The sequence below is a fragment of the Hetaerina americana genome, unplaced genomic scaffold (assembly GCF_022747635.1).
Source record: "Hetaerina americana unplaced genomic scaffold, ioHetAmer1.1.p SCAF_40, whole genome shotgun sequence".
Lineage (NCBI taxonomy): Eukaryota > Metazoa > Arthropoda > Insecta > Odonata > Calopterygidae > Hetaerina > Hetaerina americana.
Window position 1 is genome coordinate 182,726 of NW_027286986.1, and position 68,354 is coordinate 251,079.

Here is a 68,354-nt window from a genome sequence, read left to right on the forward strand (position 1 = left end):
TATGCCAACATGCCTGTCAAGAAGATGGTTGCCCTCTACGATTATGACCCTCAGGAGCTGTCACCTAATGTCGATGCTGAGGTTGGTTATTATTATTCTTAAGTTTTCAATCGGATGGTGAAAATGCTAGACTCTATTTTGCTCTCTTTGAGCTTTTAACATATATATGTGATAAAAGAAGTTCCTTCTCCCATGGATGATAAGACAAAATTTTGACGTGAGTATTAAAAATAATTTCTTGTATTGATTTGCTGACTAATTATCTAAAAGTAATGAAATGTACAGCAGAGTATTTGCAAAGGGTATTTATTCTTGTTCCTTGCAGAAAACGCTGTACATGAATGAGTTTATTACAATGATTAGGGTTATATGCATGAATTTTCTATGAATTTTGGAGGGTAAGGTGAAACTGGTGGTTTTGTTATATTCCATTCCCATTAGAAATAGGCAAACATTTTAATAAATGACATCAACCTTTGGTGCCAAACTATTTAAAAATTTCAAGTTTCAAGTTTGATGGCTATGGTTGTTAAAAGTAATATTTAAAACAATTTCCCAAAATAAAGTTAAAATCGAAAACCCATAAGAACTTAAATGCCCTTTGCAAATAACTTTCCATGCCAATTATTAATACACTTCTCATTATTCACACCAAAATGTTGCTTCATTGAATTCTAGTATTTATCCATTATGTTTATGTGGCTTTTTTTAGATCTAATCAAAAATATATGCTATGTTTCCCTTGCTCATTGAATCAGTGTTCCCTTGCTCATAAAATGTTTGTATGCTCTCTGCCACTACTTTTTATTTTATTCAATGTGAAAGTAAACTTGCTAAGCATTTGGTAGTCCTAGTTCCATAGGTATTTTCAGCTACCATGATATGCTTTCTATAAGGTACGATGGCATGACTTTGGTGCATTTTTCTAGCAATCTAGGAGAAAACTTCGAACCAAATATGCCAACAAGGGACAAACTATCCTGTGAAATTTACACCTGTGTACAATTTTCCAACAGGTTGAGCTCTCTTTTAGAACTGGGAATACAATCTACGTCTATGGAGAGATGGATGACGATGGGTTCTATATGGGGGAGTTAGATGGGGTAAGGGGCCTGGTGCCATCCAACTTCCTCACCGAGGCCCCTGGGCCACAGGGGCCAGGAGGGCCCGGAGGGATGGGGGTGGGCCCCCAGCCAGGAATGGATTACAATGGGAGTCGCCGTGGAGGTCGAGAGGGGCGAGGGGGTGACATGGGGAATTATGACAGGACCAGGACTAGGGGTCATGGACCTGGAGCAAGGGGTCCTCCACCACCCCCTAGGGACGGGATGAGAATGATGGACCCTAGGGACCGCAGGAAAGGTAGGTATATAAAAGTGTGTGCCGTAAGTCCCATTTTAAGCTGAGCCTCTCAAATAGATGAGAGGCAAAACACTTCACTGCCCACATGTCACTTCGTGAATACAATGAGGTGTTTTTTAATGAATAATTAGCTTTTTTTAGAACTTCTCCCCCCCCCTCACAAGTTTTCAAAACTTCACTGACAACTTCCAAGAATGTTTTTGATGAGTATGCTGAATTGTTAAATTTATTTGTGACACATAATTGGTTTTTATACACAATTATTTATTTATTGGCTGAATGGAATTTTGTACAGTTTTTGCATACATCATTAATTAATCAGTTAAGAAAATATATTTCTGGTTTATAGTGGAGCTAACTGTGTGAAAATGGGGTAAATTAAATATGAATCCAATGAATGTTGTTCATTAAGCTAATATGTAAGAATGCAGCTAGATTTTTTTAAAAACTAGCATGATTTGGTATTCATAGGTTTACATTAGCCTAAAAAACAAAAATATTTTAATAATTTTTAGAATGACTGTTCCTTCAAAAATAGAAATGGTTTTATTCGGTGGATATTTCCATAGTAATGCTAATTTCATTCACTCTCCTAATAAAGAGTAGGCTATTCATTTTTGGTAGACTTAAAAAGATAAATGTTAGCTATAATTAAGAAAATAATAGGCATAGATCTTTAAAATGCTTGTTTATAGTAAGCGATGATAGAATTAATGAACTGTGCATTACTAATTTTATCCATCTTCATACCTAAAGATAACATTTTCTGTCACTATATGTCCTTTACCTATGTTTTTTCTTTGTTTTTAAAATGGATACCTTAGAAATAATTAACAGTTATTTGAAGCTAATATTGTGATACTAGATTGCTTAGGGAAACTTATCTTTATTTACAGCTTTAGATCTATGCCATAGTATATAAAATACGATGTTTTTATCTAGAGTTTTTATAGAGTAGGTACCTGAGAAAAATCCGCCTAAAAGAGCTGCAAGCTTATACTACTAGAAAGTAAACATAGATAGTATGTAATTATAGGTAGTAAATGTATATTATTATTATTAGTCTTGAAGTAATATTTAATATTTCACATTACAAAGGTCCTAGATGTAAGATGTTAAAATTGATATTTTTTCTTCATTTTTCCCACAATTTTATTACTGACTCTAGTAATTATCTCTCTCAATTGTTAACATACTTAAGAGAGAATAGTTATGTAGCCTCCATAGTTTTAATTTCTATTTTCAGTAATGATTTGTGGTGATGTTTTTATTATATGTTAGTGAAGTAGTGCATTCATTCAGTTAGTGATACTTTTTTGTAGTTTGCTGGTCCCTTTACATGCTTATTAATGTGTAACCTAATTTCTCATTGACATAACATTATAAAGTAACAATTATGCTAATAGATTTTTCCCTTACTTAATTTAATATGTAGAAGGTATAGTGTTGCTATGTTATATTAAGCTGTCGTTTGCTTTTTTATGTTAGAGGCCTCATTTTTACTTAGACGTTGGATTCGTATTCTGGTGTAGTGTTCCTAGTACATAAGGGTGGTCAGTGATGGTGCTGAGAGGCTCTTTTAAGATTTGTTATGCCAAGAGTGGCTCTGGGAGCAGCACAGGGAAGAGCTGCAAATAACAGAGGGCGTATATCTTGAGAAGCCAGAAAGGAAAAGTTCTGAGGGGCAGAGAGGAGATCTCTATTGGGGTGAAAAGGTCAGGTCATGGGCTCTGTGTGTGTGTCTGTGGAATTATTCTCCCCCTTCCCACCCATTCGCATACATCCTCCCGACCATCCGGAAGAAGCCCTCCTCCTTCTTAGTAGAGTCTGTGTTGGAATTTTTTTTGGTATCTCTCAAAAAAAAATATATATATATGTATATATATATATATATATATATATATATAGATATATATATATATAGATATATATATTAAATCTTATATATCTCTCTCTTTCTATCTATCTATCTACGTGCTATCCCTCCATTTCACTGCATCTGCTGTTCTTAAACTCACTAATTTTTGTGTTTATTATATTTTCCTTTACTTGCTATGGCCAGAGTCCTGAAATAAGGGCTCTCATTGTGTTTGAATGTTTCGTGTGCGTTCAATGTGGCATTTTTTTCTTTATAATGTACGTAACACATATATGAAGACACTCATACAATGGAACCATATTGTAAAAGGGGTGGGCAATGAATAAAGGGAAGGATTTAAGTGAACAAAGGACATGGGAAATGAATATAACCACTGACCTGGAAAAAATATAAAAACAGTGATATTGTACCACACCTGACCTTTTTACATCCTAAGAAATCACATTTCAGCACTTCACTATGCTAGATGAATATATGATAGGCTTAAATGCTTTTGGATTCTATTCACTTTTGGGTTTAAGTCCACAAAAATCCTAGAAAAGCATTGCTAATATCTTTGCTGTTGGTGTTTGAATATTACTATCTCTGTTTTAATGAGATTTACTCTTCCCAACACAGCCAACTTCCACCAACATCCACATAAATATCTGACTCTGTGTCAAAGCTTTCTTTTCCCTTTGGATGTTTTATCTGTGCTGCTTTCACCTTTGATGTACATGGTGATGTTTAATGTGCAGATTGTGCATTGTGGCTGATGGCAGGGCATAGTATTCAGTCACCTATCTATTTAATACTACATAAAAACAAAAGGAGCAAATTGACATGTCTGTGTAATTATGAAATGTGATTACAGCCATGCTACTCACAGATACAAATTACATTGATTTGTTTCAAATTCACTTGTACAATATCTTATAAAGTAATTTGATCTCATTTTTCATACTCCTTAACATGAAGATTTTAATCAGAAATGATTTTTTGAAACAAAATTATTTTTCTAAAATCATACATGGAAACAATTTTGTACTTTTTTATTAAACTGTGACCAGAATTTATTCTCTTTTTGTCATGTTGGCTCTGATGAATGAGCTCTCTCTCCATTCATTGAGACAAGCCAAAAATTTTATTTCAATGCCAACTTTCATTGATTTTAATTCATTTGTATATGTGAGAGTTTAAAACAATTTTACTTTTTATCAATGTTTTAATGTCAATTTGTTTTTAAAGAATTTTATGTTTAAGTTAATGTATATTATCATGTGGTTTGTGAAACTTATAGGGCATAGCATAACAATCATTTTTATATTCACACTATTGTCATTTCACATTTTAAGAGTTTTAATAACATGTTAAAATCAATTTAAATTTTAATAATGTGAAACTTAACATACTGAAAATTGGCTCAATAAATAAATGTGCACCTGTCCAAATGTGGAGCTATGACGGCGCTGAAATGATTCTAGATTATCCGTACTCCTTTCAGAGTCATTCCATCCAAAGCCAGGAATTTTAAAACAATTTAGTAAGTAAAAACTTAGTTACATAAAATATAATGATCCCAAATTTCACAATATTTGGGAACCACCATTAGGAGTTACTACCTACAGTAGTTTTGGTTTGACCGGAAATATAGACACTATTCTAAATGAAACAAAGGAGCATCATGATGCATGATTAGGCACTCACACAAATAGTCTATCTCAATGACACTGTTCTTTGTCAGAAGCAAATTCATTCCTCTATGATTCCAACCAGAAAGAGAGACCAGCCCATTTTCAGGACTGGTTTTGTTTCCTATATCCTGCCATCATAAAACAACTAATGTCTTCCTCCTGATCTCTCTCTGCTAGATGCCTGCCTACCCCCACATATAGATAGTAGAGCTGACCGACAGGTAAGTGGGATTGGCACGGCCTTTGATGTCTTTTCTCTTTCTCTCTCTCTCTGCCTGTCTCACTTATGTTATTTTGTTGTTTATAATTTTGTTAAATGTTATGTTGACTTGGCTTTTGTGTGTGACTCTCCTGTTTGCCCTATTTATACTACTCTGCTTTTAATATGCTTGCTTATTTTTGCATTGGCTGTGAATGCATTTAAAAAAACTTTGGTTTCTTTCAGGGCTCTTTCTCTCTCCATCTTCTCTCTCTCTCTCTCTCTCTCTCTCTCTCTCTCTCTCTCTCTCTCTCTCTCTCTCTCTCTCTCTCTCTCTCTCTCTCTCTCTCTCTTCTCTCTCTTTCTCTCTTTCTCTCTTTCTCTCTTTCTCTCTCTTACTGTGAATTCTTTCAAAAACCTTTATAAACCTTTGCACATCTTATTTTGCAGAATATATTCATCTAATGAAGAAGGTTGTTAGAAATTAAAGTGTAGCTGAAAAAAATGAGCTTTTTGTGATGGAAGTCTGGATGAAAGTGTGATTAGGCTCAAAGTTATGCATAAAAATTAAGCTCCATAGTGGACACGTTTGCCTTAGGGGGCCTATGCTCATAATTTCTCTAATTAGAATTTTAAAATTTTATTATTTAGAGGAACAAGTAATAGCAAATTGGGTGATTACAGTGGACAAATCTTGTTTCAAGAAGAGATATCTGACAAATTTTCTATGCCTGTTTTTGGGAAAAAATACTGTCATATTATTAATATGATGACAGGTTTTGACTATTTTTACATGGTTAAAATGTTTAAGCAAAAGAGGCAGGTTTTTGAAGACTAAACAGGACTACTATTCAAGTGTTTGGTATTCTTATGTTTGACGAAAGTCAGTTGCTTATTTATGACTGGAGTACTAGTCAGTTTCTCTATGGAAAAATTTAATGGCTTGAATTATTACTATTCCCATAATTTTTATCAAATATATTTCATGAAAGACAATCAACTGCCCTCAGAGAAATTGCAATAATTATCATATGCAAAGTCCACTGATATGTGGATGAAACTTTGGATGTTTCAAAGCTGCCTGTGTACAAAACAACCCAAATGCAACATGATGAAACAAATTGGTTCCGTAAAATAATCTGTTTGGGAGGCACATCTTGCTATGGGTGTATGCTGCCGCTACATGAGGAAAATGAAACAGTGGTGATATATTTTTTATACCGTTTCCATTTCAATGCTCCTTACTGACCTATGTAATTCTGTTTATATATGTTTGAGTATTACATAGTAATGGTATATCTTACTGCTATGCTCTTGGTGGTAGTTTGTTACTTCATGATCTTCTGCTGTGGGACATCTGAACAAATGTTGCTTTTAGGGTGAGTTGTTGCGCTTGGGTTCTTTCGTTGTTAGGGCAAGATTTGATTAGCCAGTGTTTCGTCCTCATGGTTGGGTATTACTGTGTTGCTCATGGATATGTGCATTGGGCTGCCATTGTGGCAGCTAGAAGGTGGTATCCTGTTCTTTTATTATCTGTGTGGCAGTTGCTGATTTTAATCACTACTTACTCCATGGAAGGAATGTCTCCTCGTTCTTAAGTGCAATTGCCCAATATTAAGGTGTTAGCTGTAGTGAAACAAGCATCCAGTATCTACATTGTTATATACTGCTCATTGAAATGCTATTTTATTAATTTAGATTAGGCAACATTTAAAAAAGTTGAAAATGCTACTGTGTTGAAGAATGTCTCGGCTAATTTTGAAACTCACTCTTATAACTAGTGCCTTTAATTTTATCTAAAAAAAGAATTGAAATTTGCAATTGGTGTTTGGATTGGCAGTGCAAAATGTAGAGCACCACTGATTACCACATGGTTTTTTTATATCTACATTCATTTTACTCTATGAACTAATGTGACTTTTATCATTATGAAGAACTAATATACTTGCTTTGGCCAATAGCTTTTCAAAACTGTGTAAATGCTAAAGTGCAACAAACCATAATTACAATAAAGTAATATAGCACTCATGTAATATTTATAAAATATGCTTTTGTATAAATACTAATTGAATGGTTACCAAAAGATAGACAATGCTTTTTAGTTATGTATGAGTTACTATTTTAATACACTAAAGTTTCAATTATTACCATTTTTGCATGTAATTTTTATTTTTCTCTAATCCTGCAAATTAATGTAAAAGTTTTTGTTTTTGCATGGACAATCAATAAGTTGGTAGTAATACTTGACGGTTATATCCTTTATTAATAATTTCATTGATTTCCATTAGGAAAAGAATAACCCCAAGCTGATTATAAGTTACCCTTAGATAAGTGAAGGATTTTTTAAAACATAAAATGTGACTCACCACCACTTATGCAAATAGCACAAAATATAGATCCATTGTTGATAGTGAAAATATGATGTTTTTCCATCCTTGTACAACCTCCGTTTGTCCGTAGCACACGTCCCAATTCTATCTTTTTTGCCAGTTGACTCACCAATATTTTATTTATATCGTTCCATAGAGTACCTCTGTGCATGGGACAAATTCCATTGGATGTCTGAATTATTTAATGTAATGTTTAAAAAAATCAAGATTGCTCAAAAAATATATTGTGCTCCTCCCCCCACCCTCCTGTCAAAAGTAATGCAATATTTGTTGTGCTTTATTTAAAAACTGCTGCAGTGCCTCAATTTAAAAGAATATTCTCAAAGTATGTCATATGAATGTGAATAGAGAAAATTTCCATTTTGTGTATGAGTGTATGTGTCCGAATCAAAAAAGATAGAATCAATAAAAGGAATGTCACATCATTCCATAAAACTGAAAAGTTAATGGAGGAGAAAGGGGGGGGGTGAGAAAGACGGCAACTGGGATCAAGGGAGACGAGACTTGATCCCTATAGTAACTCTTCTTTTTACTGCCAATGAAATGTAAAATTCTCATGTTTCCCTCTTGCCGCTGCCTTCTCTCTCCTTCCTGAGACTCCCTCTTGTGTGCGGCACACAATCCCTACCTCCCTGTATAATAGTAGGAGCGCAATGGCATGGGTGATGCACAAGCAAAAGCCCTGCACCCTGCCCCGTTGTCTAATTTCAGCAGGATCCGAGGGGGAGAGGCGACCCCAGGGGCGACAGCAGCAGGAGAGGTGGTAGTGGGAGGGGGGGATGGGGGCCGTCGCCACAGCAACAGCAGCCGATGCAACAGCCAACGCAACAGCAGCAGCAACAGCAACAGCAGATGATGGGCCGTGGACACCCATCCCAGCAGCAGCAGCAGCAGGGCCCAGGGCAGGCCCACACATACCGGGGCCCACCTCCCGAGCCTCCCGGTCAGGAGTGGGGTGGGCAGCAGCAGCAGGACATGGGCTGGACGGGCGATGGGATGATGATGGGTGGCGACCCACAGCAGCAGATGATGGGCAACTATGGTGCCATGAACCAGCCACAGCAGCAGGGTGGGCCATTCCAGCAGGGGGGGCAACAGCCCCCCATGCAGCAAGGGCAGCATCCGGGCGACATGGGCCAGATGGGAAGGAAGCCCATCAAGGGCATCCCGGCAGTCGTGCCAGATTTTGCCATTCCAGGGAACAAAGATTCGGCGGCAACAGGGGCGCCACAGGCCACCACATCGACCGGCTCAACATTCCCATCAGCACCCAACTTTATGCAGAAACTGACAGAGGTGACAGGGGTGGGTGGGGGGAGCAGTGGGGCCCCCGGCGAGGGGGCCATGGATAACCTACTCTCCAAGGGAAAGGAACTCATCTTCAAGAAGTTTGGGCTCGGCGATTAGACCCCACAGATTGGGCGGAGTTGATGTGGTGGGGAAAATATTTTCTGGTAATTGGGAGGAGAAGAGGGGCCAATCCACATTCCTTCATCAGAGTAATTAGTCGTTTGGCAACTGCTCTCCCGTCGGCTGTGAAGGCAAGCCTTCGTGATGAGGGGCAAGTCATCTCAAACTCAGTTGATATTTGTGAGCAAAGGTGTATTTACTGGGTGCACCATGCTTCCATCCTGAGTATCACTAGTGAATTCTCAGTGCTTCCTTTTGATTTCTTCTACTACTAATCTTGGCTCAATCTTTTTTTTCCCTCCGTTGGCTGAATGCATTACGATTGTTCAACTGATCATAATGTTATCATATTTTTTTATGACGGGTGGTACACTTGAGGCATCCTCTTTCAGAGAATAATCTTTTATTGGTATGAGGGTGGCTGGAAAAATTCATTTTGGTCCTACTTAAATAAATGGTTGAGGGAGTGGGTGATCGCGACCTATTGAACTCTTTCTGTGAAGCCTTGTATTGAAACATTCTATAATGCTGGGTCCTTTTGACTCTGTGAATCTTGTAAAGTTCAGTGAGGGAGATTTTCCTGACTCAGCTATTGCCGAGACTAAGGTGTGATCAGCAAAACGGGGGGCTGGTTGACAGTGAAACTTCCGAAGCTGTGTCACCAGTAAGGGTATTCAGGTGAAAATGTGAGTGTTCTAATCATGCCTTGACCCTCTCCTGTGTGAGGATATGTATGGCATGTTTGCAAGTGTGTCTGTGTGTATTTGTGCCAATTGATGTGTGTGAGATGGTGTACTTGCAGCGACTCTTTTCCCCTAACATGATTGGACCAAATTTATTTCAGCCACCTCTCGTAAATTTTTATGTAGTGTTCTCCAGACAAAATACCAAATTCAATGATAAGTCGACCTGCCAGAAAACTAACTCCATTCCCTATGTAGAAGGTTTTTCTCTTTAATGTATTTACATTCTTTTGAATGATGTTAACAAACCCTTTTGTTGTTGGATAGACACAGGGGGACAGGTTGTGATTACTCTACATACAATCACATTATATTAATTGTAAGAGGCTTAATATGTATTTTATGAATACATGGTTTGTTGGACCATTCAAAAATTTACAATTGACTCATATATTACATGTATTGTTGGTATGAAAGGATCCCATTATAAAAAAATTCAATCTGATAAATATAATTATATGTATATGAATATATTTGCTTCACATATTGGGAAAAATAGGATATAACCCACTGTAATACTTAATATTTAAATCAAATTGAATTTCTGGTAAAAAAAGAATTCTCTTATCTAATAATGATACTTAAATTGAGGTAAATACCATAACCAGGTAATTTTTACTATGCATGTAAAGTTGTATATTTGCCCTGATGAGCTGTCAGAATGTATATTTACCATTAAAACAAAAGAGAAGTGAATGCTTTTAGATAGGCATTTAAACTTTGATTGAATTGTGTCACTGGCATGCAAAATGCAAGAAACTCAATGAATGGGTGTTTCCAACTGGCCATGTCTCTCTTGCTGATTGAATAATTTCAAAAGGTTTTGTTTGACTGTGCCTGATTGTTTCATTGTAAATCCTTGATGAGTCTCTACATTGTATGAAATCTGTATTACTTATCATGTACAAGTAGAATTATGCATCAACGTATGGATGCTACAGGTTATTAAAATGATACATTAAACATCCAAACTATGCAAACCTTTGGAAAAAAACACAAGTACAATCGATGTATAAGCACAAAATGTAAAGTTTATTGCTGAATGTATCATTTTAGCTCAGTTCAAATAGATTATCTTTTGATGACGACAGGAAAGTGTGTGCATGTCTGTGGGTATGTTGTGTGCAAGGAGGAGTTCCCACATTCCCGTGACACCCTCTCATGAAGCCCCTCCCCTGTGTAAATGGTCATTTGCTGTGTGTTTGATCAAATATAAGTGCTGTACAGTAGTTTTCGAAAGGCAGTTTTCTCCTTCATTCCTTGACTGAGTAAAAGACTTGAGCATTCAGTGTCTTCATAAAAGCAAAAGAGATGGCAGTGCACTTGAGTATTTTGCTCAAGTCCATCCTCCAATCATCATAGTACTGCTGCTCCTATTCCTGAAAGTTCATTGTGTAGCTCCATGTGTGAATATAGTGAACTGTGCACAAATTTCTATTCCAGTCTTGGGATAGGACAAAATACCAATTGAGGCTTATGACGTGCATGTTTTCTGAGGACAAAAACACATTTCATAATTGGAAGAAATCTTAAAAAAATGTCCTTGAGAGCAGCACACTTACTTCTATCAGCACTTTAAATGAGGGTAAAAGAAATTCCAATTGCATTTAAATACACCCTATCTCTTTCTATGGCTTATGAGTGATCAAATTATAGAAATCTTGCAAGTTTGCAATACATTTCTCTATTACCATGTTCAAAATACCCCTTTAAACTCTTCTCTTCAACAAATTGCTTATCATTGGGTTTTGTTTGACTGTGCCTGATTGTTTCATTGCAAATCCTTGATGAGTCTCTACATTGTATGAAATCTATATTACTTATGACGAATGAGCGATAAAAAATGCTTTTATTCCATCGTTGCATTCAATGTTGGTGCCAAGAGCTACATGGAATTTATACCTAATCAAAGTCCATTATCTTCAAAAGGTCTTTCAAAAGCCTCTGTCATATTGTTATTCCAATCCAAAGAATTTACATTATAAACAGCTATGTGAGGACTGCTGTCCATGTTAAATGCCAAATGAATGGTAAGATTTTTAATATGATACCTACTTTGTAATGAAAATAATCCCTTATGGTCCAAATTACATTATTATTAATACATAACTAAAGGCTGGTGGTCATACATTTACTAGGTACTCGGGAAATTGAAGTTATTAGTGTCTGTATATGTATATATAAAGGATGTATACATATTATGTGTTTAATGTACTATTTGAAAACTCCAACAAATCTTTTCCATGTTTTGAAAAGTAGAATTGGTTTCCTACCGTCATCACACGGTTGCTGCCTGTGTTTATCCAACTTTTTCATGTGCCTTTCTTTGTATTGCAGTAACATTTCTCTGTAAATATTTCTCATATATCATGTACATGCAATATTTGTTGTATATCACCTATAGGTACACAATAGCATTCTTTTTAGTAGTGAATTCATGGTCTTACCATCTATTCCAAATTTCTTCAACAAGGTATTGATGGAACATACCAGCATTGTTTTTTAAAAGTGCAATGTAAAATAATAAGCATTTATCAAGTGAAAGCCTCGAATTGAAAGAACTTTCAAACTTTTGTACCAAGTAGGTAAGTCATTATTAACCCCATGGCCCACTTAGAAATGAGGCTAGACCCAAATAACATGAATTGTACATGATGATAGAATCCAATTTTGCCAGGCATCTGGATGACAATGGGCCACTTAGTTAAGTAGATATTATAACATTTGAGGAATAATCCCAAGTTTGCCCTTGTAGCTTAGCGTAAAGTCTGTATCCTATAAATACTGTAGCTCCGTGTCTATCTCCCAAACAAATTAGGGAAGGTATGATTTTCAGTTGAAGTGAAAATTAAAGATAATTTGTAAATGTTTTTGTACAGAATTATCCATGGATTTCAGAGCCAAGCAGCAAGTCTTGATGTTAAAAATAAATATGTTAATGTTATTTTTCATGTTGTGATTTTTATTTTCAATAAAGCCCCTTTGCTAACCTGGGCCCTGGTCTGTTGTGACATGTCTGTGTGCTTTCAATACGGTCAGTAAGGTTGTTATTTCTCTTAGTTATCATAGTGAGATCATTTGTGTCTACACATGAAGACACCTTACCTTTGGCGACTGATTTACTGTTGCACTACTATACCCTCCCTAATACTGAACAACACCATGCAACCCTCAAAACCATATAGTAGAATAAGTCGTTCTTCTACTCTGTATTGCTTCTACCTCCCTTGATTCCATCCAACGTGCCTAATCTTTTTCTCCCCACTTATCTTGCTTACCTAGTGTTTTCCATTCTATCATAGATTTGAATATACCATTTCAACTCCATGCCCTGCCATCAACTTTCCTGCTTTCTTCGGATTTCTCCAAACAACACTCTCTTTCCCCTTGCCACGCCTAGTATTTTTTCATTTGTTTCTTTCTCTGCCCATTTCATTTATATCTATCCTCCACGCTCACATCTCAATCCATTCTCATCAACTTGCCGCTGCCACCAAGTTCCCAAGGCATACAAAACTAATTCCATGTCACAGTTCACTAGTCTATTTTGCTTCTTTACTAAATGCCATTAAATACCTTCCACCTTAAATTATTCCGCTCTTATCCCTATTATTTTCCCCATATTCTTCCATAATACTTACTAGATATTTGATTAGTTCTACCTGCCCCTGGATATATCCTCCAATTTTAATATTCAAATTGGCTTTCATAGCTTAGCCCTGATTAATTATCATCCCTGGGTCTATCACAATGATTCTGCTCTGTGCTCATTAATTATTACGATCATTTCTCAAGCTGGTTGACCCAAGCTTAGACACCCAAAGATCTGACCGGATCCACTCCCCACCTATTTCAATGTCAACCTCTAGACTTCTTACTATTTTTTGTATTCCTACAACGATGAAGTTTTCCTCTAATTATGAGATATACAATTGAGATGATCTCAAAAGCCCTTATTATTTCCTAGAGTCAAGTGCATCAATTGACATTGAAAGGTTAATCAAAATCGTAGAGGTCATGCACATGGCAAAAAAACTAAATCCATTACCAAATGGATAATTGTTTATAACACGTAAATGCGCACGTTACGCCGTGTTCATGCTCGTTTTTGCAGAATGCGTTTGCCAGTAATGAAAGAGGCAAAGGATATTGTTAGAAGCCTAAGAATAATCGATGGGCTTCACCGGGTATTTTTTTACCCCTATGGACATGATGCCATTTGGCGCCATTCAAGACAAGTGCGTTATCTGTCAATGATTTCAAACTAAAGTGTTCACTACCCCCCGCGTGTGAAGCAGAAGCATCGTTGAATTCACACAGTAGTCACATGCCCTTGCGAATTGCGTCAATTTGTACACATTGATTTAATTACAGACCTAGGATGCTAAAGGTATGACCATGCACTCAAACGCTCTTATCAAACACTAAAACGTGGCAGAAAGTCGAACAAATAATTCTCAAGGACGATATAATTTTTTTGCCGATTCTTCAGTGAGAAATCTCGTATTTTATCCCGCGAAACCCTCATTAACACGCAAAATACCATCCCGAAATTAACATTTTTTCCACCGCCCCAGGAATCACACAGTTATCTCGGATCCGGAAGCCGAGCAACTACCTTTAGCAATCTCGTTGCCGCTTCGTAGTCGCGGCGACAAAGCGGGCGCCGCAATTGCGGTCTTCATTTTAGCGCTGTCGTCGAGAACAAAAGCACGCCGCCATGACGACTTCACAGGGGGCGGGGTGATTTTGATACTACATAATACAAGCCGAACCATTGACATCTCTGGAAACCCGACAACATGAGAGGACAAAAAGAGTTATTCCCTTAAATATTAAAAACAACTTGACTTTTCCCTATTTTTGCAGGACATCTTTGATAACTGTAAGAAGAACTCGGTATCTGTAGGTAAATCATTGCTTTTGCTGAACTGATTGTCGTATTTTCTTTATATGCAAAAATATAAATAATTAATGCGAAACTACGTGAAACTTTATTTCATCGCGCTACGCTGAAAATGCGAGTAAAACTAAAAAAAGACATGATGCCGCAAGCCTGATGATGCCACACCTACCTGATGATGCCGCAAGTCGGTGAAACGCGTCGTGCCGTATAATAAAATCTGTGGAAAAGTACGAGTCTTTCTTTCTATTTCAATAATGGATAAAAAAAGACAGTTGAAGAAGAACTGACGAAACTACATCAATGTCAAATCTTGTAAAACCTTTTTTTAAGCCAGTGACGTAAAAATATTGCGTGTCCGAAGTTTTCCAGGGACCCTTTGTGTCTAGTTTTGAATTACCAGTTGGAATAAACTTAACATGGCTTTGATCTCAACAAGCCTGAAATATTTCTCGGATTCTGTGACGGGTATCTCGGCCCAGGCGTCTTAAGAAAGCAGACATTAAATTCCGATCACAAAGGTGATAATGAAAAAGATTTGGCCGTGGAAACCTTGCATTTGAAATACCATCATGCCTCCTCCATCAAGCCTCCGACCTCTCCCCTAATATTTCACCTTCGGGGGCACAAATCAATTCCATGGCGTCGCACCGGCGCCAAAATGAAAACTTTTGCTCTTTAAATGCCAGGTCACAATAATATCTATCCTCACGAGTCGTATGTTTTTTAATTATGGCTAAATCACTTCGTATTTATATTTTCACCATTCCATAAAACGGACGATATGCCCGTTATATTATTATATTATAATATTATTTTATTATAATATTATTATTTTATAGCGTAACATTTACTCGAATACACACAACGATTGCTGGCATCAAAAGAAAAAATACTTTATAAAAAAAATTAAGAAATATTCTCACTAAAATATTATTTTTATAACATGTTTGCAATCTGCTAATGGGAACTTATAAATTAATTTTAATTGCCTAATTAATTTTAAAACAAATATTTTTTACCATTTTACCAGTAAAAATATAAACCCTGGGATATATTATACGTATAAAAATATAAATACAAATATGTACGCATAAAATGTCGTGTAAACAGGGTGGCCCGGTTTTATTTTTCTACAACTAAACTATCTGCTCACTTAATGAATGACGTGCGTGCTATGGAATAATATTTATTTCATTGCAGAAGTAATAAAAAAATTGTGAACTAAACTAAACTAAAAAGAGCAATATTAGGGAAAACATCTTATGTGTCGGATGAAATATGTTGGATGAAACATCCGCATTAATCTAAATTCAAGGTTTTTTTTGCATTCCTTCTGAAATAAAGGAAACAACCGCCGCGCTGACAACTTTGCTGATATTCTACCGAATAGAAAATTTTCCTGTATCCTTTGATAATAACGCGAAATAGTAATGGAAAAGATTAGTTCATGTGCACAAACATTTCTCGTAAATAGCATGAAGATATACATACAGGTAAATATTATCGAAGTTGTCAGCTTTTTCCGCGCATAGGAATGATCAATGGGTACATACGTATGCAAAAACAACGCAAATATTTTAGCATAAGTTTGTATAAAAAGATAGAGCCGACATTAGTTTTATGCAAAACTCGAGTAGACTTCAGAAGCATCGCCAGCCTATCGATTGGTTTTGCAATAGGTAAGTCCTCCGTGAACTTTCACGTTTAACTCTGCACTTGAAGACCTCTTGCTCATTAACCTCAACCATTGAATATTGGGACGGCGTCGCTTCTTCCTGATGTGCTTTCCTCACTATAGAATCATCATGTTGACGTTTTCTTTAAATTATTATTACGCTATTTCCTTACAAATATTTTATAACCGAAGAATAATATCTGGATAAATAGTTTTCTGATGTAGTTTATATTACTCACCCTGGCGTAGTCTACACTATTAAATTAACTTTCATTTAAACCTGCATGGACGAATTCGACGATTGCACTTGACTTTTGAACCGCCCTCATGGCATAGCATGTTTAGGGAGAAGTGGATTGGAACAAATAGGACAGCGTCCTTCACGATTCAGTTTTCGTTAACGGTTCTCCCGGCCACCGAAAAAGGCTTATTCAGCGATGTCTCATCTCAGAGGAAAAAACTGACGTAGCATATCCTACATTATAGCACTATGATTGGCTGTGGTTTCAAACACTTTAGCGGTTCAGATGTTAATAATAACTCGACTTATGATGCATATGCATGAAAGGAATTGAGGCCACAATCTGTTCTGGGCCGAATTCGGTTATAAAACGTGAGTTGAGGTAAGCGAATGGCATTGATTTTCAAGGTCAATGAATATTTGCGCTGTCGCTTCAGTGAATACCATGCGAGGGGTGTGCGACTGGGACTTTAATCTTCGGTTGAGTCAGACTAATAAATCCGGTGTTCTATTTATATTTAAGTCCCTGACGGGTGGTGTCGATAAATGCCTCTCCCGGCACACGGCTTGGAAACAGGTAGGATTAAGAATTTAGAGGCAACGTATTAAATTTAATAAATATGTGTTTTTTAATAGTTATACCTTTATATTTTCAGCACCAAACTGACATTATTGCAACCATGTGCAAGCAGACCGTGGTCCTTTTGCTAGGATTTGCTCTTGTTCCTAATGGTAAGTGCATTCAATATGAAAGCAAAAGGCTTTATTATTGCATGGTAAGTTTCTCCGACGAAATTTTGTACTTACAACTGCAATATCACGCCTCCATCACCTCGTGATTTCGTTTCTCAGACTTAAAATTACAAAGGCAAAAATTATCCATCAATGAATATTAGTTTGCTCCGACATTGATACCAAAAATTATTCACGGTTTGCCTTTATTTCATAGTTTTTAGATTGGCTGACGTAAACGTTCGAGAAACGGGTTCTGATATTGACCCATTCTGTCTTTCTGCTACATTATTGAATTGAAGTAACTTTGATCTAAATGCAAGAAAATATCGGCCAAGGGAATATACGTACATGTTAATTTGCCAGCCTGGCCACTTCTTGATCATTGTTCTTTTGGATGTTGTCTACCTATTAATACCTATAATTATGATTAAATTTTTGCGGGACCCTTTACTTAAACAAATTTTTTACTTTCCATGAGGCACGGTATTTTATAAGCGTTGGTTTACAATGTATTTTCGTGTAAAAAAAGTAATTTGTTTAAGTGTAACTCATGGAATAAAGTTTAATTATGTGATATCGTTGCAGATCATAGAAACAAATTATAAATTCTTAGTGCGTTATATCATATCACAGTTTTCAACCCGGAGGTCCTTTTGATAGGTAAGGGTTGAGCTCACTTAGTACTAAGCCAAATGGCATGTGAAATCAACATATTCTTAAGACAATCTGTTGCTATCCGACACAGCTTGGGTGAGACTGAGGGTGCCGAGAGGCATCACTCGAAATAAAACCTCGGCCCTACCTGCCCACTGGACCAGTCAACGTTAATTCTCAGTGGTTTTAGACATTTGTATCACCGTATTACCAATTCCAGCTGTTTAGTACCATAATCAAGGAACAAAAAAAATTGGTTCAAATTAAACGAATTTGTTTGTTCCCTGGGGATGACAGCAAATTGTAGAATATGCTACTAGCGCAATATAAAGTGTGGATCATTAATAAGAATTAATAATTTTTGACTCTGATATTGAAATTTTTGGAATTAGAAACCATCAACATTGGTAGATGTCCTGCAACTCGTCAGTCTCTTTGTTCAACCGAGCTCGATTAGACCCGTGCCGAGAGCCGCCTATCTTAGGTTGCCCTCGCATTCGTTTGCCGTGATCGCGCAATATTCGTGCCGAGAGTGATAAAATTTCGCATATCCCTTCGCATTCGAAGACTTCCTTTGTTTGAGATAGCTGGAAAAACAAAGGGGGACTCTAGGCCGACCTTTGTTTACTTCTTCGTGTAAACTCCAATCGAAAAAGAGAGCCTTATGACTCTCGTACAAAAATTATTCCTTCGTTCTCACCTTAGCAAAGGCTCGCTCCGTAGGAACGACTCTCGGTACGGACCTTAGTCTTCAACAAACTAAGAATATCTGTGTTCTGGCACGTAAACAAACCTAAATGCAGAGAATATATTTTTTTAATTGGATAATTTTCAATTTCCATCAACTTTTGTTCTTTAATGTAATTAGCCTCGCAAATATTTCGCAAACACGGGGGAGATTCTTCAAGTGACTCACTCACGGATCCTCAAGGGAGACGGACGTGTTTTAAAGCAGCGCATTAGCGACCGCTCGAGGGGTTTAGCGACCGCTAGAAGGCACACTCCCTTGGGCGAAATGGGAAAGGGCATGGCGGTGGATGTAAAGTGTATTATTTGCCGTAGCAAATTGAGAAATGGAGTCCAGTGTAGTGAGTGTTGCTCTTGGTACCACTTTAATTGCTCTAAGAGTAAACTGGAGGATTGCGTGAGTGATAATTGGCAGTGCAGTAAGTGTGAAAGTAAGAAAAATCGAAGAGGCTTAGAAGAAAAAGAGGAGGTAATTGAAAAGCTGCAAGCGGATTTAAACATCGCTCGTAAGACAATATTCAGCCTTTCCGCTGAAAATGAGGAACTGAAAGCATCATTAACAGAGATGAGGCGGCGGGTGAAATAGGAAGTCGAAGATGATCTCCACTTTGTCCGAAGGTGTGATAAGAGTAAACCGTAAGATTTAAGGCCGACCAGAAGTGGAACAAGCTCATGTGACGCGGATGCCGATCGGGCTGGAGGAATACGGGAAAGCATCCTACGGAGAGAGCAGCCAAAGAAGCGAGGAGATGGGAGGAAGGATAGGATAAACGTGAGACCGAAGAGGGAAGTTCTTCCGATGAGGGAGGTCATAGCGTCAAGGGAGGGGACGTCTCTTGGTGATCCAGGGTCACCCAAAGTGAAAATATTTGGTGATTCCACAATACGTTTCGTCAGAGGTTGCGGCGAAAGTATCAATGAAGGCATTCAGTGTTTTAAGTGTTTTCCATTTTCTCCCAAGGATCCCAAATACTCGCGGCCTATTCCAAATGAGGTCTAACTAGAGCAAAATAACACCTCTCTTTAACTTTTTCATTACATTTCCCCACCACCCGTTTTATGAAGCCAAGTTTCTTTAAAGCTGATCCGCATATTGTCCTGATATGTGCCCCCCATGAAAGGCGTGGTGCTAGAACAACCACCAAATATTTAACTTGAATGGCCGTAGTCAGTACTGAACCCTCCTTCCTTTGTTCCAAAATTTCAAAACTGCGCAAAATTTATCTATATTAAGTGTTCATCTCCATTCATTGCACCATTCCGAGATGTTGTCTAAGTCTCTAGAGAGTAGCTCGCGATCTAGTTGATACCTTATTTCCCTGTATACCACCGTGTCGTCAGCAAATAACCTCAGATTGCTACCAACGTGTGTGCTTAAGTCATTGAACCTTCCAGGTATTCAATGGTTGGCAGACGCGGTCACGGTGGGGGGTGGGAAGGCCCAAGAAATCGTTAGTTGTCCTGAGGGAGGGTTTTGTACAGGTGGTGGTTTTGTACAGTTTTGTACGAGGAGGGTTTTGTACAGGTGGTGGAAAAACCCACGCGCGGGGGAAACATCCTCGACGTCATACTTGCGAGACGGAAAAAGTGGGTAGGGGAAGTCGAGGTCCTTCCGGGAATAAGTGACCATTCAGCTGTATCTAAACTGGGAGAGGACTCAGTATAAGGGGCTAGTAAACAAAAAGATAGTTTGGCAATATAAACGTGGTGATAGGGAAGGGTTCCAGACCTTTTTAAGGGAAAAGTATTCGGAATGGGTAAGTGGTGGGCAGAATGTAGAATAAATCTGGAAAACATTTAAGGGGATAATGGAGGAGGGATTAAAAAAATTTGTCCCGAAAAAAATTCTTAAAGAAAATATTGATCCAGAGTTCTACAACCGCAAAATTAGATCCATGAAGAAAAAACTGAGAGTGATTCACAAAAAACGGAACGAGAGCTCGGAATGGCTCATAATTTACAAAAAAGAGTTCGTGAATTGAATAGAGAAAATAAAATAGCCACAGAAAGTTTTCTACAGAAAATAATCGGGATAGATAATGGAAATAAATTTTACAAGTACCTCCGGCGGAGGAAAGACAACAGGGAAAACATAACAGCTTTAAAAAAAGAGGATGACAGAGGATGATGAGGAAGAGGAACACTAATCGTTGACGATAAGGAAAAGGCTAATGCGTTTAATAATTGGTATGCAAGTGTATTTAAGGTTATGGTAAATAAAAAGGATTCTGTAGATACATATCTGAGTCAACAAGGAGGCGAAGAAATATTAAATACCAAAAGTATTAAAACGACGAGCGCAGAAATTTATTAAAAAAATATGAAAATGAGGGCAAATAAATCAAAAGGGCCAGACGGCCAGAGGGCCATCTCAATTGACTTGCTTAAATTGGGTGGTAGTGTAGTTTCAAATTATATAAATCACTTATTCAATGTTACCTTTAACAATAATGCCCTGCCAAATGCTTGGAAGGAGGCATATGTTACGCCAATTTTCAGAGGAGGTAAGGCACTAGTTGATAATTATAGACCGGTAAGCTTGACATCACTTGTAACTTAGCTATTAGAAAAGATAATGGCTGATTATCTCTGGGATTTGTGGGAGAGTGAGATTTGGTTGTATAGTCGCCAATACGGTTTTAGAAAAGGGCTCTCTTGCGAAACTCAGCTATTAGGGTTCTGCCAAGAAATGTTCAACTCTATAGATGCGGGAATAGAAGTGGATGCTATAATAGTCGACCTGTCAAAAGCCTTCGACAAAGTTGACCGCGATCGCTTAATGCTCAAGATGGGCCAATTGCCACTACACACAGATAGAAGAGTAATCTCTTGGGTCAGAAATTTCATGGAAGGTCGAACACAAAGGGTCAAAATAGAAGAAGTGTACTCTGAAAAAACGCGGGTAACATCGGGAGTCCCACAAGGAAGCGTTCTTGGCCCGCTCTTGCTTTTAATCTATATAAATGATCTCCCAGTAAATATTAATTCTCAGATAAGACTTTTCGCAGTTGACTGTATTATCTACAGGAAAGTCGAAAGAAAGTCGAAAGAGACCGCAACATACTTCAAAGGGACATTAATAAAATGGCGGATTGGGTGACAAATAATGGGATGGATATTAATGTTAGCAAATGCAAATCGATCACTTTTAGTTACAAGGTAAATGGAAACAATAGGGAATATAAATTCTCAGAAAATGTCATTCCTAGAAGTGATACTTGCAAATACTAAGGTGTATATTTAACTAAGGACTTAGGGTGGGGGCTAAATGTGGAGTACATCGTTAAGAAATCTTTCAAAACTCTTTATTGGGTGATGAGAAACCTCAAAGGGAGTGCTAGAGCAACCAAGGAGAAGGCGTATCAGACCCTGGTAAGACCAATTTTAGAGTACGCATCTCTAGCATGGGACCCTCATGAAGAAGGACAAATCAAAGAACTGGAAAAGGTACAAAGAAAGGCTTCCCGGTATGTACTGCGGAAGCATAGGAGGATGGAGAGTGTGTCTGACGTGCTAGAAACGCTGGGCTGGGAAACTCTACAAACTAAAAGGAAAGTAAGCAGACTTTGTGGAATGTTCCGTATTCTGAAGGGGGAGAAAGCTCGGGCAGATCTTAGGAAAGAGGCGGGGAGTCCAAATTTTATCGGGAGAAATGATCACAAATTTAAGGTAAAATGCAGGGGCACAAAAACAAATAAAAAAATTTATTTTCTAAATAGAACCATTGTTGATTGGAACACCTTATCTGCAAAAATATTCGAGCCCTTTCCTAACAGAGTGTATGCTACGTAAGGTATATAAGTAATAATTTGATTGATGTATGGTGTATTGTATTATATGTTTTTATTGTATTGTATTGTAATAATATTTTTTAAATTTATCTTTTTTTTTCATCTTGCTGATTGATGGATGTAAATGAGATGGGGATTCGCTTGTTTTGTTAAAGAGATTCGTGTTTTGAAGTCTGATTTTATCCATTATCTTTTGCGATTATTTAGGACTCGTGTGCCACCTGACACTGTCTACCAGCACATGTGTTTTTTTAATACTAATATGTATATATTATATAATTAATGTATATTATATTATAAATAATATAAATTATAAATATTTATATATTATATATAAACATTAGACAATTATTTAATAAAATTTCGCATTTTACCTTTAAGTAAATGTATTTGAGTATTTTACTCGGTATTGTAACGATTGCATATCGTGCGAGGGAAGGGGGAGTGTTTGAACCCGTTTTTTTAATAATAATAATAACATATTATTTTCAGTTGTATTAGTGTCTTGATGTGTACACGTGTATAGGTATGTGACATATACACAATATAGTTTATTCTCAGAATGTCGTGGAGTATAAGCATAATAGATTTACATTTTTATTAATTAAATACTCATACAAAACTCATTTTACATTTCAGTACTCATAAAAGCGGATGACACGACCGAAGACCAAGAAGAATATCGTACTGTGAGTCTGCATTCATAACATGTCGTTAAACTAGATAATGTGATTCCATTGAAAATCATTGCCAAATGAGAAAGCATAATCGTAAGCCTCAATTTCAATGATGTCACGATTATTAACATTATATTTGTCAGTTGTTCCATACTTGACATCGTAACTTTGAAATTATTTCATTTTATCGCATTTATTATTAGGCAAAAATATGCAAAAAATTTTTACTCATATATTAAAATTTATTATTTAATTGTTTGTACTTAATTTTTCTTAACATACATTAATTCATACATTACTATATATACAAATGAATATTATATATATGTATATATATGCATATATATATACATTTTTTATATACATATTTATATACATACAAACACACACTCGTATATACCTTCCAGTTTGAATGCATATATATATGTATGTATAAATATAAATATAAAAATAAATATAAATATAAATAAATAAATAAATAAATAAATAAATATATATATATATATATATATATATATATATATATATATATATATATATATATATATATATATATATATATATATATACACACACACACACACACACGAAACATTCAAACATGAAATGCCGCCAAACGGCGAACAAATACTCCTTTATATGGAAACAGATATAAGGAAAGAGGATAGGAACACACATAAAGGACGAACCCAGGAGAGGTGGGGAAGGCGGAATCAAGCATATCACGAGAGTAATAATAGTTCCTAGACCGGGAATTGAACTCCGGATCTTTCCACTTGCCGGGCGGAGGCTCTTAACCACTTGAGCTATCCAGGAAACGTCATTTACCTTGAGATCTACGATGCTTTATACAAGCAAGTGCCCCGATTCTTTGGCAAGAGATGGCGTTAGGGAGCTGTTTCACCCACCCAAGGGAGAAATAGACAACACACACAGAGGAAGGGATAGTGGCAAAGGAATCATACAACATCATACAGGATAGGAACAGTGCATTTCCTGGCATTTGGGAGTTATAATTGCTCCTGGTAGGGTCACCCATGCCAGATAGGTCGAAGGTTAGGAGCCAGACGAAAGGTAGTCCCCCAGCGTCTGTTCCTCAGTGAGGCGGCTGCAATGGCGTCTGACCCCAGAGGGGCGGCCAGTAAGTGATGGTGTCACGTTAAAAACACTATTGAGGAAGGCAACGGGAAACCACCTCAATTATCATTCCCAAGATTTACATGATGGCCAATACAGAGATTTTGAGTCCTAGCACCTACGGGGCAGGGCCCAATCGGCCGTGTGTCGTGCCCGGCAGTGGGGGTGGCAAGGCTTCCGCGGTTGTCATTCCACGAAACCCTTGCAAGGGAAAACCAGCAGCAGCAGGACAAAGGAGGCCGAAAGAGAGGACCACATTAATTAGAATAGGAAATTGGAGAATGTTAAGCGAGAGATGGAAAGAGGAAATATAGATATTTTACGGCTAGGCGAGGTGAGATGGAAGGATAGCGGGGATTACTGGAGTGAAAATTATAGAATAATATACAGCGGCGGGGGCGAGAGCCAACGAGGGGTTGCAATAGCATTAAATGAAGAGGTAGGAGGGAGCGATGTCAACATAGAGCAGGTAACGGATAGAATAATACTAGTAGAGATAAAAGCCGAACCGACGAACTTTGTTCTTATTCAGGTATACATGCCACCGAGCAACCATACAGAGGAAGTGGTTGATAGGATATACGATCATTTAGAGGATATAATCCCGTGTGTTCCCGGAGAGAAACATTTGATAGTGATGGGGGATTGGAATGCGACGGTAGGCGAAGTAAGAGATAGTGTTGAGGCTGAGGACTATGGTTTAGGCACGAGGAATGACCGCCGGGAGAAAGCAGTTGAGTTCTGCAGGAGACAGGGGTTAGTCATCACCAACACTTGGTTTAGACACCACAAAAGACGCAGGAATACATGAAAAATGCCAAGTGACTCAGAAAGGTATCAGCTAGATTATATCCTGGTTATACACAGGTTTAGGAACATTAATGGAACCGTTAACGCTAAAAGGACTATGAAACCATGGATCACGGATGAGATGATTACAAAAATGGATGAGCGGAGAAAATGGAAGAATTTAAATACAGAGTTAGGCAAAATGAAGTAAAACGAATTAAACAAAAATAGAGGCGGGCAACAAATAAAGCAAAAGAAGCAAAGTGGAAGATGTAGTGCGAGGATATGAAAAGTCTGCAAAGGAAGTGTGAAACTGGTGCGCTGTACAGCAAAGGTAAATCTTTATCGGGAATTAAGAAAGGGAGATCTATGCTAACAGTTAAAGATAAGGCGGGTAATAGTTGACTCAGGAAAGATACAAGAGAGATGGAAGGAGTATATGGAAGAGCTGTATGGTAATGACCCTAGACCAATAAAGTTAGACATAGGAAAGGAACATGACGGAGGGGGAGAAACTTATGTCCATGCACACTCGACGATGAGGTAGAAAGGGCATTAAGGGCGATGAAACTAAATAAGGCCGTGAGGGTGGACAACATTCCCGCGGAACTATTGGAATGTTTAGGAAAATGTCGGAGGAAGTGGCTATATGGGCTAATTCGCAGTATTTATGAGGAAAGAATCTGGCCGGAAGACTTTACAAGATCGCTTTTAGTTCCTATTCCGAATAAGGTAAAGGCTCACTCATGTGAGGACTACAGGACAATTAGTTTGATATCCCACGCAGCTAAGGTTGTTCTCAAGATCATAAACAGAAGGATAGAGATTAGGGCAAATGATTACTTAAGGGACGATCAGTTTGGGTCCAGGAAGGCGAGAGGTACGCGTGATGCCATTGCAGTAATGAGGTTATTAATCGAGAGGAATATGGAACACAACCAGGAGGTATTTGACTGTTTCGTAGATTTCGAAAAAGCGTTTGATAGACTGAATTGGGAAAAACTAATGAGTATTCTGCAGAAAATAGGAATACATTGGAGGGAAAGGAGGCTAATCCGCAACCTGTACGGATCAGACTGCTCAGGTGTGGGTGGGAAACGGGGAGTCTGGATGGGCAGTGTTAGGAAGAGGTGTAAGGCAGGGTTGCCCATTATCACCGCTGCTGTTCACCTGTATGCAGAGGAAATGATTAAAGAGGCATTAGAGGAACTGGAAGTAGGAATGAAAGTGGGCGGGGAATTCGTGAAATCAGTTAGGTTTGCTGATGACTAAGCTTTAATTTGTCAGTCAGCCAAGGGGTTGCAAACATTGCTGAGTGAATTGGAAATTCATTTCGACAGGTATGGGATGAGAATCAATATTAAGAAAACAAAGGTTATGCAATTTCCTAGAAAGAAAAAGGCCAAGCTTAACATTAAAATAAGAGGGCAAAAACTAGAGCAGGTAGAACAGTTTACGTATCTCGGTAGCGTTTTGGACCAACCCGGTCAAAGTAGTAAGGACGTACAGAGAAGAAATGCGCTTGGCAAAGAGGTTTTTACAAGGAGAAGGGAGTTGGTGAGAGTAAGGATATTAAGAATAGACTCGTAAAAACTTTTATATGGAGCGTAGCCATGTACGGTGCGGAAACGTGGTCATTGAAGCAGGAGGATAGACGTAGATTGGAGGCTTTTGAAATGTGGGTGTGGAGAAGAATGGAGAAGGTGAAATGGACAGAGAAGAAAACAAATGAGGAAGTACTTGGTATGGTGGGCGAAGAGAGGGGTTTGTTTGGAGAAATCCTATGGAGGCACGAAAAGTGGATGAAGGGGGTGTTCACCAGCAGTGGGATGTTGAAGACTGTGATATAGGGTAGAATGTTGGGCAAAAGAGGAAAGGGAAGGAACAGGATAGGGATGTTAGACGGGATGAAGGGAGGAAGAAAGTACTCAGAGCTGAAGAGGGACCTGATGTAGAGTAGGATGATGGATTTTGTGTTTTGTTAGGAGTAATAAAATATTTGTTTGGTAGTTGTGTCCATCCCAAAACCTACCTTAACCGGTAGATTACCATTAAAAAAAAATATATATATAAACGTATGTATATATATATATATATATACATATATATATATATATATATATATATATATATATTATATTATATATATATATATATATATATATATATATATAATGGGCTGACACAACATAACACAAATAGAAAAGAATAGACACATATAAAAGAACACTTACACGGTAAATTGTTCGAGCTTTCGGCCTTCTCAGGGGCCTTCTTCAAGAGAGACTGAAAATATGCTATGGATCAGGAGAGGGGAAAGAGTTATGGGCGTGGAGGGGAGGTGTGGAGGGGAGGTGTTGAGGTTAATGCTGGGAGGGAAATTAAATATGGCGGTTAAGGGTGGGAATTTTAAAGGAACGAAAGGATAGTATGTAGGCGGATTCACGAGTTCTCACCTCTATGTTGGTAGCTGAATCAGGTAGGGATTCTCGGATGCTGAGGGAAAAACACTGGTCGAATGAAAGGTTGTGGGAATTGGCGTGTGAAGGGATAGGAAGAGAAGAGAGTGAGGCAGAATTACAGGAGTACCGGTGAATATTCATTCGGATGGATAAGGGGGTAAAGCATTCACCTATGTAGAAGGAAGTGCAATGTTTGCATGATAAAAGATAAATAATATTTTTTGAGAGGCAATTAGCGTGGGAACGAGGTGGGGGGGCTATGAGGGGATGTAGGGAGAGGGGAGTAGGCATAATAAGAGGACAGGTTTTACATCGGGGGCGGTTGCAAGTTGGGGAAATATTGGGAAATTTGTCACGGGGGGGCGCCAAAGGGTTGGTGGATCTCAGAAGGTTTTTGAGATTGGCGGGTCGTCTGTATGCGATAGATGGGCATTTGGGTAGTAAGGATGAGGTCGCGTCATTGTCATGCAAAATTGGAAACAGTTCTTTAAGGAGGGTTTTCAGTCTGTGTGATCCGGGGTAATAGGTGGTGCAAAGGTTGAGTCCTGCGTCAGATGTGGGCTTGTTATTGTGTGGTGTGTGTGGTCGGGTGGAACGGTGGATTTTATTTCGTAGCAACTTTTCTGGGTAACCGCGTTTGAGGAGTGCAAGGTGTAGATTGGCAAGGTATTTGTTGAGAGTGGCTGTGGTGTTGCAAATTCGGTGTTCGCGGATAGAGAGAGAGTTAGGAATCGAGCGTTTCGTGTGTTGAGGATGACAGCTTGTGTGGTGTAGGTATTGCTGATGGTTAGTGGCTTTGATGTGTACTGAAGTAGTGAATTTGTTGTTTTGAAGTGAGATGTCTGTGTCAAGAAAGGTGATGGTGGAGTCTGAAATGGAAGAGGTGAATTTAACCGTGAAAGATGAATTTAAGGCGGATAAGAAGCTGTTGAGAGAGTCAGAGCCATGTGTCCAGAGAATAAAAATATCGTCTATGTAGCGGACCCAGAAAAGAGGTTGAAGGGGTTGCTGTGACAGGAAGGTCTCTTCGAGATGGCCCATGAAGAGATTGGCGTATGATGGTGCCATCCTCGTTCCCATTGCTGTGCCTTTTGTCTGTAGGTAAAAACAATTTTGGAAAGTGAATGTATTTTTTGTTAGGACGAAAGTGGCAAGATTGAGGAGAAATTCCGTTGAGGGACGCTGGGGTAGGGGGCGCAGAGAAAGATAATGCCGGAGGGAGGATAAACCTCCTGCATGGGGAATAGAAGTGTAAAGTGAGGTAACGTCGATGGTGGCCATAAGTAGGTTGGGTGTGGAGGGAATAGAGACGGAATTTAGACGGTCGAGGAAGTGGTACGTGTCTTTCGTGAAGGAGGGAAAGGAGAGTACAAGTGGTTGTAGGTGGTGGTCAAGGAATGCGGAGATTCTTTCGGTGGGAGAATTGTAACTGGAAACTATAGGACGACAGGGGATGTTGGGTTTGTGTATTTTTTGGGAGGAGATAAAACTGGGGTGTTCTGGGGTTTGGGGGTGAAAGTAGGGATGTGTCTTGGGAGGTGAGGCCTTCTTCTGGTCCGGTGTGGAGGAGAAAAGACCGAATTTCGGTTTGGAAAGTTTGTGTTGGGTTTTTGGTTAGAGTGGTATAGGTGGATGTATCGTTCAGGTGAGCGAGGGCTTTGGAAATATAATCATTGGTGTTTAGAATTACAACAGAGGAGCCTTTATCGGCGGAGGTAACAACGATGTTAGGATTGGACTGTAGGGTTTTTAGGGCATGACGTTCGTTCATGGAGAGGTTATTTTTCGATCTGAGATGTTTTCTGAAGGATTGATTGGAAACTTTTTCGATGGAAGACGTATAAAAATTTCGACAGGATGGTTACTAGGACGGGGTTTTGGCTATTTTATATATATATATATATATATATATATATATATATATATATATATATATATATATATGCATGTGAAAGCGCAATATATTATATATAATAATTATTAGGTAATCTACTGGTTAAGGTAACCTTTTGGATGCACACAGCTACTAAATAAAACAATTTGTGACTCCTAACAAAACACAAAATCCAGAATCCTACTCTATATCAGGTCCCTCTTCATCTCTGATGACTTTCTTCCTCCCTTCATTCTGCCCAACATCCACATCATGTTCCTGCCCTTTCCTCGTTTGCAGTACATTCTCCCCTCTATTACAGTCTTCAACATCCCACTGCCAGTCAATACTACGGATCAGCCCATGTAGCCTCTTCCTCCCACATTTTCCTAAGCATTTTAAAAGTTGCATGGGAATGTTATCTACCCCCACGGCCTTATTTAGTTTCATCTCCCTTAATGCCCTTTCTATCTCATTGTCTAGTATGCCTGGACCTAAGCTGTCTTCCTCTACGTCATTTTCTTTTTCAATGTCTAACTTTGTTGGTCTAAGCTCTTTACTAAACAGTTCTTCTATATATTCCTTCCATCTCTCTTCGATCTTTCCTGTGTAAACTATTACCTTACCCGCCTTATCTCTAACTGTTAGCATAGCTCTTCCTTTATTTCTTCCCGATAACGATTTAACTTTGCTGTACAGCGCACCGATTTCACCCTTCCTCTGCAGACTTTCCATATCCTCGCACTGCGTCTTCCAACATGCTTCTTTTGCTTTATTTGTTGCCCGCCTCAATTTATTGTTCAATTCTTTGTACTTCATTTTGCCTAATTCTGTATTTATATTCTTCCATTTTCGCCGCTCATCCATCTTTGTAATCATCTCATCTGTGATCCATGGTTTCCTAGTCCTTTTAGCGTTAACGGTTTCAAAAGTGTCTTTTGCGGCTTTAGACAACCCTTTCTTGATCACATCTCATTTTTCTTCGATAGTACTAAACAGTTTACTATTCTCCATGATTTTCTCTACCGCCTGTTTGTATTCCTTCCTTTTCAACCCATTTAATGCTTCTACATTCCATTTTCTAACTCGCCGCCCCTGCCTTATCTTTTTGAAACGTACGCTACATTTCATAACAACTAAATTGTGGTCTGAGTCCGCATCCGCTCCCGGGAAGCTGTGCGAATTTATCACACTGTTCCTAAACCTGTGTCTAACCAGGATATAATCTAGCTGATATCTTCCTGAGTCACCTGGCATTTTCCATGTATACCTGCGTCTTTTGTGGTGTCTAAACCAAGTGTTGGTGATGACTAACCCCTGTCTCCTGCAGAACTCAACTGCTTTCTCCCCGCGGTCATTCCTCGTGCCTAAACCGTAGTCGCCCACCTCATCACCATCTCTTCCTTCGCCTACCGTCGCATTCCAATCCCCCATCACTATCAAATGTTTCCCTGCAGGAACACACGCGATCATGTCCTCTAACTGATCGTATATCCTATCGACCTCTTCTTCCTTATGGTTGCTCGGTAGCATGTATACCTGAATAATAACTAAGTTCGTCGGTTCTGCTTTTATCTCCACTAGTATTATTCTATCCGTTACCTGCTCTATGTTGACTACGCTTCTTCCTACCTCTTCATTTAATACTATGGCAACCCCTCGTTGGCTCTCGTCCCCACCGCTGTATATTATTCTATACTTATCACTCCAGTAATCCCCGCTAACATTTCACGTCCATATTCTAACTAATTTGGTCTTCTTCTCCTGCGTCTTCTGTCCTGCTGCTGCTGGTTTTCCCTTGCAAGGCTTTCGTGGGATGACAACCGCGGAAGCCTTGCCTCCCCCGCTGCCGGGCACGACACACGGCCGATTGGGCCGAGCCCTGTGGTTGCCAGGACTCAAAATATCTCTATTGTCCATCATATTTTTCTTGGGAATTATAATTTAGGTGGTTTTCCGTTGCCTTCCTCAATAGTGTTTTTAACGTGATACCATCACTTACTCGCCGCCCCACTGGGGTCAGACGCCATTGCAGCCGCCTCATTGAGGAACAGACGCTGCGTGGACTACCTTTCGTCTGGCTCCTAACCTTCGACCTATCTGGCAAGGGTGACCCTACCAGGAGAAATTTTTATTACTCCCACCAGCACAGCTCTAGGGGTCATCGGAACGCACAAGCCCTTCCACCACGTCAAGGTTGTAGTCCGGGGAGGGATATATATGTATATATATATGTACATATATATATATGTGCACATATATATATGTATATATATATATGTTTATATATATGTATATGTACGTATATATATGTACATATATATATATATATATGTATAATTATATATATATATACATACATATATATATATATATATATATATATATATATATATATATATATATATATATATATATATATATATATATATATATATATATAGGCGCAAGTTGTGTCTCGCAGGATCTACGTATTCGGAAACCGTGCTTGTTTTTCATTAATATCGTCTATTTTCGAGGTGTCTCCCGTTCGAACTAAGCAACTATACTTATGTTACTTAACCTTGCTCGAAATCGATGTGAGGGAAATATGTCTGAAATTACTCGGCTCCTCCTGGTCTCCGTTTTTATTTATTGGTGTTACGCTAGTCATTTTCCAGTCTTTAGGAACCCTTCGCTCTTCCAGCGACTTCTTATATATTATTTCTAGATATGGCGCAATTTCCGATGCTAGATCCTTACATATACGAGCGGGTATTTCATCGGGTCGGAAAGATTAATTGGGCTTAATATTTTTCAGCAAACCTTCTCTTCAATTTTATCAATTAATAAGCTATCGGGGGTATGTGGTAAGGTAACGGGGGTATTTTGTGAGATATTATTGAAGATACTTTGAAAGAAGCAATTTAGTAAGCTAGCCTTTTCCAAACTGCTGGTTTGCATTTTGTTCTTTTTCATTTATAAGTGAATTGACAGTTGACATATTTCGATGATTTCTCTGACGCGCGACCAAAATGCTTTTGGATTTTCTTTCAAAATTTCCACTAACCTTTTTCTTTTGAATTCCCTCAACGCTTTCCGAAATTCATTCTTTGCATTCGCCCTTGAATTATAATCATAGCTAATCTCATTCTTTTTGTCGCTATAGATATCATCTTGAAAATTTTTCATCTTGGCGTGACGCAGCTTTTGACGTCGCAATGCCTCTCTCTGACATCCGCGTTGGACCATTTAGGTTCCGTGTTATCTTTTATGAATTTACTGCGAATGAACTGAATGTTGACTGCTGAGCGCGTGATCTCTTGGAAGTGATTCCACGTATCCTCAGTATTTTGGTTATTATTATCTCTCTTAAAATTTACAAATTTATTATGCAGCACGCACTTCAGGCCATTGCAGTTTCCTTCTTTAAATAAGTAAATTTTCGTTTTAGTATTCTTATTTCGGGCTCCATGTTGCGAAAACTTAGCATTTACTCCCCTGTGATAAATAATTCCTTTTAAAGTTTCTATAGTTTAGACTTTTTTGGGAATATTCGTTGCTAACAAATCCAGGATATTATCGCCTCTAGTTGGTGAAGTGACAAGTTGATTCAATGAGTTCAATCTAAAATGCTAATCCTATCCAATAGCGATTTGCAGACATCTTTGTCTTTGCCACCGTTTTGAAACTATATGTGCTCCAGCCAGTTGACGGGGCATTGAAATCTCCACCTTTGACTTGCTGATCTTATTCTAACATTGATTCGTCTCTGTCGACAATTGTGTCTGTTGCACACAAATTTATTTTAGACATTGATTGACCCCGTTAATTCGAGTAAATATCATTTCCTAATATCTCTGAGACTAAGGCATTTTTGTACTCATGAGATGAGGACCTGAACAAGTTTTTTTTGCTTCGAAATACAAGCGATTCTGTAAAAAGGTAGATCTGCTGCAGTCGTTGGACTAAATAACCTGGAAAAGAGAAAAGAAATAATTAATATTATTAATTACCTTCATCGTTCAAAGTAATGTTTAGGGTAACGTTGGCTTCATTAATATGCTTATTTCATGGCTACTACTTTACGAAATCGTGCACTTTCTCGATTAGGGCGTCATCAGTCGACGCTGATGGTCTTCCGGAATGCTCGTCGTCTTCCCCTGATTGCCGCTCCTTTTTGAACCGGGTTAACCATTCATGACGCTCAAAACGTTTCATAGCATCCTCACCATAAGACTTGATAGCCAGCTTAAAAGTTTCCGTGAATGATTATTTTCTGAGTTTCACGCATAATATCACAGAACGATGCTGCTCCTTCAATGAGTTCAATTCCGCGCATCCGACTTTTTCCCGCTCTCCACGAACGCTCATTCACATTACTTTTCAACAAAGGGGATCGGGATGGTGCAATGGCTAACGTACTGGCTTCCCACCCAGAGGGCCCGGCTTCAAATTCCCGTAGTGTGGAATAATTTCCAGTGGTATCTCGATCCATACTTGAAGTGCTTTTTGGAGGGCACTTTGACTGAGTACGCCGTAGGTCGGATGGGGCATTAAGCTGCGGACCCCTTGGCGCCATTCGTAAAGAGTAGGCTAATGCCGACGCCGGGTTTCTCCCCACCCGTCATTCTTTTCTATCCATCCCTAATAGCTCCAAGGACTTCAGCTGTCGGTTGCCTCCCCTAAATACTACTGCTACTAATCAACAAAGCAAGATATCAACAAATAAGTTGAAGATGGTTATTTGGGAAGTTTTCGCGTGCACAACGAATTCAAGCAGATTAAAAAATAACCGACTGTGGGTGCGCTATTAAAAAAGTTCGACAGCATTTTGAACTGATGTCGTAGACTTCTGCATGAATTATTAAAAAACAGAATTCACATTCTAAGTAATAACAAGTGAACTACAGAAACCAGTTAATGGAACTTAAAAATAAAATGGGAAATGTTTTGCTGACTATTTTTTTGGATAATCTACAAAAATTATCAAAACGAGTCAAGTTTTGCACATAAATATTTCAACGATTTATATTGCTAAAATAGGGAAAAAATAAAGTGGAAAAACAGCCCCAATTTCCCATTCGCAATTATAACACTCGCATTCTTAAGTATTAATTTTCTTTCACAATATTTCATGTATTTCATATGTTTCATACTGTTTACGGATTTAATTTTAAATCTAAATATCAGTAAAAATTTCAATGAGTTTAAAACTCTAAATGTACAGATAGTCATTCATAGCCACATTCACTATGCCCTGCAATTCATTTCGAAAGTTCTTACAAATCTAGATTATTTCTCAAAATGTAATAAATAAATATTTGTGGCATTCTTTTTTCTATGTGAATGCCTTGTGAATGATTTTTTAGCAACTCGAGTTTTTTTTACTTCTTCTTTAAGTAAATTGGGCTCGTATAGAGCAGTTAGTGATAGTTCACATTGTAATAACGTAAAATAAAGGGCATATCAGCAACAAACAAGTTTTTCGGAACACGAGGAGAGGACGCTATTCATTTACGATGAAGTGGGAGATCTAGGTTGATCTACATTGTTCCTAAAAGTGAACACGTATCCATGCCACTAGAAAGTGTATTCAGTAGAGTAGAAGCGAAAGTCCAAATAGCGATAATCTGACATGCAGATAGTAATGAGTGGACAAATATGGGTCGCGACGGTACTCTGCAATGAATTAGCGAAGGCAGTTCAGAGCAGCCATTATGTTATATATGATAGTTAAGGGTATTACAAATCAAATTTAAACAAGTTGTTGCGGATACAACAAGTGAGAGAGTTAAGATAAAATGATATCAGTGGGAAATAGTGCGAATCTTTAATCCGAATTTCGCTATTTGGGCGCAAAGGGGAAGAGAAGTATTATCCTAGATGTTGCATTACTATTTACTTCCAGTTTATGTCCAGATTAATTTAGTTAATTATTATTTATATTTGATCCTGTTGGAATGGCCCATGTTCCTTTGCAGACGACAAAAAATTTAGTTGGAAATTGTGCAGAATATTTTTGGGCATATTTTTAGCGAAGTAAATTCAGTCCTCTGTTTACTAAAATTGAAGTTAAGGTCCCAGATTATGCCCCATTTATAGGTTTTTCTTAAAGCACCGAGATGTTTGAATGATCTGAAGTGTTATGAATTAGTTTAAATATTTTGGTGTTATCAGCTTGAAGCAGGGCATTCGACGAAAGAACAAGGGAGAACTAGAGCTGGAAAAAATACTGCGGAAAGTGCCATGGAAGTTAAGCCGTTGACCTAATTTATGGGGTGCTGTGCTTGAGGGATCGGAATCCTCCATCGATAAACATAGCATCTAGTTGTACATTCTTTGCTGTTGAACTGACACATTGATGTTGAGAGACTGATTAATTGATTAAACAGAGCATGGCGAATAATAATCCTCTGGAAACGATAAGAAATACTAGGAAACTAAGAAATGGGACAGAAGTGTGAGATGTAATTTTTCGGCCAAGTTTTATGTTCGTGAAAATATGTGCTCGTATAAAGTTCAGATGTAAGTGGTGACGGCATTACTAGCAGATTTACATTTCTAATAGGCACAAAAGGGACAGGGGAATAAGCAGAAATACTGGTGAATATGTGGACTAAAATAAGACCCACGTTGCCTGCGAAATTAAGGAGAGATTCGTATTTTTAGTATTAGATTAGGATTTTTAAAATTTATTATGCATTAGTCCAAAAACAGTACTTTGATCTTAACATCGGACTTTGAACATTGATATAACAATTTGACAATTATATGCACCCAAGAATTCAAGATTGAGTACTTGAATTGTATTTTGAGTATTGAAGTAAAAAAACGTTAAGACAGAGCGAAACATTATTTTCTTTTAAATCTAACTGCCCAGATTAACCAATAACACCATTTAAATAAAAGTCATGCGAACTATTCGAAAAAAGTACTGAAAAAAAAATTGCACACAAAAATGAACACAATATCCACGCTTAACATCGAATTATGAAGCTTAATATTCTGAGGGAAACCTCTGTTTTCCATATGCTTTGTTGCAAATGCTAATGGTGAAGATTATTTAAATGATATTTGCATGCCTTTTTAACTATTAGAAATTTGCAGGACTCCACCGCTGACTCCGATGGAGACCCCCTCGCCAATATCATGAACAAACTGCCGACCATGTTGAGCACGGGAGGAGGAGAAGCCGAAACGGCGCTCATGCGACTACTTGAGAGGTTAACAGGGGTCGAGAATAACCCCTCCGAGTGAGACGTCGAGAGCGAACAATGGTACACAGCAAATTGGCGATGACGACAAGGACAAGCACTTGCCGGTTGAACACTCTTAACTCATGCTCCACTCTTAACTGGGAAACTGAAGCGTTGGACATTCATGCACGGAGAAGATTGGTGTCTCATTGACGAATTCCCGTATTAATAAAATTCTCACCAGCATCACTAAAATCTCTTATGTTATTTCTGCTCTTTGGCACAAATTATTCCATTTGGGCGAGTTATCATTTCATTAAGAGATTGGAGTTTGTCCTAATAGAGTCCCGGCAACTACGGGGCTCGGCCTAATCAGCCGTGTGTCGTGCCCGGAAGCGGGGGAGGTAAGGCTTCCGCGGCCGTCATCCCACGATGGGATGAGAATCAGTATTAATAAAATAATGGTTAAGCGATTTTCTAGAAAGAAATAGGCTAAGCTGAACATTAAAATAGGAGGGCAAAAACTAGAGCAGGTAGAACAGTTTACGTATCTCGGTAGTGTTTTGGACTAACACGGTCAAAGTAGTAGGGACGTAAAGGAGAAGAATTGCGCTAAGCAAAGAGGCTTTCACAAGGAGGAGGGAGTTGATGACAGGGACGTTGAGTAAGGATGTTAAGAAAAACTTGTCAAAACTTTGATATGGAGCGTAGCTATGTACGGCGCGGAAACGTGGTCATTGAAGCAGGAGGATAGACGTAGACTGGAGGCTTTTGAAATATGGTTGTGGAGAAGAATGGAGAAGGTGAAATGGACAGAGAAGAAAACAAATGAGGAAGTACTGGATATGGTGGGCGAAGAAAGGGGTTTGCTGGGAGAAATCCTATGGAGGTAGGAAATGTGGATGAAGGGGGTATTGACTGGCAGCGGGATATTGAAGACTGTAATTGAGGGGAGCATGTTAGGAAAACGAGGAAAGGGAAGGAACAGGATAGGGATGTTGGACGGGATGAAGGGAGGAAGAAAGTACTCAGTACTGTTCCAAAGTACCAAAATGCCCAACAACGTTAACCTTCGAAAGACTTTTACTGATCAGAAATAAAATGCCAGAAGTGTCTAAAGAGCAGGCATTATCAAAATCCGAACATTGCTAATGAAATGATTATGTTTTAAAATTACAATCATAGACGCTAAAACCGATGTTTTCGGTCGCAAAACCCAATGATATGTAAACAGAAGAATCCTAATCATTAAAAGTAAATACAAAGAGCGATGACGGAAAGTGAAATAGAATCTTTCGTGGAATTTCACCATATTAGATACGGTATTTAGCAACTTATGTCAATTTTTCACCTTTTAAAAACCCTTATTGTTAAAAAGTACATAAATGCCCAAAAGCGTTAAACTTGGAAAGACATTTACGGATTAGAAAAAAAATGCCAGATGAGATTAAAAAGTAGGCATTCTCAAAATCCGAACAATGCTACTGAGGGTAATTAGGTGTTAAATTTCAATACTGGACAATAAAATCGATGTTTTCGGTCACAAAACCGAATGATATGTAAACAGAAAAATCCTATTCAAAAAAAGTAAATACCTAGGATGATGACGGAATGTGAAATAAAATATTTCGCGTATTCTCACTATATTAGATACTGTTTTTCGCGGTTAATGTCAATTTTTCACTTTTCAAAAACTCAATTTGTTCCAAAGTACCAATAAGCCCAAGAGCCTTAAACTTGGAAAGATATTTACGGATAAGAAAAAAAATGCCAGACGTGATTAAAAAGCAGGCATTCTCAAAATCCGAAAAATGCTACTGAGGGTAATTAGGTGCTAAAATTTCAATAATTAACTTTAAAGTCGATGTTTTCGGTGACAAATCCCAATAATATGCAAACAGAAAAATCGTGATCAAAAAAATAAATACCTAACCTGACGACGGAATGTGAAATAAAATATTTCGCGTTTTCTCACTACATTAGATACGGTTTTTTGAAAAAAACGAACGAAAAAACGATGAGTTGAGTTTTACCAAAAAGTCCCTTTAGAACGAACAAAATCGTCATAAATTACGAAATTTCGGATCTGATATAGCAAAATAACGTAAACAATTTTCTTTCACCTTCCCTCATCGCTGTTGGGATTTAAATTTACTGGTTAAAATTTTCTTTTTTTATATCATTTGGCATTTCAACCGACAACAACGGTATTAGCGTGCAAAATTGTCTTTTCAACACTGAATAGCGTCAGAAGCATTGTTCGGAATCGTGTGGGCGCTTGTTTTCAGTGGCTGCTTTATTTCATTTCAGATAATTAAATTTGTTTTGAAGGATAAGGCTTTTGGGCATCGAGTTAAGTTTTACCAAGAAGTCTCCTTGAAACGAAAAAAATCGTCATAACTTACGAAATTTTGGATCTACTAGTGTATAATTACGTAAAAGATTTTCTTTCACCTTCCCTCATCGCTGTTGGGATTTAATTTTAGTGTTCATTAACTCTCTTTTTTAATATCATTTGGCATTTCAACAAACAACAACGGAATTAGCGTGCAAAATATTCTTTTTAACACTGAATTTCGTCAGTAGCATTGTTCGGATTGTTGCGAGTGCTTGTTTTCAGTGGCTTATTTTATTTCATATCGGATCAACAAATGTGTTTCAAAGTATAAAGCTTTTAGGCACAGAGTTAAGTTTTACCAAAATGTCTCTATAGAACGAAAAAAATCGTCATATACTACGAAATTTCGGATTTTAAAGAGTATTATTACGCAAATGATTTTCTTTTACCTTCCCTCGTCGCTGTTATGATGTAATTTCAGTGTTCAAAAATTATATTTTTTTATATCCTTTTTCATTTTCATTCAAAATTGTCTTTTTAAAACTGAATAGCGTCAGAAGCATTGTGCGGATTCGTGTGGGCGCTTGTTATCAGTGATTTTTTTTATTTCACTTCAGATACTTAAATGTTTTTGAAGTATAAGGCTTTTGGACACCGAGTGAAGTTTTACCAAAAAGTCTCTTTAAAACGAAAAAAAATGCTCATAAATTACGAAATTTCGGATTTTAAAAATTATAATTACGTCAAAGGTTTTCTTTTGCCTTCCCTATTCGCTGCTGGGATTTAATTTTAGTGTTTAATAATTTTCTTTCTTTATATCATTTGGCATTTCAACCGAAAACAACGGTATTAGCGTGAAAAATATACTTATTAACACTAAATTGCGTCAGTAGCATTGTTCGGATTTGTGCGAGGGCTTGTTTTCAGTGGATTCTTTATTTAATGTCAGATCAAAAAATGTGTTTCGAAGGATGAGGCTTTTGGGCATCGATTTAAGTTTTACCGAAAAGTCTCTCTGAACCGAAAAAAATCGTCATAAATTTCGAAATTTCGGATATACTATAGTATAAATACGTAGACGTTTTTCTTTCACCTTCCCTCATCGCTGTTGGGATTTAATTTTAGTGTTCATTAACTCTCTTTTTTTATATCATTTGGAATTTCAATCCACAACAACAGTATTAGCGTGCAAAATTGCCTTTTTAACACTGAAGAGCGTCAGAAGCATTCTTAGGATTCGTGTGGGCGCTTGTTTTCAGTGATTTTTGTTATTTCATTTCAGATAATTAAATGTGTTTCGAAGTCTATGACTTTTGGGCACTGCGTTAAATTTTACAAAAGTGTCTCTTTAAAACGAAAAAAATCTTCATAAATTACGAAATTTCGGATCTAATATAGTATAATTACGTAAAAGATTTTCTTTCACTTTCCCTCATCGCTGTTGGGATTGAAATTAAGTGTTCCTTAATTTTCTTTTTTATATCATTTAGAATTTCAATCCACAACAACGGTATTAGCGTGCAAAATTGCCTTTTAAACACTGAATTGCGTCAGAAGCATTGTTCGGATTCGTGCGAGCGCTTGTTTTCAGTGACTTCAGTTATTTCATAAATAAAAATCCAGTATCCTAGTCTACATCAAGTCCCACTGACTTCGCCGCCGGGCTCCACGGGAAAACTGTTTTCTCCAAAATTGACTTGGTTAGGGCTTACAACCAAATTCCGGTTGCGCCGGAGGATGTTCCAAAAACTGCTATTACGACCCCCTTCGGGCTTTTCGAGTTTCCCTACATGTACTTCGGTTTGCGCAATGCTGCGCAAACTTTCCAACGATTTATGGACAATGTGTTACGCGAGCTAGACTTCTGTTATGTTTACCTCGACGACATTTTGGTTGCCTCAGCCGACGAGGAAGAGCATAACAGGCACCTCAATGTAATTTTTACGAGGCTCAGCGATAGCGGCGTTCTCATAAACTCCGCCAAGTGTATTTTCGGTGTCGCAAAAGTTACCTTTTTAGGCTATAGTGTTTCCGCCGAGGGTACTCAGCCTCTCGCAGACAAAGTGGAAGCTATTTGTAATTTCCCCTTGCCCGGAACCGTAAAAAAGTTAAGCCAATTCTTGGGGATGCTTAATTTTTACAGAAGGTTTATTCCCAATGCAGCCTCACTGCAAGCCCCACTCCATAATGTCCTGGGGGGGAAGGTAAAGGGCAGTGACGTCCTGGTGTGGTCGGAAAGCCTAAGGGAGTGTTTCGCTTCTTGTAAGCAAGCGATTTCGCAGGCTACCCTACTCGCCCACCCGAACCCCGAGCTACCCCTTGCGTTATTTTCAGACGCATCCGACAGCAGTTTGGGGGCAGCCCTACAACAGTTAACACACAAGGGTTGGCAGCCCCTTGCCTTTTTCACGAAAAAGCTTAGCCCCGCGGAAGTAAAATACAGTGCTTACGACAGAGAACTACTGGCTGTCTATAGAGCAGTGCTTCATTTCAGGCACATGATCGAAGGAAGGCACTTCATTATATTCACTGATCAGAAACCCCTTACCTTCGCGTTTCGACAGAAGGCGGATAGGTGCTCCCCACGGCAGTTCCGCTATCTCGACATGATAGGGCAGTATTCTACAGATATCCGCCACATTTCCGGGAAGGACAACGTCGTCGCGGACGCCCTATCCCGAGTCGAGGCAGTGTCGCCCGCAATCGACTACAAGGCCTTAGGCATAGCCCAAGAGAAGGACGACGAACTGCAAACTCTCCTGACGGAAAACTCGTCCCTCTCTATGAAGAAGATCATGCTACCCGGTGCGCAGGTGGAAATTTTTTGCGACGTCTCCACCCCAAGAGCCCGCCCTTTCCTTCCACATAATTTCCGAAGGGAAGCCTTTAATTCAGTGCACAACCTTTCTCACCCCGGCGTTAAGGCATCGGCAAAACTCGTCGCCGAACGATTTGTGTGGCCCTCCATCAATAAAGACTGTCGAACATGGGCTCGCGAGTGCATCCCGTGCCAAGCGGCGAAAGTGACTCGCCATGTGTCAACGCCGGTCGGCACGTTCACCCCGCCAAACGCCAGGTTCGAGCATGTACACATCGATTTAGTGGGACCGCTACCGCCATCCCGCGGGTACCGATATTGCTTGACATGCGTGGACCGTTTTTCCCGTTGGCCTGAAGCTTATCCTTTGCTGGACATAACCGCGGAATCCACCGCCAGGGCACTCCTTCTGGGATGGATAGCGCGGTTCGGCACGCCCCTCAGGATAACGACGGATCAGGGCAGACAGTTCGAGTCGCATCTTTTCAAGGAGCTGACGAAGTTCCTCGGAGTGACTCACCTACGAACCGCCGCGTACAATGCCGCGGCGAATGGCCTGGTCGAACGTTTTCATCGCCAGCTGAAAGCTTCGATCATGTGCCATGCGACGGAGTGGTGGACAGACAGCCTCCCCGCTGTCTTGCTGGGCATCCGTTCCGCATGGAAAGAGGACATCCAAGCTACCCCTGCAGAGGTGCTTTACGGTCAGACTCTACGCCTGCCCGGAGATTTCCTCGCCCCAGCATCCCAGGCACCACCACACGACCCCTTGAGTTTCACCTCACAGCTCCGGGAGCACATGAGACGAATCACACCCCAGCCAGGTTCCCGCCATGGGGACCATCCCGTTTTTGTCTTCAAAGACCTGCGGACGACATCTCATGTGTTCGTGCGGAATGACGCGGTCCGGGGCTCACTTCAGCCTCCTTATGAGGGTCCATTTGCGGTAGTCAGCCGGCTGCCGAAGGATTTCGTGGTCAACATAAGGGGGAGGAACGCCGTGATTTCTCTGAACCGGTTGAAACCAGCATATATGCCCACCGGTGATGAACCACAAACTGCGGGACATCATTGCCTAGAAGGAAGTGGAGCAGCAAAACAGCAGCAGCAGCAGATCCCTGTTCCCTTTTCCCCAGAGTACACCACGAAAGCTGGACGAAGAGTTCGGTTTCCCCACCACCTCAAGGATTTCATTGCCTAGTTTATCGCCATGACTTCATACTTTTGTTAATATTGTCATTCCTTCACATAATTTTTTTTGCTGTTCATTTATGTATGCATTTCTTTTTTTTTTCTTCGAATGTATGTTTTTAACGACTTTTCATTTACCCTCAGGGTAAATGACTGCTAGGGGGGTGATGTGGCGGCAGACGAGCGCGCGACGGATGCCTCACTTGTTGGCGTAGTTGCGCGACGGATGCCTCACTTGTTGGCGTAGTTTTGTAACCACCCACCAGAGGTCTCAATGGGGGTGGAGTGAACGCCGGAGCGGGCAGCCTAGGCAGTCCCTTCTACGTACGCGCTAGGGTACGGTTCCATTGTCAGAGTGCCTGCGGCACAACATTGTACCTCATATACAATAAACAACTGTTGTCGCTAACCGGCCTACGTTTTATTACCACCTGCCGCTAAACTTTCAATTGCCTCTTCTATTGTTGGAAGGAGCACTTCCTGGTCTTCTGTGTGACTTTGTTCATGCTCTTCCACCCCTGGAGCTGATTCCTTATTGTAGTAGTAGTAGTTTTGAGGGGAGGCGACCGACAGCTAAGGTCATTTGCGCCATAGGGGATGGACAGGAAAGGATGAAGGGTGGAGAGAAACCCGGCGTCGGCATTAGCCTACTCTTTACGAAAGGCGCCAAGGGGTCCGCAGTTTAACGTCCCATCCGACGGACGGCGTACTCACTCAAAGTGCCCTCCACAAAGCACCTCAAGTAGGGATCGAGATACCTCTGAAAATTATTCAACACCGCCGGGATTTGAACCCGCGCCCTCACGGTGGGAAGCCAGTACGTTAGCCCCCGCACCATCTCGATCCCCTTCCTTATTGTACAGGCCATTAAAATATTCAGCCCATCTGTCTTGTATCTCATTTTCCTCCCAAATGACTTGACCATTTTCATTTCTCCAGGAGTGAACTTTCGGTTGATAACCTTTAGCCATGTATTTTACTGCTTGGTAGAACTTTTTGCTTTATTTGGCATTATTGAGTTCTTCTACAGCCTTCATCTGATTTCTCAAGTACTCCTTTTTCTTTCTTTTCGTAATTTATCAGTTTCTTCCCTGCTCTGCCTATATTTCTCTCTTGTTAATATAGTCTCCCTTTGTAACATATTGAATCTATTCTTATTCTTTTCCTCTATTGCAAGTTTACACTCATGCAGACCTTATGTCTAATATAGAAGATGAATGTCTCCTGGATACCAGCACATGATCTATTTGGTTCACAACACCTGTCCCAGGCATTTCCAGGTACCTTTGTGAACATTTTTATGTTCAAAGCATATGCTCTTTATGATCATGCTGAGCAACAGAGGAAGCTGGCCTTCCATTTTCACTTGTCACATCATGCAGTGAGTACTTTCCTGCTACAGAATGCAAGAAGTCTTCCTTACCGATTTTTGCATTAAAATCTCCAAGAATGATAATTGTTTGGTATTTTTTGGCATTCTCTTTCCAGTTTGTCATGAAATTCTTGCTTTTCTTCTTCTGTTTTATCTTCAATAGGGGAAAGAGCTAATAAAAGGCTGATGTTACGGAACTTTCCTTTTAAAATTATTACATATATATATATATATATATATATATATATATATATATATATATATATATATATATATATATATATATATATATATATATATATATATATATATATAAAATATCTTCGAAATGGAACGCTCATCGGCGACACACAAATATATAAAAACACAGATGTAGATTATTAGAATATAGAGGCACAAAGAAAGGACACTCATAAATAACAAATTGTGAGTGTCCTTTCTTTGTGTCTCTATATTCTAAAAATCTACATCTGTGTTTTTATATATTTATATATATATATATATATATATATATATATATATATATATATATATATATATATATATATATAAGTCTGTCCCCTAATGGCTCAAAATTTATCAAACTGCTTCTTATCCTTGCATTAATCATGAAAGCAGTACCATATAATCCAACTCTATGGCTGGGTCCACTGTATAGCACTGTAAAATTTTTCTTATCAATTCTATCATTTCCCACCCATCTCACTTCCTGTAGGGCTATAATATCCAAACCATATTTCAGCATTTCATTGGCAACTTCAATCATTATACCCGGTTTCAATAATGTTCTAACATTAAATGTTGCTAATTTCCATGTATTCGTTTTCCTTGTCTGTTTGCCAGGTCTATATATTGAAAATCCATCCTTATCTATCCGAGGCAGGTTTAGATGTTTCGTAGCAAGCGTATTTTTAAAGGGTGGGGTTGCTAGCCCTACACCTAACCCCTGACATGGAGGGCCGGGATTTATATTCAGGGTTTACATCCTTAGAAAGGCTTGGTACTCAACACTTGAAGAGCCCTCTCTACCCTACCATGTGAGGCACATTTGGTCTGGCAGTTCAGTCAAGACCTATCCGGCAACGGAGGCCCTACCAGTAGCTATCCTACCGCCGGCGTAGCTCTTTAGATCCTTACCGCACATAATCCTCCTCGCCCGTCACTGAAGGTGCCTTCGAAAAGGCGGTGCCTCAGGGGGAGAATGTACTACTATTTACGCGAAGGAAAAAACTCAAATCAAATGCTATGGTGAACTTTATTCAGACATCTTTGAGGTTAGGAACTTCAATTACATTATATATATGAATTTCTCATGCCTCTAAGAAATACATAAACAGTCCAAAGTATGTATTTTTGGGCTTCCGTTTCCTGATTCAGATCGGAGGAAGGTCTTGGTGAGTGCTCGCAGCGAGCTGCGTTGTCGTCGCCAGGGAGATGCATCATCTAGGTCGTTCGCATCGGAGGCCTCCGGCGTCTTTAGGGCTTCTTCCCGAGCAGTCCCATGATTGGGTTCTCGGCTCCTTCGCCTCCTCCACTCAACATGGACGGGAACTTGTCCAGGGCGCCGGTGAGCATGTCGAGGGGGTTGGCGTCTCCAGCGGAAGCGTCGGAGGAATTCTGCGAACGTCTCATATTTAAAACGTTTGAAATACAAATGCATAAATATTGCTCCCCTTTTAATTTACGATTTTCAGAACAGGAAAATTAGAGAATAGAAAGCAAGAGATGGAAAGAGAAAATTAGATGTTTTAGGCATGTGCGAGGTGAATGGAAGGATAACGGGGATTTCAGGAGGATTACTCCGCTTACAATTTTTCCGTGCAACCATAGGCAAGCATTCAAATATATTATCCAAAAGATATGGCAGCAAAAATTGAGTGCAAGTAAAAGCACTTGACATGTTTTGAATATGTTTCCGATACTCCGTATCACTCCCGGGATGATGAGAGCAGCCTTCCGGCGAGTCAACGTGCATTTGAGGGCGGGTGACAGAGCGCCTGTTCAGACAGTCACTCTACGTATTCAATCCGGATTGGTTTACTGCAGCCCTCCATTTTACTCTATTCAATGTCAATTCCCTCAATCCCTAATACCCTCTCTGTTTTACGTCCTTATTAATTTGTCCTTTGTACATGTCTCTTGGTCTTCCTCGTGGAATATTCCCTTATATTATATTCCTAATAAAAATATATGTTGCTGCCGAGGTAGATGGAGTATTCCACTTGCTCCAGTTTCAATACTCGAATTGCGATACATGCATTCAGCTTCTCTCTTCCGCACTCCAAGATTTGAGTTAAGATGTATACCATTCATTTATTATTTCGAGTCTTTTGCAATCACACACTGTATTCACGAGACTATTCCTTTGATGAATCGCGTTTTATATTTAGTTCCGCGGAACGAAGTCCACGATCTAATCGATTTGGGCTCTTTATGGACGAACCATCGATTACTCACGTGGATGAACAGTTCATCCGCCACGGTCCACTCACGAACGACAAAATTCTGGCACAGAGGAACGGTACGGGTGTAAGGAGGGAGAGGGTGTGAGGCGATGGCGATTGTGAGCGAGGGCCCTTTAAAAGGGTGTGTGGGAGACCGAAGGGGACGTCGGTAGGAGAAGGGTTTGGACGACGGGGCCGAAGTTCCCTTAGGAAGGGCTCGAGTTGGACTTTGGGGGTGGGATGATAGGTTAGCGGAAAGGGTGGGAGGGTAAGAGAGGGGGCGGGAAAAAGGTTCAAAGGGCGGAGGGGGGGCTGGGGTGTTGGAGGGTGCCATCGGAGTGAGAGATGGTTGATAAGGGTGCCGAGGAATCCGGCCCTAGTTCAGGGAGGGCGGCAGAATCAGGGGTGGCGATGGTGCATGGGGTAATTCCTGGAAAGAGGCAGCACCACGCCCTCCCACTTCGCCTTCTTTTATTCTTCCACTTCCGAATCAATTCAAAATGTCTAATCATCGGAGGAGGAGCTAGTTAACTGTTTAGCTAATTATCTTTTTAGCTGGTTAACATTGAGCAAATTAACTTTTCCTCCTCAAAAGGAGCGCCAAACTCGGGACTCGGGATTTTCTTTTGTCCTTCTAGATTGACTCCAAGAAGCGGCATCGTTTCAGAGCATATTCTATTGTATTCTAGGGAGCGCGGAAGCTTGCGAATGCATTCTTTGCGAAGCTCTGAACGCAGGACGTGAATAAGCTGTGAAATAGTATGGGGAATAGGCTCATGAAATATGATTATGGCTTTAAAGCGGAGATTATAACTATGGAAGCGACGAATAGAGGAAATCAATGTGAGAGAAGTCAACGGAGCGAAAATTATGCATGACATTTCTGAAAAAACAGACAGTAGAGGATCGAAGTATTTACGAGTGCTCGTATTTCTATAGTGGGAATTTCAGATAAAAAATTGCTGCTCAAAACTTCACCATAAAGTAAATTGACGTTACCCCGTACACAAAGGGACGAATAACGATGGATCTACAGCATGTTTATGTTTTTATCATATCGAGCCAATAGAATAGTAAATTAAAAATGTGAGGTCTTTTATTCTTTTCTCGGCATGCATTCGCCATCTTCTGGAATGACTGAAAAATATAAGGTAGTTCATTTGTTTAAATTCAAAATATGGATTTACATAATAAATTGCCTAGGGAATGAGTATATTTCATGCCTTTGACGGTCCCCCGTTCTTCTATCTTTCTAAATATGGCCTAAGTTAGGTGCAAATTATCTCAGCCGTTGAGGCACCTATTCATTTACGCTACTGCTAGTACTTGTGAATTATCGTTGATTTAACGATATCGTCCCTATTTTAGATGTGTACGGTGCTGTAGATAAGTATTCAAAGACTAAAATATAGGAAAATAAAAGAAAGCTACATACATACAGGTGCCAAATCTTCATTCTGTGCATTGAAGTCGATTATGGAAAGCACACACCTGTTACTGCGCTGCTCATGAATGAAGTTCCAAAGTCCAGTTTGAGCAGAACTTATCTCGCAGATGTTTCTGATGAAAATAGTCGGAGTGTTAGGGACATAAGACGGAGAGTTACGGAAATTGATGACAGGGACGTTGAGAAAGGATACTTAGAAAAGACTCGTAAAAACTTTGACATGGAGCGTACCTATGTACGGCGCGGAAACGTGCTCATTGAAGCAAGATGATGGAAGCAGGTTGAAGCCGTTTGAGATGTGGGTGTGGAGAAGAATGGAGAAGGTGAAATGGACAGAGAGGAAAACAAATGAGGAAGTACTTGCTATGGTGGGAGAGGAGAGGTGTTTATAGGGTTAAATCCTATGGAGGCAGGAAATATGGATGAAGCATTGGGATGCTGAAAGCTGTAATAGAAGGGAGAATGTTAGGCAAACGAGGAAAGGGCAGGAACAGTTGAGGGATATTGGACGGGATGAAGGGGGAAGGAAATACTAAGAGATGAAGAGGGACTTGATGTAGACTAGGATACTGGATTTTTATTTATGAAATAACTGAAGTCACTGAAAACAAGCGCCCACACGAATCCTAAGAATGCTTCTGACGCTCTTCAGTGTTAAAAAGGCAATTTTGCACGCTAATACTGTTGTTGTGGATTGAAATTCCAAATGATATAAAAAAAGAGAGTTAATGAACACTAAAATTAAATCCCAACAGCGATGAGGGAAGGTGAAAGAAAAACGTCTACGTATTTATACTATAGTATATCCGAAATTTCGAAATTTATGACGATTTTTTTCGGTTCAGAGAGACTTTTCGGTAAAACTTAAATCGATGCCCAAAAGCCTCATCCTTCGAAACACATTTTTTGATCTGACATTAAATAAAGAATCCACTGAAAACAAGCCCTCGCACAAATCCGAACAATGCTACTGACGCAATTTAGTGTTAATAAGTATATTTTTCACGCTAATACCGTTGTTTTCGGTTGAAATGCCAAATGATATAAAGAAAGAAAATTATTAAACACTAAAATTAAATCCCAGCAGCGAATAGGGAAGGCAAAAGAAAACCTTTGACGTAATTATAATTTTTAAAATCCGAAATTTCGTAATTTATGAGCATTTTTTTTCGTTTTAAAGAGACTTTTTGGTAAAACTTCACTCGGTGTCCAAAAGCCTTATACTTCAAAAACATTTAAGTATCTGAAGTGAAATAAAAAAAATCACTGATAACAAGCGCCCACACGAATCCGCACAATGCTTCTGACGCTATTCAGTTTTAAAAAGACAATTTTGAATGAAAATGAAAAAGGATATAAAAAAATATAATTTTTGAACACTGAAATTACATCATAACAGCGACGAGGGAAGGTAAAAGAAAATCATTTGCGTAATAATACTCTTTAAAATCCGAAATTTCGTAGTATATGACGATTTTTTTCGTTCTATAGAGACATTTTGGTAAAACTTAACTCTGTGCCTAAAAGCTTTATACTTTGAAACACATTTGTTGATCCGATATGAAATAAAATAAGCCACTGAAAACAAGCACTCGCAACAATCCGAACAATGCTACTGACGAAATTCAGTGTTAAAAAGAATATTTTGCACGCTAATTCCGTTGTTGTTTGTTGAAATGCCAAATGATATTAAAAAAGAGAGTTAATGAACACTAAAATTAAATCCCAACAGCGATGAGGGAAGGTGAAAGAAAATCTTTTACGTAATTATACACTAGTAGATCCAAAATTTCGTAAGTTATGACGATTTTTTTCGTTTCAAGGAGACTTCTTGGTAAAACTTAACTCGATGCCCAAAAGCCTTATCCTTCAAAACAAATTTAATTATCTGAAATGAAATAAAGCAGCCACTGAAAACAAGCGCCCACACGATTCCGAACAATGCTTCTGACGCTATTCAGTGTTGAAAAGACAATTTTGCACGCTAATACCGTTGTTGTCGGTTGAAATGCCAAATGATATAAAAAAAGAAAATTTTAACCAGTAAATTTAAATCCCAACAGCGATGAGGGAAGGTGAAAGAAAATTGTTTACGTTATTTTGCTATATCAGATCCGAAATTTCGTAATTTATGACGATTTTGTTCGTTCTAAAGGGACTTTTTGGTAAAACTCAACTCATCGTTTTTTCGTTCGTTTTTTTCAAAAAACCGTATCTAATGTAGTGAGAAAACGCGAAATATTTTATTTCACATTCCGTCGTCAGGTTAGGTATTTATTTTTTTGATCACGATTTTTCTGTTTGCATATTATTGGGATTTGTCACCGAAAACATCGACTTTAAAGTTAATTATTGAAATTTTAGCACCTAATTACCCTCAGTAGCATTTTTCGGATTTTGAGAATGCCTGCTTTTTAATCACGTCTGGCATTTTTTTTCTTATCCGTAAATATCTTTCCAAGTTTAAGGCTCTTGGGCTTATTGGTACTTTGGAACAAATTGAGTTTTTGAAAAGTGAAAAATTGACATTAACCGCGAAAAACAGTATCTAATATAGTGAGAATACGCGAAATATTTTATTTCACATTCCGTCATCATCCTAGGTATTTACTTTTTTTGAATAGGATTTTTCTGTTTACATATCATTCGGTTTTGTGACCGAAAACATCGATTTTATTGTCCAGTATTGAAATTTAACACCTAATTACCCTCAGTAGCATTGTTCGGATTTTGAGAATGCCTACTTTTTAATCTCATCTGGCATTTTTTTTCTAATCCGTAAATGTCTTTCCAAGTTTAACGCTTTTGGGCATTTATGTACTTTTTAACAATAAGGGTTTTTAAAAGGTGAAAAATTGACATAAGTTGCTAAATACCGTATCTAATATGGTGAAATTCCACGAAAGATTCTATTTCACTTTCCGTCATCGCTCTTTGTATTTACTTTTAATGATTAGGATTCTTCTGTTTACATATCATTGGGTTTTGCGACCGAAAACATCGGTTTTAGCGTCTATGATTGTAATTTTAAAACATAATCATTTCATTAGCAATGTTCGGATTTTGATAATGCCTGCTCTTTAGACACTTCTGGCATTTTATTTCTGATCAGTAAAAGTCTTTCGAAGGTTAACGTTGTTGGGCATTTTGGTACTTTGGAACAGTACTGAGTACTTTCTTCCTCCCTTCATCCCGTCCAACATCCCTATCCTGTTCCTTCCCTTTCCTCGTTTTCCTAACATGCTCCCCTCAATTACAGTCTTCAATATCCCGCTGCCAGTCAATACCCCCTTCATCCACATTTCCTACCTCCATAGGATTTCTCCCAGCAAACCCCTTTCTTCGCCCACCATATCCAGTACTTCCTCATTTGTTTTCTTCTCTGTCCATTTCACCTTCTCCATTCTTCTCCACAACCATATTTCAAAAGCCTCCAGTCTACGTCTATCCTCCTGCTTCAATGACCACGTTTCCGCGCCGTACATAGCTACGCTCCATATCAAAGTTTTGACAAGTTTTTCTTAACATCCTTACTCAACGTCCCTGTCATCAACTCCCTCCTCCTTGTGAAAGCCTCTTTGCTTAGCGCAATTCTTCTCCTTTACGTCCCTACTACTTTGACCGTGTTAGTCCAAAACACTACCGAGATACGTAAACTGTTCTACCTGCTCTAGTTTTTGCCCTCCTATTTTAATGTTCAGCTTAGCCTATTTCTTTCTAGAAAATCGCTTAACCATTATTTTATTAATACTGATTCTCATCCCATCGTGGGATGACGGCCGCGGAAGCCTTACCTCCCCCGCTTCCGGGCACGACACACGGCCGATTAGGCCGAGCCCCGTAGTTGCCGGGACTCAAAATCTCTTTTTTCTCCATCATATTTATCTTGGGAATGATAATTGAGGTGGTTCCCCGTGGGCTTCCTCAATAGTGTTTTTAATGTGACACCATCAATTATTGGCCGCCCCACTGGGGTACATGAGGTAGGAACATGAGGTAGAGGAAGATAGCTTAGCTCCTGGCATACTAGACAATGAGATAGAAAGGGCATTAGGGGAGATGAAACTAAATAAGGCCGTGGGGGTGGATAACATTCCCGTGGAACTTTTAAAATTCTTAGGCTAATGTGGGAGGAAGAGGCTATATGGGCTAATCCGTAGTATTAACGAGGAATGAATCTGGCCGGAAGACTTTGTGAGATCAGTTTTAGTTCCTATTCCGAAAAAGGTAAAGGCCACGTCATGTGAGGACTATAGGACAATAAGTTTGATATCCCACGCAGAAAAAGTTGTTCTTAGGTTCATAAACAAAAGGATAGAGAGTAGGGTAAATGATTACTTAGGGGATGATCAGTTTGGGTTCAGGAAGGGGAGAGGTACGCGTGATGCCATTGCAGTAATGAGATTATTAATCGAGAGGAATATAGAACACAACCAGGAGGTATTTGCCTGTTTCGTAGATTTCAAAAAGCGTTCGATAGAGTGAATTGGGAAAAACTAATGACTATGTTGCAGAAAATAGGAATAGATTGGAAGGAAAGGAGTCTAAAGGAGGAGGAAGAAAGTACTCAGAGCTTAAGAGGGACCTGATGTAGTGTAGGATGTTGTGTTTTGCTAGGGGTCACAAATTATTTAATTAGTAATTATATCCATCCAAAAACCTACCTTAACCGGTAGATTAACTAAAAATAATAATTATAGATATATATACACACTCATATATATATATTTCTATCTTTTTGGAATAATACTCACCCCATTTTTCGGTTCGGGCACGGCGTCCGTTTTATTGAGCACTGAAAGGATAAAAATGAATGAAATTTGCAATATTTATACTTCAGCACACTATATGGAATAGATATCCTTAAAATTTGCGATTAACATCAGCAGAATCTAACGTTTATGGCTAATAGGATGTCATTGAATTGAATTAAACAAATCAGGATATCACAGGGGAGAAATAAATGGGAAAAACAAGGATTGGTCAGCGCAAAGATACGTACGTGTTGATATCGAGTGCTATCAAAGGGAGTTGGTGTCTTGGGGGTGGTAGGAATTTTGGGGTAGTGAGCGTGGAGGATGAGGGCATTGAATGTACTTACCATTAAGAACAAGAGCCATTCCTAGTATAAGGGTCACGGTGTGCTTGTGCATGGTAGCAAAAATGTCAGGGTTGCGCTGAAAATATAAATTAATAACTATCGAAAAACAGGATTGAATTGCGCAATACTCGAACGTGGTTGAAAAAAATTCTTTTAGCAATGTGAATGCAGTAGCCATCTTGTATATTATTCCCCGAAAAAATTCTTTAATTATTCATGTCATTCAAAAATCAATATTATTCATCGTGTCATGTAAATTGCGCGTCATTTGGTTCGATGTATTTTTTCGTAATCCTACTCAGGGATGAAAGGAGAATAAACAATTAAAAATAAAAATTGTATACAAATATAATAAAGTATTAAAATAAATATGCAGGTAGACAGTGTTATATGGCATACAAACCCCTAGCATCACACACAAGCTCGGAAAAAGAATATGAGTATCAATAAAAAACTAAGCTTCTACATTCTAAGGTAATCAAAGAAAATAGGAAGCAAGTACCTTTGCCCATTAACACAGAATACAAATAATAAACTGTCCAACTTCATAGCCCGTCCAAAACCGCGTACATTCACCTTATCAACTTTAAATAAGAGTCCAACTTTTCACGCCGTTCACATCACTCACAGACCATAATTGCACACGTACAGATTATCGCTCAGTCCTTCGTCCGTTGGCTACCTTATACCTATTCTTTAAACTCATAATAGTTTATGGAAATGTCTCAAAAAACTCTCCGGGTAGCTAATTCAGTCCAACAAATTCTTCTACTTAAAAATTAAAACTTTTTCCATTTGTGTTTGTTCTTATTTTTATGATAAAACTGTGGTCGTTTTTCCCTTATAACTTAGTTTTTCTTTTCCCTTCCTTAAATATTTCCTTGCATTCGTCAAATTTAACTAGTCATTATATCATACCTAATATTCTGCTCTATATTATATTATGCAATTATTATTCTAATGTAAATCATTATACCACTGTGAGGAAGGCGCATGAGGAAGGAGCGTTCCTGCTTCCCAAATCAATATTCAAGGCAGTGATTTTTTTTTAACTTGAGGAATAATTTTAAAAATTTTGCAGAGTACTCACCGAATGTTAAGTAGAGTTAATCGCCGGACAAGTGTTGCTTCGGAAGTTTTCTCAAGGTGTGCATTAAACTGGCGTCAGCTCTAACGTTTTATACGACTGTGAAGATGCAACTTACGATTATTATTATGAATTTGTATGGCTAAACGGCCATTCATCACTCCCTCTACACAAACCAAGTTGGTATTTTTGATAGTACGTTCCTGTATGTTCAACTGTGCATTCGATATGCTTGTAAACATCGAGCGGACCTTCCAAGAATATTTCGCGATAGAGTCTTCAGCGGAAGGCGAGAATTTCCCGCCTTTCTAGAGGAGGGGATATTTATCAGTAACTCTCTCCGCGATTTAGAAAAATGGTGCAAAGAATAGCAAACGCAGACGCAAACAACTCCATTTGTTTGCGACACCTCAGATTGGAAACGGGGGGGGGGGGGAAATTATCGAGTCTGTCGCCTTCTAGATTGTGCATGGGGCAATGAACGGCCACCCATCCCCAGGTTTGCATATATAGGAAGCACCGAGAGGCAAGTGGACAACACTTCGCAAAGAGACTCCTGAGGAAATCACCGCTTACGGCAGTACTTCTCTCAATTACTCTGTACGTATATTCTACATTTATTTCATTAAAAAAACTCTTTCAGAGTTGTCCACAATCTCAAAAGAGCCACTGCATTCTAGTCCGATTCTTATAAAGAAATATAACGGAACGCATTTATTCGAGAAACGCTTCTTTAGTCAAATAAGTTACTTCTCATTTCATGAAATTCATATTCGATGCATAAAAGCGATGGGTTACTGACCGGACGGTCCGAGGCTTATGGGGGTACCAGCTCTTCCGCGGATACCGCCGATGGCACAGGGAATTAGGATCTGACCCTCCTTATTCCCTAAAAGACTTGATTTCACTCACCCTATTATGATTACTATGATAGTGGAGCTCCTACACTCACCTATCAAATACCAACCTTCGAGGTAATTACTTAGGTAAATTTTGACATTTTCCAAGAAAATGTTAACTCACTCTAAATTTTACCCAATTTTTTTACCACGCGCAATGACATTTGAATTTATATCGCCTTTTTGTAGAAAATATCATAGAGTAATAACGAAATCATTTCAATATTTGAATTCTTTGAAAATTAACTTCCTTTCAGCATGTAATGCTTATATATATACATTTATCGAAAACTATTTGTTTGTGTATTTTGTAATTTGCTATAATCACACTTACTTATTCTTTAACTTTCCCATAAAATAGTTCAAACTCTGTATTAACATACAGCAGAGGTGAAAGTATTGTATCGCATATCTTTCCAAACCCGAAGGCACTGTTTGGAACTCTTCTGCTAATTCTCTACTCGGACTAGTCGATCAGATGCAAGTCACTCAGTCGTACTGATAGCTTAAATGACGTTAATACTGTTATTTACAATTCATGCAAGAATTGTTTTATTGTCAACCAATCTTCGGTCGTTTGTTCATATGATATTAGACTTCACTTTCCACAAGGATCGTACATACACCATGAGAACTTGTCATTGCACAAGTGAATGGCAATCTGGTGATGCAGTGGCTATCAAGGGCGAACTCGCTCCCCATCATCCCTAACATTGCTAGGACTTGTCACGGGGCTATCACAGACAAAGGCGCAGGAATTATTTCACATTGTTGCAACAAAAGGAGTGCTTTTAATGCATCATGTATTGCTCTTTTCAGCGCAGAATCGACGCAATCGCAAACATGTACAAGCGCTTCGTGATTCTGTTGCTGGGACTGGTTCTAGTTTTGAATGGTGAGTGAACAACCTGTGAAAAGATACGTTCGGTAGCACGGGACGGGAGCTTCTACCCACAAAATTATGGATGCAACTGAGTTGTAGGGCCCGGCCACATGGTAAACCACTCGACTAATGGGTAATTTACAGCGATGATTTACCATGTAATATCTCCATCGGATGCACATGCTGTGTTGATTGAGAATTCGATTTGGAAATGTGGCCATGGTTCGTATGAATCATCGCACCTAAGTATTTCATTGCAAAGTTTTTGCATTGTTCAATATCCGCGTTAATTCATCATCAAAATATAACATACTATATACTCTTTCGTGTCAAAATTAGTCTCATGAGTATTCACCCCCTGCCACACAACCTAATAGTGGTTTGTAGGGTACTAAAATATCAAAATAGCTATTTGGTGATATCAATGAAATCTATCTCCTGGTTATGTTGGAATGATATTTTGCTATATTAATTTTGCCATCTCATCATACTTTCAGTTCTCCAAGAAATTGGCGCAGTTCCCGCTGCAAAGCAAGACGTGAGTACTTATGCTATTGACGTAATTTGAAGCATTTGACGTAATTTGCCATAAAATAAACTATTTCGTCAAATAGCAAAATTTCAAATATTCCGAATCATTTCAATATAAAAGTTAGGGTAGAATATCGAATAGTTACGAAGTGAATGGCATTTTATTAATATTTCTGAATAAAACAATAATTTCCATCTTTTTGGATGCACTCTTGGCAAATGTTATCACGGAAGAATTCTCGCCGTTATATATATATATATATATATATATATATATATATATATATATATATATATATATATATATATATATATATATCGCACATTCGATGAACACATTCGCAGGACGTCGCCGCCGATGAGAAGGAAGACGCCAACCCCCTCGACATGCTCACCGGCGCCCTGGACAAGTTCCCGTCCATGTTGAGTGGAGGAGGCGAAGGAGCCGAGAACCCAATCATGGGACTGCTCGGGAAGAAGCCCTAAAGACGCCGGAGGCCTCCGATGCGAACGACCTAGATGATGCATCTCCCTGGCGACGACAACGCAGCTCGCTGCGAGCACTCACCAAGACCTTCCTCCGATCTGAATCAGGAAACGGAAGCCCAAAAATACATACTTTGGACTGTTTATGTATTTCTTAGAGGCATGAGAAATTCATATATATAATGTAATTGAAGTTCCTAACCTCAAAGATGTCTGAATAAAGTTCACCATAGCATTTGATTTGAGTTTTTTCCTTCGCGTAAATAGTAGTACATTGCTGAGATGGGTAATACTATATTTGGTCATGGATGGAGCGATTTTTTTTATGGATCACTCTATGGTGAGGTGCAATAGATTAATTCATTCAAGGCATTCTATCTATTTAAATGTAGATTTCAGGCGGTACCTCATGACTTTTATTTACGTCTCGTATTAAGAGAACGTGCTTTTTAGTCCTTCATTATGCCTATCTTCTTTCATTTGTAACTTTTGCCTACCTTCAATCCAATGCTGTCTAAAAAGCTAATTATCTATCTTTCCTACTTACCCAAAATTCTCTCTTCTACAATGGCCTTCAACATAACCACTACTTCTTCGTCTTCCTCTCTATCCAACTTCCTCTTCCTCCATTTCCTCCATTCTCCACCACACCCACATGTCAAAAGCATCCAATTTACGCTCATCCTCTTTCCTCAAAGAATAACTGAAGTCTTTTGATTTCAATTCCCAGGAGGCTTAATCAAATAAAACTGGTATTATGTTGACAGTTCAGTAGGGTCATTGTAGTCCAGGGGTTGAGCGCCTGACTACTGACGGAGGGCCCGGGTTCAATTCCCAGGCAACGCCCTCTGGTCAACCTCAGCTTCACCAGAGCTTTATGATTTTTCGGGTAGCTGATTTTCCTCGGAAACCATGGACTCTGGCCTCCCTACCCTGATAACTGATTTCCCAAGGGTGAACTCTACCGTCACCCACAAAACCGACGTTCGCGTTGATTACTGTGTTTATGGTTTTTTAAGTGACAGTTACGTGATTTCAATCCTCCGGTGGCTTCATTAGATGAAACTTGATTATTTATTCGAAAAATGGATATTTATAAGTCGATATCTAACAAGAAAACTTCAGCGCAAACTTCGTTCTCTTCTCGCAATTGCTGCCATACAATATCGTTTCTGTTTTTTTTTCAGTGACTTGGAAGAATATCGAATCCTGTAACTTGAGAGGAGATTTCGCGCCAGTAACCATGTCATGTCACGCTTCTCAAACTTAAAAAAAGTATCATCAATAATTTCGACATTAGATGCATCTTTTCCAAGGTGGATCGGAAGCATTCTTCTCCTTCGTTTTCCATGCATCAATCCCTTTGCCTATCGATTTGAATATTCTACAAATGTATAACCCTGTCTTGCAGAATGAAACCGTTTTAATCACTTGTTTTGCGTTTTTTTGCGAAAAACATAGCTTGTATTCCCTTCCTAGCATCTTTTGCCTAGTTAGAGAAACCATTAGAAACCCTACATCAGAAATATATTTCATGATTATCACATACATTTAAATGTCCAGTATTAAGCAGGGCATCAAAATTAAATTTTTCTTCCTGAGCATTTTATTTGAATTTAACATTCTTACGTTCATCTCGTGGTGGTTTACATGTTGTAAGTACTCAATAATTTGAGAAAAAATTGATGTACATTTTGTCAAGCATTGCAATTAAACTGGGGTCAGATTCTTGCCCTTATATAAATATCTTAAAAATGGAGCACACATTTTTGTACTTTTATCAAAAGATTTTTATTTTTTTGAACTCCTATTTTATTGGAATCCAAAGTTTTGATTAAAAAAATGCTTTGAATAAAATGTATGGATGTTCTATTGAAAGGCCTTTGGGTGACATATTTTTCTGACTCTGCACTACTTCGAATTTCTTGGGCTTATGACATAGTATATTTTGTCAGTATGTGCCACAAATAGTAATTCATCCAATATTAGAATATGTATTATACACAAATATGTATTTTATACAAAAGTATAGATATTTTTTCCATACAGTGACATTAGCGTTGGTGCATGTTCATTCTTTCTCGTGCAGGAAAGGCATCTCAGCAGATAAGAGCAAGGAGTATACAAAAACTATAGCACATGCTATTATTACGTGCAATGAATTGGGATAGTTATTCCTCCCATGGCTTTTTAATGCAACTTTGACATGAGTGGGGCATTTTTTCATTGCGATATAGGAAGCATGGTGGAAAGAGCAGTGTGGAGAGCTTACAGAGACAGGGGAAAATAGGCATGCCATATAGGTAGATACTGTCAGGATGTCAGAAAAGAAATTCCATTTACATTGTTAGAGATGTCTAAGAAAAAATATTAATAGGGAATAAGAGGTTTTGAAAGAATGGAAAGAATATCGTATTATAATTATGGCAAGGAAATGGGATGCTCATAATGGTAGCTAATGGCCAGGAATTCCAAAATATAAAAGGCATTAACGACTATGAAATAGAAGAAAGCTGTGGGAATGGGTAGCATTCCTGCAGAACTCAAGATTTAAGGAAAATAGGGAAGGGTCTTTGTAGGATAGTTTGAAAAGGCCCTTTAATGAGGGAGGCAATTGGCTGGAAGGCTTTGTTGTACCAGTGTTGATACAAATGGGAGAAAAGCAGCCATATGTTAGTACTATTACTATGGTTTCACACTCAGCAAAGGTATAACTAAGGGTCAACAGCAAAATGATACAAAAGAGAGCAAAGTAATTAGGAGAAAAAGTTTGGGTATAGAAAGAGGATGGCTACATATAATGCAGAGTAACAATAAGGTCACTAGTAGAAAGGAACAAAATATTTTCTTGATATATTTATATGTTTTGTGGATTTTGAGAAGGCATTTGGTAGAGTTAGCTGGTACAATTTTATGAAATTTACAGAAGATAGGAGTTGACTGGAAGGAAGGCCAACTTATTCAGAACCTGTACCTGTGAGGACCCAGAATGGAGAGCCAGGATTGGCATTGTTAGGTAGGGGCAAGCGATTACCGATGTCTTTGGCACAGATGTCAATGTCCATGACACAAGGATGTCCATTATCACCAAAGTTTTCTATATATATGCAGAAATATGCAGGGAAGCATAGAAAGGGCTGGAACTCTTCAAAAAAGTTAAACTAGCAGATGAATAAAGATTAGTTAACCCAAAGGTTACAATCATTACTCATAGAACATTTGAGAATCAGTGAGATCAATATGGGATGAGAATCAATCGTAAAAAAAGATGGAAATGAGATTCTCAAGAAGTAGGAAGGTTAAGATAATCATTAAAGCTGTGGAACATACATAAACTAAACCACCTGACACAGTTCACCTAATGAGAAGTGTTATAGATGGGAGTGGGCATAATAATGACAGCATCGATAAAAGAATTTCATCAGCTAAAGTAGTGTTTGCAAAGAGGCAGGAATAGACATCAGGTACCTCAAGAAAAATGAAAAAAAGAATTGTGAAAACTTATGAGAAGCATAGTTTTATATGGCCCAAAAACTTCATCATTGAGGTAGGATGAGACGTGAAAATTTGAGGCATTTGAGATTTTAATGTGAAGAAGAATGGAAAAAAATTAAATGAAATGTAGAAACCAATTGTGAAGTACAAAGAGAACAATTAGGAAAAATTTGAAGAAGAATGGACAAGCAAATGCAAGAGATACTGAGGGACATTGGGAACAGGTGACAGAGCAGATGAGCAAGGCAGAGGGACAATAGCTATAGAATTAGTTAGTTATTGAGTGAGATTTGAGGATAACATGATGGTATGAGATGTGGATAATAACATGAGATTTACACATATTTTTTAAAAATTAACTTAGGATTTGGACTGCAGTAGTGTGCAGTGGCCATCAAAACTTAACCTATTTCTACTTATAATAATCACAGGGTTCCATAAGTTCCATATTAGACCAGTTCAAATAAAATATATTATCATAGTAATCAGGATAGCATTGGATCAAATCAATAGGATTGCAATAAATGGCCATTGCATGGAAAGACAATAGATAGTAAATATTAGAGCTACAGTCAAGAGCAAGGGCAGAAATACCTATCAGAACTGAAACTTGCTTACATAGGATGTTTGGAGACAAAAGTATTCCTTTAGATCACATGCATATGATTAGATAGACCAGATATAATTGACAGAATTAAAAAAATGTGTCACTCATAGGATTTTTTAATGGTAAATTACCAATTTAGTTAATGATTGCTTTAGCTTTTTCTAGTTTTAAACACACGTTAGCTCATAAATCCTCCATCATTTTGAATAAGGTTTTGGTACATTTTTAACTAGTCAAGACTATAAGTTCATATATATTGAAATTGATGGAATTCTATTCCTCCTAAGGCCATTACAAAGATAATATACTTTAATTTAATAATAATAATAATAAATTTTGGTTCCTTTCAGCCCATTCAATCTTACCCAATTAACATTTTATATGTAATCATCTTAGCTAGAATTAGTTAGATTACATCATGCTAAAGCAAATTTTTACTTCACAAAGTGTGCATCAAACTGCCTATGTTAAGTTACTCACCAAATACTAGCAAGAAGCTGAAAGATAATGAATGGTGTGCCCTTTTCCATGGAGAAAGAAGTTTGTAATTTAGGAAAAAGAGTGATAGGGACATTGGTGGAGCCAAGAGAAGATGGTGGACCTTCTGCAGGAAGGAGACATTATTAATAGGAAACATCTGTCTTCTCAAGGTGCATGAAATTACTGTGAGAAATATTTGTTTCTTTATTCATAACATTATGTATGTGGACACTGAAATAAGAAAAAAATTGTAAAAACTTACTTAAAAATAGATAGCAATACCTTGAATCAGGTTTAAAATCTTTCATACCCGAGAAGTATTATTAACAACAAAAATACATGTGAGCCTGAGTTTAAGAGAAGAATGGCCATGGAAAAACAAGCATTTCAAAACAAAGAGAATTTACTTGTCAATAACCATGTAAGCATTGAAACCAAAAACAAGTTCATCGGAACATGTTCGTGTATATTGTGATATGATGTGAGACATGGACAATCAGGAAGCGGAAAGAAGGAAGCTTAAGGCAATGGAAATGCAGACTTGGAGGAAACAAACAAAAACAAGCTGGGTAGAAAGAAAAAATAATGGAAAAGAGCTAGCAGAAAAGTGAAAGAGCAGAGATCACTCTTAGGAAAAATTGGGTAAAGGAGAGAAAAACTAATCTGAAATTTACTAAGGTATAACCAATTCCTTGAGAATATATTTGAAGGAAATGTTGGGAGGAAGATACTTCAAGAACATATTGCATGGAGATGGATCATGCTAGCCTAAAGGAAGCAGCAGTGAATAGGGAGTGTGACGTGACAAGGCACTGCCTTTAGCATTTGATGATGATAATATTATGATATATAATGCTATAAAACTATGTCAAATTAATATGGTACTCTAAGTGAATTGGATATGCTGATTCTGGTGCAGATTTTTACAATCTTTTATCAGAAATTACTTCATCATGACAATACCTATAATATTGTGGGAGTACAAGTAGCAAGATGTTGAAGGAAATTCCCTGGAGTAGCAGTGGCAGTATATGGAGGTTACATTGAAGTTGCTGGGTTGAAGATGAAGATTGTCGCATGAAAGGCAGAGAAGTTGGATCGTTTCCCAAATATTGAGGACCTAAAATAAAAATTCTGAGTTGGTTTCACCAACATAAACCTAAAAATTAATGATGAAATTAAATTAAAATTTGTTCATGAGAATATCTATTAATGCACAGTATTTGCTGCCATCTGGAGTCTATTTGGCCATTGGAGGTAATTTACCAATCCATCCATCAGGCATCCAATTTCATATTTGAATTTACCTCGAATGTGTGGTAAAAGTAGAAGTACACATACCTGTCATTCTAGAAGAAACTGATGAAGAGAACAAAAGAAGACTCTGAGATGATTATAGTTGTTAAACATTGTTATTAAAAATTAAATTGTGTAATGGTAAATTTGACTGAATTCTTATTTGCCGTATCCAATTTCTGTGGATCGGGATGTGAATGACAATGGCCCCCATATGAATTTCATCATTTATCTTTGCTAAAGGATTTTGGCACTTTTGAAGGCAAGATTATTACACTTTTAGGTTATCTACTAAATTAAGGCATGATTTTGTACAGACATAAGCTGCCAAACAGTAAAGCAACAATTCCTTTGCCTCTCTTAGAAAAACAAAACCTGACATCCAGCATTAAAACAATCCACTCCTCAATTCCAAATGCATCTTCCCTCTCTTCATTCCATTCTCTTCATTCCTCATTTTCCCACCATCACAGTCTTTAATTACCAATCAAAACGTTCTACATCTATCTTTCCTGTCTCTTTTTGATTTCTCCGAGCAATCGCCTCTCCTCCCCCACTCTACTTCAGCTTGAATACTATACGGTAACACTGTATTTCTTTTCCTTTCTGTTGACTTAAGCTTCTCCATTCTTCTCCACATCCTCATTTCAAAAGCTTCTCATCCACACCTATCAACCTGCTTCAATGACCATGTTTCCCCATGCCGTACATAACTATGCTCTATATCAAAGTTTTAATTAGACTATTCTAAACATCCTTACTCAGCATCCCTCTCATTAATTCTATCCTATGCATGAAAACTTTCTTTACCTAAAGCAATTCCCTATTATATATATATATATATATATATATATATATATATATATATATATATATATATATATATATATATATATATATATATATATATATATATATATATATATATATATATATATATATATATACACACACACATACATATACGAGGGTCATCCGGAAAGTAGTACCCGTTCGTGCCGCATGAAGTGCTGACGACGCGAGTAGCCGCTGGACGAGGTCAGATAGCTTCAGTGGCTTGTCTGCCTTCTCTTCTGAGCCAAGTTGCGTGACGCTAGCATTGCCTGTGTTGTTTCTGTGATTGTTTACAATGTTTAAAAAAATTGAGAACGCCGCCAGTTGTGAAGTGAGGGCAGTGATTAAATTCCTCAATGCAAGAAACGTTCGCCCATGTGATATTCATCGCCAATTAAAGGAGGTGTATGGAGACAATGTAATGGACGAGTCGTCTGTTCGGCGGTGGTGTCACAACTTCAACATGGGGAGGGGGAACACACACGACGATGAGCGTTCGGAGAGACCGTCTGTCATTACAGACCAACTGGTGAGCTCAGTTGACGAATTCGTGAGGAACGATCGGCGCGTCACAATTGATGACATCTGTGAGCATTTTCCCAATGTTTCTCGAACAATTGTTCATGAAATTGTTAAACACCATATGCATTATGCAAAAATTTGTGCAAGATGGGTCCCTCGCGTATCTCAATGAGCTGGCGGCGAAGGACTATGCAGCAGGAATACAGAAACTTGTCACACGTTATGACAAATGCCTTAATTTGCTTGGAGATTATGATGAGAAGTAGTTTAAAGTATCCTCTTTCAAATAAAATTTTTTATGTTTGTTAATATTTACTTTTGTGTCTTTATTTCACGAACGGGTACTACTTTCCGGATGACCCTCGTATATGTATATATATATATATATATATATATATATATATATATATAGATATATATATATATGTGTGTGTGTATATATATATATATCTCCATCTTATCCTTAATCATGGAGCATTTAGGGCCAAAACACTTCCAAGATAGGTTAACTATTCCATATGCTCTAGTTTGAGAACTCCTATTTTGATTGTTAAAAAATTGGCCTTTCCTCTGAAAAAATTGTAACATTTGTTTTATTGACATTTATTCTCATCTCTTTTGTAAGGCACAAAGTTATGAATTCATTCAGCAATGCCTGCAGCCCCTTGGATGAGTCAATCAACTAACTAAAGCTTGGTCATCAGGAAACCTAACTGATATTATAATTTGGCCACCTAATTTAATTCCTATCTCCAGTTCTTCCCAGGCCTCTTTAATCATTTCCTCCACATAATCATTGAATAGGGGAGGTGACAATAAAAAATTCTGCCTCACTCCTCTTCCTAACACGACTCATCTGAACTAACCATTCCACACACACACCTCAGCAGTCTGAGGAATGTACAGGTTGCGGATTAGCCTCCTGTCCATCCAATCTATTCCTATTTTCTGAATCTATTCATTAGTTTTTCCCAATTCACTCTATCAAATGCCTTTTTTAAATCTATGAAATTGGAAAATATGTCTGATTGTATTCTGATCCTCTCAATTAGTGATCTCATTACTACAATGGCATCATGCCTCTTCCCTTCCTAAACCCATACTGATCATCACCAAAGTAATCATTTACCCTGCTCTTATATCTGATGCTGAGAACCACTTCAGATGAGTGAAAAATCAAACTTTATGTTCTGTTGTCCTCCCATTATTTATCCTTCACCTTTTTTGAACGGCAACAAACACTGATCTCACAAAGTCTTCCAGGCAAGTTTCCCTCCCATTAATGCCAGGAATTAGTCCATATAGACTCTTCCTCTCACATTTTCCTAAATCTTAAAATAGTCCCACAAGAATATTGTCTACCTCCACTGACTTATTTGATTTCAATTCCCTTAATACTTTTTATATCTTACTGTTGAGTTAGCCTGGACCTAAGCTATCGTCATCTACCGTATTTAACAGCTTTGGGCACTTTGGTGCTTTTTACCAAAAAGTGTTTTTTAAAGCGTGAAAAATCGTCATAAATTACCCATCATATTCGCTTTCTATGTCTAACCTTACTGTCATGTCTTTAACAGACCTTTCTTTTACATAAATACATACATATATCTATCTAGATCTTTTATGATTCAACTACCACTTGACCTGACTTATATATTATTGTTTCCAATGATTATCCCTACTTACATCTTGACAGGGTTTTAACCTTCCTATATAGTACTATATACCAATTTCACCCTTGCAAACTTTCCATATTCTCATACTGCACCATATCACTTTTATTTTGCTCTATTTGTGACCTTTCTCAATTTATTATTTGACTTTTTGTACTTCCTTCTACCTAAATATGTATTTACATTCTTTAATTTTCTTCTCTTATCTATCTTTCTAATCATGTCATCTCTAATCCATGGTTTTTTCCTTTTCCTTTTTACAGTTCCTAGAGGTTCTTATGCAGATTTCAATGCCCCTTTCTTGATATATATTCTCATTTTTCTCTGACAGTATTCAGCTCTATTTCCTCCCTCATCATTTTCTCTATAGCCTGCTGATGCTCCTCTCTGTTTTATCATTTTGAACTGTACGCAGCACTTGAATATTAATAAACTGGATTGGCATCTGCTCACAGGAAACTATGTGAATTAATCATGCTCTATATAAACCTGTATCTGACCATGATATAGTCTGGGTATTTTCTAAGTGTACCTATGCCTTTTTTGGTGTCACAACCAAGTTTTGATGACAGTTAACCCCTATCTCCTGCAGAACTCCACTGATTTCTTCCCATGGTCATTCCTTATTCCCAAACCACAGTCTCATACTTCTTATACTATCAATCCCTTTGCCTACCATTGTGTTGCCATCCACCAAAACCATCAAATGCTTCACTATAGAATCATATGGGTTTATGTCCTCTAAATGATTATATACCCAATGGATTCCTTCCTCCAAAACATTCCTTACAGGTCACTTGGTGGCATGTATACCTGAAGAATGACCAAGTTCGTTGGTTCCGCTTTTATTTCTCATCATCACCATCAATCATAGGTCATCTGCCATGGTTGGCAGCTCTGTGGAGGCCTCTTCTTCAATAAGTTCTCCTTTTCTTTGCCCTTCTCTTGATTTCCACATAACCATCACCCTCTTCTGCAAAAGGGTATGGTCTATGGAAAAGGGTAATGGTTATTTTAAGCCATCATTTTAAAACTCCTCCACCCTCTCTTGCCTGCCCCATCCGCCATCTAGCATATCCGCCTTCAAGAATCCCTTCGTAGCATGCGTCTAAGCATCGTTCTTTTTCTTTGTTTATGATTGTTTTCAGCGATCTTCTCTCTTCTGCCGTTCTCCTCAAAATCTCCTCCTTCCTCCAGTCCACTCAGTGCGGCTCAGCATTCTTCTCCGCGCCTATAATGCCTCTATCTTCCCCGGTCCCTTTTTAATGCAGTCCATGTTTTACATCCATATTACATAACAATACATGCGTAACACTTAACTAGTGTCATTTTCAGCCCAATATCCATTCTGCTGCATGGCACTTATCTTTTCCTACTGAACTCTTCCTTGGTCATTGCTATCCATATTTTAATATCCCTACAAGAACGGACGTAACGAAATGATGGAGGAGCGAAAAGAAAACCAAAATCAGGAAAGCAATGGCCAAGGAAGAGTTCAACAGGTGAAGAAACGCGTTATGTTGCAAAATAGACATTGGTGTGAGAAAATGACTGATGAAAAGTTTTGTAATGAGTGTTATGCTATATGGCTGTGATTAATTGACTAACCTTAAAAGGGACCGGGATAAGCTGGAGGCGTTTGAGAATTGGGTGTGGAGGGAAATGCTAAGCATGAAATTGACAAACCGGGTAAGGAATGAAAAAGTGACTGGGTGAGCAGGAGCAAAGAGAAGATTAGTGAAATCCAAAGAGAATATGAAAAAAAAATTTGGTAGGGAGCGTACCATTTCGCAAGCAAGGCATACACCTTTTACACTCTGCCATGTACTCCATGCATGTAAAATGATTGGTAAAGGTGGGACTAACCCATTGAAAAAGGAAAAGGAAAGCCCAAGAGGTGATATAATAAGGATCACTAAAATGTTTTCAATGTGCTAGAAGTTGATTCCCTATAATACTTTTCTTACAAAATAATTAATCTTGGTATGTCATGGACAGACCAGCATAATAATTCATCTGAACACTGCAAAGAAAAAAAGAAAATTCAAATGCTAGAGATTCTCCAATCAAAGTTCATATTATTAAATTTTAAAAATACTGCATTTTTATTAAATATTATATTTTTCCAACTCAGAACAAAATAAATAATATTGAAACTTCACCTAAATTTACTGCATAATTAGCTATCTGGTACCCACCATGATTATGGTTCTGTTACATATACGGTGGATATCGCAATATATTGGATGATATTGGGTATGAATTCATATGAAATAAATGAATCAAAAAAAATCCTTGAAGACAAAGGTCATCGATTATAATTATCAAG

General features: G+C 38.3%; 1 protein-coding gene and 1 long non-coding RNA gene across 20 annotated transcripts in view; both read left to right on the plus strand.

Moving 5' to 3' along the window:
- Window positions 1-12,651, plus strand: part of LOC139692755 (RIMS-binding protein 2-like) — a 133,775-nt gene extending 121,124 nt beyond the window's left edge. For 16 of the 19 annotated variants that reach the window (XM_071591010.1, XM_071591012.1, XM_071591017.1 and 13 more), the window contains 4 exons: window positions 1-81; window positions 1,017-1,362; window positions 5,092-5,135; window positions 8,215-12,651. The exon at window positions 1-81 is cut by the window's left edge and continues 78 nt beyond it. In XM_071591010.1, the coding sequence (XP_071447111.1) occupies window positions 1-81; window positions 1,017-1,362; window positions 5,092-5,135; window positions 8,215-8,910 (1,167 nt within the window). In that variant the 3' untranslated portion in view covers window positions 8,911-12,651. The remainder of the gene's footprint in view (window positions 82-1,016; window positions 1,363-5,091; window positions 5,136-8,214) is intronic. The other 3 variants (XM_071591011.1, XM_071591028.1, XM_071591023.1) reach the window with 3 other exon arrangements.
- A 4,483-nt stretch (window positions 12,652-17,134) lies between these two features.
- On the plus strand, window positions 17,135-56,051 carry LOC139692744 (uncharacterized). The gene is made up of 3 exons (XR_011701777.1): window positions 17,135-17,210; window positions 23,045-23,094; window positions 56,038-56,051. It is a non-coding gene; the product is annotated as an uncharacterized lncRNA (long non-coding RNA).
- Window positions 56,052-68,354: the final 12,303 nt, after the last annotated feature.